General features: G+C 41.2%; 2 protein-coding genes across 2 annotated transcripts in view; both read left to right on the forward strand.

The window, feature by feature from the left end:
• Window positions 1-6,695: 6,695 nt before the first annotated feature.
• On the forward strand, window positions 6,696-43,599 carry LOC120027515 (probable ATP-dependent RNA helicase ddx6). The gene is made up of 14 exons (XM_038972477.1): window positions 6,696-6,852; window positions 7,965-8,948; window positions 11,379-11,442; window positions 11,559-11,663; window positions 12,062-12,191; window positions 19,734-19,880; window positions 23,961-24,055; window positions 24,362-24,484; window positions 28,993-29,121; window positions 32,540-32,656; window positions 33,793-33,856; window positions 38,536-38,637; window positions 38,758-38,979; window positions 43,332-43,599. The coding sequence occupies exons 2-13, from the start codon at window positions 8,761-8,763 to the stop codon at window positions 38,964-38,966; spliced, it is 1,473 nt and encodes a 490-aa protein (XP_038828405.1). The 5' UTR covers window positions 6,696-6,852; window positions 7,965-8,760; the 3' UTR covers window positions 38,967-38,979; window positions 43,332-43,599.
• A 21,650-nt stretch (window positions 43,600-65,249) lies between these two features.
• Window positions 65,250-72,089, forward strand: part of LOC120027516 (apolipoprotein Eb-like) — an 8,075-nt gene continuing 1,235 nt past the window's right edge. The window contains exons 1-4 of the mRNA XM_038972478.1: window positions 65,250-66,525; window positions 66,780-66,933; window positions 70,263-70,550; window positions 70,854-71,010. Of these exons, the coding sequence (XP_038828406.1) occupies window positions 66,483-66,525; window positions 66,780-66,933; window positions 70,263-70,550; window positions 70,854-71,010 (642 nt within the window). The 5' untranslated portion in view covers window positions 65,250-66,482. The remainder of the gene's footprint in view (window positions 66,526-66,779; window positions 66,934-70,262; window positions 70,551-70,853; window positions 71,011-72,089) is intronic.

The following is a 72,089-nucleotide window of genomic DNA, read 5'->3' on the forward strand; positions in this document are numbered from 1 at the left end:
AAACAGAGATGCATACAAGGAGAGGTACCTCATACCCACGGTGAAATATGGAGGGGGGGTCAGTGATGTTTTGGGGCTGTTTTAATTCCAGAGGTCCAGGGGCACTGGTTAAGATTGATGGCATAATGAATTCCACCAAGTATCAGGCAATTTTGGCTGACAATCTGGTTGCCTCTGCCAGAAGGCTGGGACTTGGCCGTAGTTGGACTTTCCAAAAAGACAATGACCCGAAACATACCTTAAGATCCACACAGAAATGGTTCTGTGACAACAAAATCAATGTTCTACCATGGCCATCTCAGTCGTCGGACCTCAATCCAATCGAAAACCTGTGGGCTGAGTGGAAGAGGGCAGTTGATAAGCGCAAACCCAAGAATGTGAAGGATCTTGAAAGGATCTGAATAGAGGAATGGTCCAAAATCCCTCCAAATGTGTTCCTTAACCTTGTCAAACATTACAGGAAAAGACTCCATGCTGTTATCCTTGCCAGAGGTGGTTGCACTAAGTACTAAATGAGGAGTGCCAATAATTATGAAACCTTGATTTTGGTTCAATTTATTTTGCATTAAATAATTGTATGATTTTGGTTGGTTCCATTGAAACATTAATAAAGTACAGTATTTCTCACATGGTGGTATTTTGAGTTTATCTCTATAATTATTTTGTTTATATTTTTTAAGTATTGTTTGTGCATTGCAAGTCAGGGGTGCCAGTAATTTTGGAGCCCACTGTATGTATTTATGTATGCATGTGTGTACACTACCGGTCAAAAGTTTTAGAACACCTACTCATTGAAGGGTTTTTCTTTATTTTGACTATTTCTACATTGTAGAATAATAGTGAAAACATCAAAACTATGAAAAAACACATGTGGAATCATGTAGTAACCAAAAAAGTGTTAAACAAATCAAAATAGATTTTATATTTGAGATTCTTCAAATAGCCACCCTTTGCCTTGATGACAGCTTTGCACACATTTGGCATTCTCTCAACCAGCTTCACCTGGAATGCTTTTCCAACAGTCTTGAAGGAGTTTCCACATTTGCTGAACACTTGTTGGCTGCTTTTCTTTCACTCTGCAGTTCGACTCATCCTAAACCATCTCAATTTGGTTGAGGTCGGGGGATTGTGGAGGCCAGGTCATCTGATGCAGCACTCCATCACCCCCCTTCTTGGTAAAATAGCCCTTGTGATGGGTCATTGTCCTGTTTGGCCATATTGACAAAGTAGAAAATATTTTTTTGATTTGTCATAATGAGGTATTGTGTGTAGATTGATGAGGGAAAAGATTTATTTAATCCATTTTAGAATAACATGCTGACCACACCGCTTGCGTTGCATGTGCGAGCGTTGCAAAATAAATGTACACATACATGTTATTCAATCATTGCACCCACACTGCTCGCGTGCATCAGCTTAAATAGAACTTGGTTCTATTTGTGAACCTTAACTCGCTGCAAGTCCTGCCTCTCTCATCTCCTCATTGGTTTTTAGGAGCATATACCCACGTAGGTGATTGAAAGATGAACTGAAGTCCACACTCCAGTCGATTGTGGTAATGCATCTTAAAGTAGGTTACCAACCGCCATAGAAAGTCCAAAGAAGACGTACAAGAAGAAGCCAGAAGGAAGGAAGAGAGATGACGAGAAACCAATTTGGTTTACCGTTTTATCTGTGGACTAATTGACGGACCTTGTGAATTTCTGGTAAAATAACAACCCAATGTTTTAATATCCCAGGACAAATTAGCTAGCAACAGCAAGCTAGCTAGCTAAATTGCCATACATGTTTAATGCTTTTCGACTTGTCCCCAAATTAATATAATTGCTTCAAAGTTTGTTTTGATATTTAAACCTGTGTGTCTTGGTGTGGGTGGACAAAATCAACTTGCGCGTGCGGTCTGGAACATGTAGGCTCCAACGTAATATAATGTGGAAAAAGTCAAGCGGTTTGAATAATTTCCAAATGCACTGTATATATTTATTGTAACAGTATATACAGGTGTGTGTGTGTGTGTTTGGAAAAGTAATCTGAACTTCAATGTGTAGATAACAGGAAATGTACAATTACTAAAATACTCATCCTAAACTTTATGGTTAACTTGGCTCATTACACAAGATTAAAGCAATCTTGAATGAACAGGATTAGGTTCAAATGAACGACAGAAACTATTGAACAAATGCAAGAAAGTTATTTTTTTCAAAAATTCTCAAACATTGTCTTTTTTGTCTTCATCACATTATGACGGCACATGTCGTGACATCCGCTTGTAGGCTTATACGATGTAGAGATGGGGTCAAGTGTTGTCAACACACAAAAAATAAGACAGCTGTGCCCACCAATGAAGTAGTGAACAACAGGTGACGAAATGACAAGGAACAGATCATTGATTAACATTCAACAAACAATTAGGTTATCAACTATTCAATTAAAAAAAAAAAAAAAACCAACATATTCATTCACAACTGGGATATCAAGGACAAAAAAGACTGTCAGTGTAAAATAGGTTGATTGTAGCAGTCATACGGATATTAAATCAGCAGAAGGCAAAGCAGGTTGACGTGCTCAGATTGTAGATCTATTCACAGGTCTTGGTGATCCAAATGTGGATGGATAAGAATTCAGAAAGGGCATCAGTTTCATAATTAACTATTGTTATGTGTTGGTTTAAAATAATCAATCTACCTAGTGTAGAATCGTATGTCATCTGATCTCACAAAACGCTGCAGACAAACGATTTCTGTCAGTCATCTCTGTCATCTCTTCTGACAGTCACCTCTCTCCTAAGCCTGGCTATCGCAGATTGCATCCCCTTTTCAGACCGGGCCAAGTCAACAGCCAAGTCAACTGCTGCTGGCTCAGGTACTGCACATTAGTCGTGGTCCTGGGCAGAGTCCACAAATGGCACCATCCTCTGCATGGTCGGTGCTAAGTCTTTCTCTCCTCTCCCAAACACTCACCCGTGACTGAATAACATCATTGTTCCATTGGAACAGAAGTGGCATATCTCCCTTCTTCAAACTACGTAGCCCTCCCGGAGTAGGCTCCACTACATCTTCAGGAAGAAAATGCCTGCCAAAGACCGTGGAGCTTTTGCCGATGGTGAAGTTGTCTCGTCGGATGTTGATCGCCCACTTCTTTTGTAGCTCATCCGCAGGGAAAGAGTGGAAAGACAGACCAGAGAATTTGGCAGAGGAGCTGCACAGCGTGTCATAAGTGTAGAGAGGAGTAGACAGGAGGCAGTCGCAGGTTTATTTTAAAGAACTATATATATATATATATACACTGCTCAAAAAAATAAAGGGAACACTTAAACAACACAATGTAACTCCAAGTCAATCACACTTCTGTGAAATCAAACTGTCCACTTAGGAAGCAACACTGATTGACAATAAATTTCACATGCTGTTGTGCAAATGGAATAGACAAAAGGTGGAAATTATAGGCAATTAGCAAGACACCCCCAAAAAAGGAGTGATTCTGCAGGTGGTGACCACAGACCATTTCTCAGTTCCTATGCTTCCTGGCTGATGTTTTGGTCACTTTTGAATGCTGGCGGTGCTCTCACTCTAGTGGTAGCATGAGACGGAGTCTACAACCCACACAAGTGGCTCAGGTAGTGCAGTTCATCCAGGATGGCACATCAATGCGAGCTGTGGCAAAAAGGTTTGCTGTGTCTGTCAGCGTAGTGTCCAGAGCATGGAGGCGCTACCAGGAGACAGGCCAGTACATCAGGAGACGTGGAGGAGGCCGTAGGAGGGCAACAACCCAGCAGCAGGACCGCTACCTCCGCCTTTGTGCAAGGAGGTGCACTGCCAGAGCCCTGCAAAATGACCTCCAGCAGGCCACAAATGTGCATGTGTCTGCTCAAACGGTCAGAAACAGACTCCATGAGGGTGGTATGAGGGCCCGACGTCCACAGGTGGGGGTTGTGCTTACAGCCCAACACCGTGCAGGACGTTTGGCATTTGCCAGAGAACACCAAGATTGGCAAATTCGCCACTGGCGCCCTGTGCTCTTCACAGATGAAAGCAGGTTCACACTGAGCACATGAGCACATGTGACAGACGTGACAGAGTCTGGAGACGCCGTGGAGAACGTTCTGCTGCCTGCAACATCCTCCAGCATGACCGATTTGGCGGTGGGTCAGTCATGGTGTGGGGTGGCATTTCTTTGTGGGGCCGCACAGCCCTCCATGTGCTCGCCAGAGGTAGCCTGACTGCCATTAGGTACCGAGATGAGATCCTCAGAGCCCTTGTGAGACCATATGCTGACACATGCACATTTGTGCATTGAGGTCATTTTGCAGGGCTCTGGCAGTGCACCTCCTTGCACAAAGGCGGAGGTAGCGGTCCTGCTGCTGGGTTGTTGCCCTCCTACGGCCTCCTCCACGTCTCCTGATGTACTGGCCTGTCTCCTGGTAGCGCCTCCATGCTCTGGACACTACGCTGACAGACACAGCAAACCTTTTTGCCACAGCTCGCATTGATGTGCCATCCTGGATGAACTGCACTACCTGAGCCACTTGTGTGGGTTGTAGACTCCGTCTCATGCTACCACTAGAGTGAAAGCACCGCCAGCATTCAAAAGTGACCAAAACATCAGCCAGGAAGCAAAGGAACTGAAGTGGTCTGTGGTCACCACCTGCAGAACCATTCCTTTTTTGGGGGTGTCTTACTAATTGCCTATAATTTCCACCTTTTGTCTATTCCATTTGCACAACAGCATGTGAAATTTATTGTCAATCAGTGTTGCTTCCTAAGTGGACAGTTTGATTTCACAGAAGTGTGATTGACTTGGAGTTACATTGTGTTGTTTAAGTGTTCCCTTTATTTTTTTGAGCAGTGTGTATATATATATTTATATTTATATTACAGTTGAAGTCGGAAGTTTACATACACCTTAGCCAAATACATTTAAACTCAGTTTTTCACAATTCCTGACATTTAATCCGAGTAAAAATTCCTTATCTTAGGTAAGTTAGGATCACCACTTTATTTTAACAATGTGAAGTGCCAGAATAATAGTAGAGAGAACGATTTATTTCAGCTTTTCTTTCTTTCATCACATCCCCAGTGGGTCAGAAGTTTACATACACTCAATTAGTATTTGGTGGCATGGCCTTTAGATTGTTTAACTTGCATCAAACGTTTCAGGTAGTTCCACAAGCTTCCCACAATAATTTGGGTGAATTTTGGCCCATTCCTCCTGACAGAGCTGGTGTAACTGAGTCAGGTTTGTAGGCCTCCTTGCTCGCATACGCTTTTTCAGTTCTGCCCACAAAGACCATCGTGTTTATACACGATACTTCTAGCAATACTAACATATGACCAACTGCTCAAAACAGGAAGTAGTTCGCCGGAAGCAAAATGCTGTGAACCTTTATTACCCGAAAATCCTTTTATGATGTTGTGCAGGTATATCTTTTTTTATTTGTAATGTAACGACCCTGGGTTTATAAGCCCGGAAATCGACTCTGCCGCACGAGCATGCTTTTGCGACACAGTCGATAGCGCGCTGGACTTCGGGCTAGAAGGTCGAGGGTTCGAGACCTGCTCCCTGCTGTTTCATTACAGTAATATATATATATTTTTTATTTTATTGTTATTATTAACAACAAATCAATATAGGAAGTACATGTGGGAACACAATTATATATAAATAATATACAATGGACAATTGGGCTAGGGGTGGGGCTAGGCGGTACAATATCACATTACACAAGGATCTTAAGGGACATACATACTTTCATTATTCTAACAGCTTTTTTGTTAGTAGAGTATTTAATTGTCTTAAAATACAGTTGAATTTATTTTTGTAAGGTAAGAAAATGTGTTTTTTTGTTTGTAAATTTACATTTGTGAATATGAAATTTGGCCAAAAGACTAATGAAATTAATTACATAAAAATGTTTCAGCTTATTTCTATCATAGGTAAAGAATCCAAGCAGTACATCTCTCCACAATAGTGTAAGATCTTCATAAATGTGTTCAATTATAAATCTACTGATGTCTTGCCACAGTTTTCTTACATGAATACAATGCCAAAAAAGATGCAACACTGTTTCTGGGTGGTCATTACAAAAGGAGCAATTTGAGTTTATGTTTTCCTTAAAATTCTTCATATAGTGGTTGGCAGGATAATATTTATGAATAGTTTTAAAGGAAACTTCCTTAATTTTGTTATCAAGTAGGTATGTGTGTGGCAACATCCAAACTTTTCCCCAACAGATATTATCAATAAATCCATTCCAATAAGGCATATAGATACAACATCCTGCTGAAACAAGGTTCGTATCGCTCTGTTGTTGAATGGACCAAAAGAGAAACAAATCTTTCCTACTGATGAGTCAACAGGGTCAACGGAAGGTAGGCTCTGAGGGCCAGGTCTTGACACGTTCCTGAATAACAAAGCAACACCTGAGGGAATGGCATCTAAAACAATTGCAAAAATCTTTAGGTGTTACAGGGACCTTGTAAAGTGATAAGAATTCCTTATAACTGAGTAAAAGACCCTCTGCATTTACCAGTTGGCTCACCAATAGGATATTATTTCGGAACCAATATTCTAAAAACAAATAAGTATTTTTATACAATATATCCCGATTATTCCATATATAATATCTGTGTGGAGATGATGTTGTGTAGGTATCGTATTGCAATAGTAGATGGCAGCATCGTTTTGGAACGGCATGTGATTTAAATCGGAGAGGACGAAGAAGAATGCGACCATGTTGAATTAGCAAGAACTAACACAATAGAGACGTTTTATTTGGAGTGAATTTAATCAAACGGTAAAGTGTTGATCTGCCGCAAAAAAAATTGTGATATATAACATCAGAGGGAGAGAAAGGTGAGCGTTTCGGTCTTTTATGTTCAATTTGCATTAGCTATAAATATTTGAAATGAGTCGACTTTCGCTAGGCAGCTAGCTAATCCTGTCAGACATTGAAAACGACTGCCCGGTAGCCATCCAAGTTGATGAAACTGTCTAGATAGCGAGCTAGCTGGCTAATGGCAATTCAATATAACGTTAACCTGGCATATATAAATAAATCATATATAACCACTCATCTGTGATGTAATGCTAGCTAAATAAATTAGTATTTACAGTACTGTTATGTAGCTTGCTAGCTAATGTAACTACGTTAGCCAACTTGCATGTTTTCGTCAAAGCTGGCGTGGCTAACGTAACGTCAGTAGGTAGCTAACGCTAGCTAGATGGCAAAGTTAACTGGCTAACTAAATATCTTCCTCTAAAGTTGGCAATATGAATGGCCTTTGTCGCACTAAATCAAATCGCGCTCGAAGCCAACTAACTGTTACTGACTGGAACATTAGCTGACTTCCTATCTTTATTTGGCCTAGAAGGGCACCCCTGTTGTTCGATCAGTTTTCTAGCTATAAAATGAGCTAACTTGCATTGAATGTCAGTGCTACCCCAGCATAGCTACTAACGTTATTTGGCTAGCTAGGTAGGTCGCATCTAACTATTCATTTTCGTAGCTAACGTTATGCCAGTTACTTTTTTAAATTAGGTTGTCCATACATTTGGACTTAACTTTCATTTAAATGCAGATGCTTCTAATTTCTTCAAAGTAATTTCAAACTTCGCACGTTATAACGTTTCGATGGGTCCCACATTGTTGACTTTATAGCCTAAAGTTTCGCACGTCTATGATCTGGTCCCTAACTGTATGCGCTTGTAGTGTAGGCAACTATTTTGTCATCTGTGGTCATGCCCTACACGAGTTAACTGGAATACACTACAGACTGATCCACCAAGCCAACACTAGACCTTGTGCCTGCCAGCCAAATACGTATTTTACATGATGTGGTTGGGGACTTGAACCTAATGTTTGGGCATCTATTCTACATTGTATTACGTTTTAAAGCAAAGTCTAGGGCTTGGCATATATAGTGTTCATCCTGACTACTAAATCAATTGTTCCTTCTTCCTGTCAGGTGACACAGGCTTGAACTGAATTCTGCCCGACTCACACACAAAGCCACACACTTTGACAGAAGACCTGTGGTGTCAACAAGAGAGGAGGGAGACCCAGCTGAAACAAACAGGACAGACAGAGGGGAACATAAAGCTGTTTTGCTTTTTGGACTACAATTACCCTTTATTTGATTTTCAACATCAGGAAACTACTTTCACATGTGGATGGACATGTATATACACACAGAGTGGAAAACAAATATTGGACAATAAGGACCATATTATTTTGGATAAATATTTCTCCAAAGGTTTGAAAAACCTTTTACAAGGACATCGATGTTGCGCAATTCAAAGGGACTCGACGCAAAGCAAGGAAATGTTTAATCAAAGAAAGAGATTTAACTTTTGAACAAAGATTATATTACTGATACTATTCCCTCGGTTCAAATTGTCTTAGCAGTTCTATTGCAGGACTTACTCCTTGATACTTGTTTACATACCATTTTTTTTATATTGTGTGCAGGTATAAAATATTTATGCATTTGAATGCATATAGCTCTTCATTTGGAAGAGCTCTTGTATTAAGACTTTTCATACGTCAGTAAACTCTGAAGGGGACTAAACTGCACATGTGTATATGTAACAACTACAAATATACTTCTGTTGTGAAAGCTTTGGACTAAAAATAATGGAGAATATTGTTTAATGCTTATTTTAGACTTGTCTACTTTCGAAGAGGCTTTTTAAGAAAAGGAAGAAAAAAAACTAAGGGAGGGTAAGACGTAAATCTTTTGAGAGTAAAAACAACAGAAAGACATGGCATCCGCAAGAACGGAGAACCTTGGCCCTATCGGCATGGGACTGAACAAGCAGAACGGGCAGCTTAGGGGGGTGCCTAAACCGGCCTCTCCTCAATCAGGACCCCTTGTCCTGGGCTCTCTGTTAAGCAAGGCTGTAGGTGCACCCCAGAAAGCAGGTGCTGCCCTGGAGGGAACTGGCATTAGGTACACATTTCTCTTACACACCTGTTTCACCCCAATTGTGTGCTGCTTGTATAGTATATTTTACTTTCATACCATGTTTTAGAAGTGATTACCCAGTAGAGTTTTAGTTTAAAAAAAAATCAGCAGTGAGTGTGTTCAGGTGTTTTCTTAATACCCTCTTAGAAGACCTGCATGGTTCTGGTACCGGTTCCGACCAACATTTTCGCTTATAAATCGCTCTGTGGATACCATGGATCAAAATGGCTTGCGTTGAGCGATAGCCTTGGTTCCCACGGACACTGTTGTTTTCTGAGCCTGTGTGTCGTAGGATGTGAAATCTGAAACCACTTGAAGCTGGGATGTGTCTTATACCATTTCATTCGCTCTTCTGACTGTCCAACTTCTGGTTGAACCTTACATCACACATGCCTGCAATCATTACGTCGTAGTGCAGCAGGAGTGAGTGGTTTCATCACGGTAGCACATTCAGAGATCGATTTGTAGCCATTCATCTAAAATAATTCAGATTTTAGAGCTCTGAGATCTTCACAGCGATGGGGGCAGACATTCTGATCAAGAGGGACCTTTTAGAAAATATACACACATACTGTATATTCTCCACTAAACATACAAATATGTATTTTAGTTAGTCAGGTCCATAAGTATTTGGACAGTGACACAATATGCATCATTTTGGCTCTGTACGCCGCCACAATGGATTTGAAAGGAAACAATCAAGATGTGCTTTAAGTGTAGACTTCATCTTTAATTGAAGGGTTTTGTCAATTATTGTATGAACCGTGTAGGAATTACTTTAAAAAAAAAATATATATATACATAGCCCCCCAATTTTAGGGGCTCAAAAGTAATTGGACAAACGAACAATCATAAATTAAATTTTGAGTTTTAATACTTGGTTGCAAATCCTTTGTATTCAATGATTTCCTTAAGTCTGGAACCCATAGACATTACTAGATTCTGGGTTTCTTCCCTGGTGATGCTCTGCCTTTACTGCAGCTGTCTTCAGTTCCTGCTTGTTCTTGGGGCGTTTTGCCTTCAGCAAGTGAAATGTATGCTAAATTGGATTCAGGTGATTGACTTGGCCATTACAGAACATACCACTTCTTTGCCTTAAAGTATTGGGTTGCTTTCGCAGAATGTTTCGGGTCATTGTCCATCTGCACTGTGAAGCGCCATCCAATGAGTTATGAAGCATTTGGCTGAATCTGAGCAGATAATATAGCCCTAAACACTTCAGAATTCATCCTGTTGCTTTTGTCATCAGTCACGTCAATAAATACAAGGGAACCAATTCCATTGGCAGTCATACATGCCCACGCCATACCACTACCTCCACCATGCGTCACAGATGAGGTGGTATGCTTCGGATCATGGGCAGTACCTTCCCTTCTCCATACTCTTCCCATCATTCTGGTACAAATTGATCTTTGTCCATAGGATGTTGTTTCAGAAATGTACATGTATTTATTTAATTTTTTAATGTTTTTTGGCAAACTAATCTGGTATTCCTTTTTTTGAGGCTTACATCTTTTGGTAAACCTTCTGTATGTACTCTGGTGAAGTCTTCTCTTGATTGTTGACTGACACAGATACGCATACCTCCTGGAGGGTGTTCTTGATCTGGCCAACTGTTGTGAAAGGTTTTTTATTTCACCAGGGAAATAATTATTCTGTCATCCACCACTGTTTTCTGTGATCTTCCGGACCTTTTGGTGTTCCTGAGCTCAACAGTGCGTTCTTTCTTTTTAAGAATGTACCAAATAGTTGACTTGGCCATGCCTAATGTTTTTGCTGTCTCTCTGATGGGTTTGTTTTGATTTCAGCCTAATGATGGCTTGCGTCACTGGCAGTGATTGCTCTTTGGACTTCATATTGAGGGTAAACGGCAACAGATTGCAGATGCCATACTTGAAATCAACTCGAGACCTTTTTTTATCTGCTTACTTGTAAATGAACTAATGAGGGAATAACACACACCTGGCCATGGAGCAGCCAATTGTCCAATTACTTTTGGTCCTTAAAAAGGGGACAACCACATATAAAAAGTGCTGTAATTCCTACACTGTTCACCCGATTTTGGATGTAAATACCCTCAAATTAAATCTGAAAGTCTGCACTGTATAAGGAAGGTGAAATCTTATAGATGGTGGTTTTATAATTTGATAATACTATATTTAGAAACCTATGAATACAGTTTTGAATAGGAAATACATAAAATATTTCATTATCATATTTGTACTGTAGCTTGTGTCCAAGTGACGACTCCTATTTTTTTTTTTTTCTGAAAGGTCAGATTGTAACCTTTTGAGTAAGCAGCATTGCTAGTTATTGTTTAGCCCTCATGATAAATATTTTGGGGATTACATAAATTAAATTTTCGGTTACATTTAACTGGTTAATTGCACTCTTCTCATTGGTGCCCTTCATCAGGTATGGAGATGACTGGAAAAAGAGCCTACAGCTCCCTCCCAAAGACACAAGAGTCAGAACCTCTGTAAGTCATGGTACAATGCAGCATGCTTTGTTTCACTAACTCACAGGATTTTCCCAGTGTAATTTTAATCAAATCTGGTACTTCTGATGTCTAACCTCTTCTTTGCTGTGTCCCAGGATGTAACATCCACTAAGGGAAATGAGTTTGAGGACTACTGTCTGAAGCGGGAGCTCCTGATGGGCATCTTTGAGATGGGCTGGGAGAAGCCCTCCCCTATCCAGGTACGACACTCACTGGGAGCTTCTCTGCCCACCGATCACCTTTGAAACTGGGGGATTCCCTTGCTGTAAATTGGCTCCTGTTTCTGATGCCTATAACCTATATAGCTACTTTAATGTGATGCGCCTGAACTTTTGTATCATTTCAGCCAATAGTTTTGAGTGGTGCTCACGAGCCATAAAGGGTCCCAGTTTTTGTGTACTACATCATCCATTTCGTATGATATGTTACGAATTTGTTGAGCTTAAGATCCTGGACTTTCTTTAAAGTCTTTAAAGTTCTGCATAACTGAAGTCTTGACATTTGGTAGTTTGTCATAGTGATAATGTTACATATTTGGACAATAGCCATGTATTTTTTGGTGCTACGATATGTTAAACCAGAGTTTGTCACCTTTCAGGAGGAGAGCATTCCTATAGCCTTGTCAGGACGAGACATCCTGGCCCGAGCCAAGAATGGAACAGGGAAGAGTGGGGCCTACCTCATCCCCATGCTGGAGAGAATAGACCTGAAGAAGGACTATATACAGGGTGAGATGAGGCGCTTCACATTACTCTTTTCCTCCTTTTTTTACTCTACTTATCTCTACTACTCAGGGCTCCAGGCTAACATTTTCCCCTGGTGCCTAGAGCTGTGGCGGACATAAAGACAACCGGTCTCACAGTAATGGACTGTTAATTAACATAAACACGTTTAGCATCTCCTGGCCTCCGCATACAAGCCGCTGATGCGCGCCTTGTGTTTTAAAAAGTAATAAATCAATTTGATATACACCATCGCAATACATCCATTATTTTAGGCGGGTCTAAAGAAACATGATATAAAGAAAATGTATTTCAGAAGAACAGAATGAGTTGGCCTACTGTATGTTATCTGGCTATGCGCCATGCCATAGGCTAGGGATGGGCAACTGCGGCCCCCCTTTTGTAGACCTGTGGACCAATTTCACAGAATAGCATGAATTTAATTATACAATTAAGTTTTTTTCTCTACCCCATGGCAAAATGTGTAGAATTGCAGCGAACTTGCTTTAAAACGGCAACATTTATTCTAATTGCAGGAAATGTATTTTATGTACGGATGTGGGCACGCAGACCCATGAGCGACTACGGCCCCTCAGTTCCATTTTCTTTTTGTGACCCCCCCCCCCCCCAATCGAAGTTGGTCCTGTGCCATTGTTTTATATTATGGTTTTATAGTAAGAATATAATTGAACTTAGCTGAATGAAATGGAAAGGATTTTTCCCATTCAGTAGTTATTTGGCAGCTTTGATAGTGGTTTTTGCGTGAGATTTTATTTATTTGTCCATACGGACAACTTATATCTATATTTTTGTTGTCAGACTATTTTTTATATTGTAGACCTGCATTGACAGGCCCGAGCGGTCTTTATATCATGCATTCGCGATTTGTTGATATTCATTGCTAGTTAGTGAGTCATTTGCCCAGTTATAGCACATTTTTGGTCAGCAATGAAAGTCCAGGAAAAGTTATGGTATGTGCATCATCTGCGTGGGCCGTTGCCAGAGGAGCGAGAGAAATTACATTTGCTCAGCATGGACAATTGATATTTTACAAACTAATAGTGTAGTTTGGCTGGTTCTTGCTAGTTAACTATTTAGCTATTAGCATGTATTAATGTCGTTGTCATGTCCTAAAATAACTTTCCACCGCCACTGGTGTATAATCGCAAATGGCCGACATGCATTTTGTACGGGTGCACAGTTGATGAAACCTATACTGCATACTCCAGTTGTGAAAGTCTCTCAAGCGCTCAAATTGGCTAGGATTCTCCTCTATTCAATACTGGTCATGTAATCTTGATAAAGTTACAAAAATATTCCTAGAATAGCCTAATTGACAAGTAACTCTTATGCTGTCAAGATCTCCCCTGAACACTGAATATTTTAACCTTTACAAATAGATAAACAGCTTAGACAGCTACCTCGTCCACCTTAGCCACCAGATCCCTGGTTCATTGAGGGAATTATTTTTATACAGACATGGAAAGTATTTGGTTGTAATTAGTGATGCACCGATATGACATTTTTGGCCGATTCAGATATTTTCCTTGCCAAAAAAAACGATACCGATTTATTTAAAGTTTGTGGCCTTTTAAGCATTCTAGTACAGTTAAATAGTTCACACATGGATGCAGCGGTCTAAGGCACTGCATCTCAGTGCAAGAGGCGTCACTACGCCTACACTCAAGCAGACCACCATAGTCTCTGTGCCCAAGAACACTAAGGTAACATGCCTAAATGACTACCGACCCGCATCACTCACACTGTAGCCATGGAATGCATTGAAAGGCTGGTCATGCCTCACATCAACACCATTATCCCAGAAACCCTAGACCCACTCCAATTTGCATACCGCCCCAACAGATCCACAGATGGTGCAATCTCTATTGCACTCAACACTTCCCTTTCACACCTGGACAAAAGGAACACATATGTGAGAATGCTATTCATTGACTACAGAACAGCATTCAACACCATAGTGCCCTCAAAGCTCATCACTAAGCTAAGGACCCTGGGACTAAACACCTCCCTCTGCATCTGGATCCTGGACTAACAACACATCCGCCACACTGATCCTCAACACGGGGGCCCCTCGAGTGCGTGCTCAGTCCCTTCCTGTACTCCGTGTTCACTCATGACTGCACGGCCAGGCATGAATCCAACACCATTAAGTTTGCCAATGACACAACAGTGGTAGGCCTGATTACCAACAACGATGAGACGGCCTATTGGGAGGAAGTCAGGTTGAGAGCTTCAAGTTCCTTTGCGTCCACATCACCAACAGACTAACATGGTACAAGCACACCAAGATAGTGGTGAAGAGGGCACGACAAACCTATTCCCCCTCAGGAGACTGAAAAGATTTGACATGGGTCCTCAGATCATCAAAAGGTTTTACAGCTGCACCATTGAGAGCATCCTGACGGCAGTGATGTAACCCTAGTACGGCAACTGCTCGGCCTCCGACCGCAAGGCACTACAGAGGGTAGTGAGTATGGCCCAGTACATCACCGGGGCCAAGCTTCCTGCCATCCAGGACTTCTATACCAGGCGGTGTCAGAGGAAGGCCCTAAAAATTGTCAGACTCCAGCCACCCTAGTCATAAACTGTTCTCTCTGCTACCGCACGGCAAGCGATAACAGAGCACCAAGTCTAGGTCCAAGAGGCTTCTAAACAGCTTCTACCCACAAGCCGTAAGATTCCTGAACATCTATCAAATGGCTACCCAGACTATTTGCGTTGCCCCCCCCCCCCCCCCCCCCCTTCTAAACTGCTGCTGCTCTGTTATTATCTAGTCACTTTAACGCATGCAAAGTCACTAATAACTCTACGAATGCATAGTCACTTTAATAACGCTACCTACATGTACATATTACTTTGACACCGGTTCCCCCTACACACTGACTCTGTATCGGTATCCCCTGTATATAGCCCCGCTATTGTTATTTACTGCTGCTCTTTAGTTATATGTGCTTCTCTTACTTTTAAAAGTGTTTTTCTTAAGGTCTGCACCTGTTGTATTTAGCGCATGAGACAAATAACATTTTATTTGAATTTGCAATTTCACTTTTGAGCAAAACACTTGGGTGAACCTTTGGAATCATGGAAATAGAAGATTTTTCTAATTCCATTGTTAGAATATAATAGTGGGCACTTTGAATACAGTGTTTGACATAACAATAAATGAAAATGCCAGGGAGCAGTTATTGTGACAGGGTAGGAACCAAAATGTCTATTTCCTAGAGGATGCTATAATCTTTGGCTACACTGAATGTTTTCTCTTAGCTACTTCATGTAGCTAACATATTCTTGCTTCATGTATTTCTCTTTGATTTATTCCTAAACTGGGGTACGCGCAATGCCGTCGGGGGTACGTAAATTAAAATGTGATTCACATTTCATATTAAAAAATATATTTTTCTCTTCACATTTTCAAACAGTCCATTTATATTTTCCAACGGGGCTATACATTTGGGTGAGGATTTTTTTTCTCGCCCGAGTAGCCTCGTTTCACTGCCAAAAATAAAATGTAACCATCTAGTGTTCAGCGAAATAACACCACAATGTCAAATACAGGTAGCCTAGTCAAATAATTTAACATCCAATCACATTAACCATTACTCTCTCGCGGGAATACCACTAACGGTCCGTATGTAGCCAAACGTAGCTCCTGCTTATGTTCGTATCTGTACTGATGGCGCGAAAGCCATGACAGGGAGACACAGTGGAGTGGTAACGAGCGTGCAAGCAGTTGCTCCCGATGCCACTTGGGTACACTGCAGCATCCACTGAGAGGCTCTTGCTGCCAAGGGAATGCCTGACAGCTTGAAAGACATTTTGGACACTACAGTGAAAAATTGTTAACTTTGTAAAAGCAAGGCCCCTGAACTCTCATGTATTTTCTGCACTGTGCAATGATATGGGCAGCGACCATGTAACGCTTTTACAACAAATTTTATTTAACTAGGCAAGTCGGTTAACATTCTTATTTACAATGACAGCCTACACCGGCCAAACCCGGACGACGCTGGGCCAATTGTGCGCCGCCCTATGGGGCTCCCAATCATGGCCGGTTGTGATACAGCCTGGAATCGAACTAGGTCGTCTGTAGTGACGCCTCAAGCACTGAGATGCAGTGCTTTGGATGGCTGCACCACTCGGGAGCCCAGAGAAGAGTGCTGGTTATCATGGGGCAAAGTATTGAAACATTTTCTTTAATTGAGAGCTTAAAGTTCTTGACTGACCATAACTTTCACTTGTCTGACCGCTTGCATGATGACGAGTTTCTCACACGACTGGCCTATCTGGGTGATGTTTTTTCTCACCTGTGATCTGAATCTAGGATTACAGGGACTCTCCAGGAACTATATATTCAATGTGCGGGACCAAATTGAGGCGCTGATATAAAGAAATTGGAGCTCTTTTTTTTTTGTCTGCGTTAACAAGGACAGCACGCAGGTCTCATCACTGTATGATATTTTGTGTGGAAATGAAGTTAAGCTTACGGACTATGTCAAATGTGATATAGCGAAGCACCTGAGTGAGCTGGGTGCGCAGTTACTCAGGTACATTCCAGAAACGGACGACACAAACAACTGGATTCGTTATCCCTTTCATGTCCTGTCTCCAGTCCACTTGTCGATATCTGAACAAGAGAGCTGAACAAGAGAGCCTCATCGAAATTGCAACAAGCGGTTCTGTGAAAATTTTATTTCATCAGAAGATACTGCCAGATTTCTGGATAGGGCTGCGCTCAGAGTATTCTGCCTTGGCAAATTGTGCTGTTAAGACATTTATGCCATTTGCAACCACGTACCTACAGTGGGGCAAAAAAGTATTTAGTCAGCCACCAATTGTGCAAGTTGTCCCACTTAAAAAGATGAGAGAGGCCTGTAATTTTCATCATAGGTACACTTAAACTATGACAGACAAAATGAGGGGAAAAAATCCAGAAAATCACATTGTAGGATTTTTTATGAATTTATTTGCAAATTATGGTGGAAAATAAGTATTTGGTCAATAACAAAAGTTTATCTCAATACTTTGTTATATACCCTTTGTTGGCAATGACAGAGGTCAAACGTTTTCTGTAAGTCTTCACAAGGTTTTCACACGCTGTTGCTGGTATTTTGGCCCATTCCTCCATGCAGATCTCCTCTAGAGCAGTGATGTTTTGGGGCTGTTGCTGGGCAACACTTTCAACTCCCTCCAAAGATTTTCTATGGGGTTGAGATCTGGAGACTGGCTAGGCCACCTTGAAATGCTTCTTACGATGCCACTCCTTCGTTGCCCGGGCGGTGTGTTTGGGATCATTGTCATGCTGAAAGACCCAGCCACGTTTCATCTTCAATGCCCTTGCTGATGGAAGGAGGTTTTCACTCAATCTCACGATACATGGCCCCATTCATCCTTTCCTGTACACGGATCAGTCGTCCTGGTCCCTTTGCAGAAAAACAGCCCCAAAGCATGATGTTTCCACCCCCATGCTTCACAGTAGGTATGGTGTTCTTTGGATGCAACTCAGCATTCTTTGTCCTCCAAACACGACGAGTTGAGTTTTTACCAAACAGTTCTATTTTGGTTTCATCTGACCATATGACATTCTCCCAATCTTCTTCTGGATCATCCAAATGCTCTCTAGCAAACTTCAGACGGGCCTGGACATGTACTGGCTTAAGCAGGGGGACACGTCTGGCACTGCAGGATTTGAGTCCCTGGCGGCGTAGTGTGTTACTGATGGTAGGCTTTGTTACTTTGGTCCCAGTTCTCTGCAGGTCATTCACTAGGTCCCCCCGTGTGGTTCTGGGATTTTTGCTCACCGTTCTTGTGATCATTTTGACCCCATGGGGTGAGATCTTGCGTGGAGCCCCAGATCGAGGGAGATTATCAGTGGTCTTGTATGTCTTCTATTTCCTAATAATTGCTCCCACAGTTGATTTCTTCAAACCAAGCTGCTTACCTATTGCAGATTCAGTCTTCCCAGCCTGGTGCAGGTCTACAATTTTGTTTCTGGTGTCCTTTGACAGATCTTTGGTCTTGGCCATAGTGGAGTTTGGAGTGTGACTGGTTGTTTGAGGTTGTGGACAGGTGTCTTTTATACTGATAACAAGTTCAAACTGGTGCCATTAATACAGGTAACGAGTGGAGGACAGAGGAGCCTCTTAAAGAAGAAGTTATAGGTCTGTGAGAGCCAGAAATCTTGCTTGTTTGTAGGTGACCAAATACTTATTTTCCACCATAATTTGCAAATAAATTCATAAAAAATCCTACAATGTGATTTTCTGGATTTTTTTTCTCATTTTGTCTGTCATAGTTGAAATGTACCTATGATGAAAATTACAGGCCTCATCTTTTTAAGTGGGAGAACTTGCACAATTGGTGGCTGACTAAATACTTTTTTGCCCCACTGTATGTGAGAGTGGATTCTCAGCCCTCACTAGCATGAAAACTACATACAGGCGCAGACTGTGTGGAAAATGATTTAAGACAGACTCTCTCCCCAATACAACCCAACATTGCAGAATTATGTGCATCCTTTCAAGCACACCCTTCAGTACCCTGTGGTGAGTTATTCACCATTTTTTGTAATCAAATAAGGTTTTATATGTAAGATGCAAGAGCAAAATGATTGATTATTATTTGTGTCCTGGTCCTATAAGAGCTCTTTGTCACTTCCCACAAGCTGGGTTGTGACAAACTCACACTCATTCTTATGTTTAATAAATGTATTGTGTGTGTGGGGCAGGCTTTCAATGATGGCAAAAAACAACATTTGAGAGTGCGCTGACCCTGGTGCTAGAGGGGGTACGCAGCTGGAGGTTGAATGTACTGGACTATAAAAAGTTTGGGAACCACTGATTTAGAAGATACTGTTGCACAAACAACATGCTGTTTTTGGTCTAAACCATCACTGGTATTATCGGGCTGTATAGCTAATTAAATTTGCTCTGACTCAGTACATTTAATTAGCTAGCGATTCACATTAGCGGCTAACAAGATTTTGCCCAACTTGCTAAGAAAAGACAAACTAGCTGTTTGCAGATGTAAGAAACAAACTAATGGTGTAATTATAGAACGCTAGTGGATCTACATTAAGAAGCAAAGTGAAAACGGCATTGTTGTCATCAACATTGTTGCATGTGGTGCATTGACCATGCAGACTGAAAGCAAGTGTCTGGTGGTTGAGGATCAACAATGCGCTCCTTGAGTGCCTGGGGCAGGGCTAGGTCTGTTTGGAAAGAGGAATGGAGAGAGAGAGCACAGAGAGGGATGACTCAAGTAACGAAGTAAACTATAAAAATGGACATTGCGCACAGCATGTCATTTTAACAAACCAATCCTGCAAATGCCATTTATAGAAGTTAAAGTAAAAACCCAAACCCGGCCCGTGCATCAATACCGGTATATCGTAAAATACAGTATACCGCCCAGCCCTACTGCGCCCTTCTTCCTACTTTTCCCTCCCTCTCTGTCAAACCTCATTGTCTTGCACTTTCGCTATCTATACCTCTTATATTTACCCATATCCACTTCGTCCTCTCTCCCAAGCTATTGTGATGGTGCCCACTCGTGAGCTGGCCCTGCAGGTGAGCCAGATCAGTATCCAGATCAGCAAGCACCTGGGCGGAGTGAAAGTCATGGCCACCACGGGTGGCACCAACCTGCGAGATGACATCATGCGCCTGGACGAGACTGGTAAAGACCCAACAGCATCACATTGTCACTTCATACCAAGAGTGGTGTCTTGCGACGTACACAGTTGAAGTCGGATGTTTACATACACTTTGGTCATTAAAACTCGTTTTTCAACCACTCCACAAATTTCTTGTTAACAAACTATAGTTTTGGCAAGTCGGTTAGGACATCTACTTGGTGCATGACACGTCATTTTCCCAACAATTGTTTACAGATTATTTCACTTATAATTCACTGTATTACAATTCCAGTGGGTCAGAAGTTTACAAACACTAAGTTGACTGTGCCTTTAAACAGGTTGAAAAATTCCAGAAAATTATGTCATGCCTTTAGAAGCTTTTGATAGGCTAATTGACATAATTTGAGTCAATTGGAGGTGTACCTGTGGATGTATTTCAAGGCCTACCTTCAAACTCAGTGCCTCTTTGCTTGACATCATGGAAAAATCAAAAGAAATCAGCCAAGACCTCAGGAAAAAAAAATGTAGACCTCCCCAAGTCTGATTCATCCTTGGGAGCAATTTCCAAACGCTTGAAGGTACCACGTTCATCTGTACAAACAATAGTACGCAAGTATAAACACCATGGGACCATGCAGCCATCATACCGCTCAGGAAGGAGAGGCGTTCTGTCTCCTAGAGATGAACGTACTTTGGTGCAAATCAATCCCAGAACAACGAAGGACCTTGTGAAGATGCTGGAGGAAACGGGTACAAAAGTAGCTACATCCACAGTAAAACGAGTCCTATATCGACAACCTGAAAGGCTGCTCAGCAAGGAAGAAGCCACTGCTCCAAAACCGCCATTAAAAAAGCCAGACTACGGTTTGCAACTGCACATGGGAACAAAGATCGTACTTTTTGGAGAAATGTCCTCTGGTCTGATGAAACAAAATAGAACTGTTTGGCCATAATGACCATCGTTATGTTTGGAGGAAAAAGGGGAAGGCTTGCAAGCTGAAGAACACCATCCCAACCGTGAAGCACGGGGGTGGCAGCATCATGTTGTGGGGGTGCTTTGCTGCAGGAGGGACTGGTGTACTTCACAAAATAGATGGCATCATGAGGACATAAAATGATGTAGATATACTGAAGCAACATCTCAAGACATCAGTCAGGAAGTTAAAGCTTGGTCGCAAATGGGTCTTCCAAATGGACAATGACCCCAAGCAAACATCCAAAATTGTGAAAAATGGCTTAAGGACAACAAAGTCAAGGTTTTGGAGTGGCCATAACAAAGCTCATCTCATGGAAAATGTGTGTGCAGAACTGAAAAAGCGTGTGCGAGCAGTAAGGCCTTCTAAGTTACACCAGCTCTGTCAGGGGGAATGGGCCAAAGTTCACCCAACTTATTGTGGGAAGCTTGTGGAAGGCTACCCAAAATGTTTGACTCAAGTTAAACAATTTAAAGGCAATGCTACCAAATACTAATTGAGTGTATGTAAACTTCTGACCCACTGGGAATGTGATGAAAGAAATAAAAGCTGAAATAAGTAATTCTCTCTACTATTATTCTGACATTTCACATTCTTAAAATTAAGTGATGATCTTAACTGACTTATGACAGGGAATTTTTACTAGGATTAAATGTCAGGAATTGTGAAACTGAGTTTAAATGTTATTTGTCTATGTAAACTTCCGACTTCAACTGTATACAGTGCCTTTAGGAAGTATTCAGATCCCTTTACTTTTCCCACATTTTGTTACGTTAGACTTATTCTAAAATCAATTAAATCAAACATTTTCCTCAGCAATTTACACAATACCCCATAATGAGAAAGCGAAAACAGGTTTTTAGAAATGTTTGCAAATTTATTACATCTAAAAAAACAAATAGCCTTTTTACTTAAGAATTCAGACCCTTTCCCATGAGACTCAAAATTGAGCTCATGTGCTTCCTGCCTTTGTCAGGGTGGTGACCAAGAACCCAAACTCACTCTGACAGAGCTCTAGAGTTCCTCTGTGGAGATGGGAGAACCTTCCAGAAGGACAACCATCTCTGCAGCACTCCACCAATTAGGCCTTTGTGGTAGTGGCCAGATGGTAGCCACTCCTCAGTAGAAGGCACATGACAGCCCACTTGGAGTTTGCCAAAAGGTACCTAAAGGACTCTAACCATGAGACACAAGATTATCTGGTCTGATGAAACCAAGATTGAACTCTTTGGCCTGAATGCCAAGTGTCACGTCTGGAGGAAACATGGCACCATCCCTACGATGAAGCATGGTGGTGGCAGCATGATACTGTGGGTATGTTTTTCATCGACAGGGACTGTGAGACTAGTCAGGATCAAGGGAAAGATGAACAGAGCAAAGTAAAGAGATCCTTGATGAAAACCTGCTCCCTGCAGAGCGCTCAGACCTCAGACTGGGACGGTTCACCTTCCAACAGGACAATGACCCTAAGCACACTACCAAGACAATGCAGGAGTGGCTTCGGGACAAGTCTCTGAATGTCCTTGAGTGGCCCAGCCAGAGCCCGGACTTGAACCTGATTGAACATCTCAGGAGAGACCTGAAAATAGCTGTGCAGCTAGGCTCCCCATCCAACCTGACAGCTTGAGTAGATCTGCTGAGAAGAATGGGAGAAACTCCAAATACAGCTGTACAATATACAGTGCGGTTTGAAATAGACACCCTTGATAAACATGAGCAATAATGACTGGAAAATTGAATAATTGAATTACTGAGCCTATATTGTGTGCTCAATGTTTTTTTAAATTTTTATTCTCAAATGTTTTATGAGTTGGTTAACACCATTGGAAGGTATCTTAGACCATTTCTCCATACAGTATATTTTATCATTCATCTGTGCTTATGGACTGCCCTCCACAGGTTTTTAAAGCGTTTCAAATCCAGAGACTGAGATGGCCTTTGCAAAATGTTGATTTTTGTGGCCAAATGGCCATTTCTTTGATGTATGCTTGGGGTTATTGTCTTGCTGGAAGATCGACTTGCAATCAAGTGTCAGCCTCCTGGCAGAGGCAACCGGGTTTTTGGCTAAAATGTTCTGGTACTGGGTAAAGTTCATGATGCCGTTGACCTTAACAAGGGCCCCAGTACCAGTTGAAGCAAAACATCAAAGATCCACCACAATATTTTACAGTGGGTCTGGGATTATTTTCTGCTAATGCGTTCTCATTTCGATGCCTCTGGTGTGAGTGGCCAAAGAGCTCTATTTTCATGTCGTCTGACCATAGCACCAGTTCTAATTCAAGTGCCAATGTCATTTAGCAAACTCTAGATGTTTATTTGTTGTATGACATCAAAATAGAGCTCTTTGGCCACACCAGTGGGGGTTTTGGCATTGACATGAGTGCATGTGCAGAGAAGAATCCCATACGTACTGTAAATTATAGTGGGGGGGAGGATCTTTGATGTATAGTGGCTATTTTTCTTCCACTGGTCCTGGGGCCCTTAAGGTCAACCGCATCATCAACCTTATCCAGTACCCAGGACATTTTATCAAAAACCTGGTTGCCTCTGCCCAGGAGGCTGACACTTGAACGTAATCTTCCAGCAAGACCGTAACCCCAAGCACACATCAACATTCGCAAAGAATTTGTCAATTGGCCACAATTAACATTGTGCAATGGCCATCTCTCTCTCTCTGGACCTGAAACGCATCTGTGGTTTGAATTTAAAAGGGCAGTCTGTAAGCGCAGCCAAAGGATATCAACGATCTGGAAGGATTCTGTATGGAGGAATGGTCTAGGAACGCTCGTAGAACATTTTAGAAAAGGGCTCAGCGCCGTTATCCTTGCATGGTATGGTATTGCAAACGGGTGTCAATCATTTTGACCCCCTACCTTTTTTGAGAAAAGTTATTTGTTAATTGCTATTAATTATTAAACAAAATCTCCTTCTGAGCAATTGTATTAGTATAATGTAATTTCCCAATTTTGTTTTGTGCATTAAATATAGTGCTGTATTTGAATTATTTGTAATTTTTGCTAATCTTTATCAAGGATGTAAATTATGGACCCCACTGTACACTACAAACAAGTCACACAACCTCAAAGCTGTACACTTGCACATCTGTAATGGTGGTGTTTCTGATATATATATTTTTTCCACTCTCAGTGCATGTGGTCATTGCCACACCTGGCAGGATCCTGGATTTGATAAAGAAGGGCGTGGCCAAAGTGGATAGAGTTCAGATGATGGTGATGGATGAGGTGAGTGTGTGAATACATGTGGTACCTGAGTCAATCAACCACTCAATATACTCAGCTACTGTAGATGACTCCAGAGAATCAGTCCATGAGCTATTTTGTTACAAGCCATGCACTATTCTTCATCAGGGCCCATCAAATCTGTTCTGGTGTATCTATCTACCAAAGAGGTTAAAGGAGCTACGTGTAATATTTTCCCCTGCAACCAGCGCCGTATGTCAATTACGTAACAGTAGTAGCAAATTAATAGATACTTTTTAGAACTCTGCTAATGCTCCTTTTAATAATAATGTAATCTCTTCCTCACAGGCGGACAAGCTGCTGTCTCAGGACTTTGTGGTGCTCATCGAGGATATCATCAGCTTCCTGGGCAAGGGCCGTCAGATCCTGCTGTACTCTGCCACCTTCCCCATCAGCGTGCAGAAGTTCATGGTGAGTAGTGCCACATGGTGCTGAGCCACAAGTTGGCAGCCATGTGGTCTCACCAACAGGCCAGTCTGTTTTGCTCTTCCATAATGATACGATATACAGTACATTTGGAAAGTATTCAGACCCCTTGACTTTTTTCCCCAAAAAATTGCGTTACAGCCTTATTCCAAAATATATGAAAAAATATACATCACTTATACACACACTACCCCATAATGACAAAGTAAAAACGTTTAAAAAAAATATTTTTGCAAATTTATTACAAAAGCAAAAAACATAATACATAAGTATTCAGGCCCTTTGTTTTGAGACTTGAAATTAAGCTCAGGTGCATCCTGTTTCCATTGCTCATCCTTGATGTTTCTACAACTTGATTGGAGTCCACCGGTGCTAAATTCAATTGATCGGACATGATTTGGAAAGGCACACACCTTTCAATATAAGGTCCCACAGTTGACAGTGCATGTCAGAGCAAAAACCAAGGAATGAGGTGGAAGGAATTGTCCGTAGACCTAGACAGGATTGTGTCGAGGCACAGATTTGGGGAAGGGTACCAAAAAATGTCTGCAGCATTGAAGGTCCCCAAGAACACAGTGGCCTCCATCATTCTTAAATGGAAGAATTCTGGAATCTTCCTAGAGCTGTCCACCCAGCCGAACTGAGCAATCGGGGGAGAAGGGCCTTGGTCAGGTAGGTGACCAAGAACCCAATGCTCACTCTGACAGAGGTCTAGAGTTCCTCGGTGGAGATAGGAGAACCTTCCAGAAGGATAACCATCTCTGCAGCACTCCAACAGTACCGGCCTTTTATGGTAGAGTGTCCAGACGGAAGCTACTCCTCAGTAAAAGGCACATGACAGCCTGCTTGGAGTTTGCCAAAAGGCACCTAAAGGACTCTCAAACCATGAGAAACAAGATTCTCTGGTCTGATGAAACCAAGATTGGACTCTTTGGCCTGAATGCCAAGTGTCACGTCTGGAGGAAACCTAGCATCCTCCCTATGGTGAAGCATGGTAGTGGTAGCGTCATGCTGTGGATGTTTTTCAGTGGCATGGACTGTGAGACTAGTCAGAATCAAGGGAAAGCTGAGCCGAGCAAAGTACAGAGCAATCTTTAATGAAAACCTGCTCCAGAGCGCTCAGGACCTGTCTGTGGCAAGGGTTCACCTTCCAACAGGGCAACGACCCTAAGCACACAACCAAGACAACTCAGGAGTGGCTTCGGGACAAGTCTTTGAGTGGCCCAGCCAGAGCTCGGACTTGAACCCGATCGAACAACTCTGGAGAGACTTGATAATAGTTGTGCAGCGACCCTCCCATCCATCTGAACTTGAGAGGATCTGCAGAGAAGAATAGGAGAAACTCTCCAAATACAGGTGTGCCAAGCTTGTAGCGTCATAGCTAAGACAATTTGAGGCTGTAATTGCTTCCAAAGGTGCTTCAACAAAGCACTGAGTAAAAGGGTCTGAATACTGAGAATGTGATATTTCAGTTTTGTATTTTTAAAAATAAATTTGCAAAAATTCTCAACCTGTTTTTGCTTTGTCATTGTGTAGATTGAGAAATCAAAATGAATACATTTCAGAATATATCTGTCCCATAACAAAATGTGGAAAAAGTCCAGTTGTCTGAATAATTTCCAAATGCACTGTACAGTCGTGGCCAAAAATGGAGAATGATGCATATTAATTTTCACAGTCTGCTGCCTCAGTTTGTATGATGGCAATTTGCATATCTTCTTATGGCTGGGATCCAGTTAACGGGATCGATTTGACAACAGCCAGTGAAAGTGCAGGGCGCCAAATTCATAACAGAAATCTCATAATTAAAATTCCTCAGACATACTAGTATTTTACACCATTTTAAAGATAAACTTGTTGTTAATCTCACAAAAAGGCTTTACGACGAAAGCACAACATTCACAAAAAACACAGCCATTTTTCCAGCCAAAGAGAGGAGTCACAAAAAGCAGAAATAGAGAGAAAATTAATCACTAACCTTTGATGATCTTCATCAGATGACACTCATAGGACTTCATGTTACACAATACATGTATGTTTTGTTCGATAAAGTTAATATTTATATACAAAAATCTCAGTTTACATTGGCGCGTTATGTTCAGTAATGTTTTGCCTCCAAAACATCCGGTGATTTTGCAGAGTGCCACATCAATTTACAGAAATACTCATAATAAACATTGATAAAAAATACAAGTATTATACATGGAACTTTAGATAAACCTTTCCTTAATGCAACCGCTGTGTCAGATTTCAAAAAGACGTTACAGAAAAAGCACACCATGCTATAATCTGAGTACAGCGCTCAGAGCCCAAAAAAGCCATAAAGATATCCGCCATGTTGTGGAGTCAACAGATGTCAGAATAGCATTATAAATATTCACTTTGATGATCTTCATCAGAATGCACTCCCAGGAATCCGAGTTCCACAATAAATGTTTGATTTGTTCCATAAAGTCCATCATTTATGTCCAAATACCTCCTTTTTGTTTGCGCGTTCAGTACACAATCCAAACTCACCACGCGCGGGAAAGTCCATGCGAAAGTTCAGACGAAAAGTCATATTACAGTTCGTAGAAACATGTCAAACGATGTATAGAATCAATCTTCAGGATGTTTTTATTCTAAATCTTCAATAATGTTCCAACCGGAGAATTCCTTTGTCTGTAGAAATGCGATGGAACGAAGGTCTAACTCTCTCACGTGGACGCGCGTGGTCAGCTCATGGCACTCTGCCAGACCCCTGACTCAAGGAGCCCTCATTTCCCCCTCCTTCACAGTAGAAGCATCAAACAAGGTTCTAAAGACTGTTGACATCTAGTGGAAGCCTTAGGAAGTGCAATTTGACCAATACCCTACTGTATATTCGATAGGCAATGAGTTGAAAAACTACAAACCTCAGATTTCCCACTTCCTGGTTGGATTTCTTCTCAGGTTTTTGCCTGCCATATAAGTTCTGTTATACTCACAGACATCATTCAAACAGTTTTAAAAACTTCAGAGTGTTTTCTATCCAAATATATACTAATAATATGCATATATTAGCAACTGGGCCTGAGTAGCAGGCAGTTTACTCTGGGCACCTTATTCATCCAAATGTGAAAATGCTGCCCCCTTACCCCAAACAGGTTAATATTGTCTTTACATCTACTAAATAACGTGTGAAATTTGATTCAGAATGGACCATTATCATGCACCTGTATTGACACACATGTCATCTATGCACTTAAATAGTGAATGGAGGATGCTTATTTATTTTTCCCCCCAGTTATTTTCATGCCAGCCAGGTAGGCTATAGTCCTGTTGAAAATAATGTGCTTAATATTAAGTAAGTTGAAAAATATAGCAGGCCTAGCCTACTAGAAAGCTGACCCTCCTATTTTTAGTAGAAGCCATCATTATTTTTTTGCACAATTGCATATCCTATTGAAATGTTGCTCTCATGAAGTGTTTGATTTAGATTTGCATTGATGTCAGAGTGATTAGAGGGACAATAGAGTGCTGAGTACCAGGCAGTTAGCAAGTTTGGTAGGCTACTAATGACCATCAGCAGCATCAGAGCTTGGAGAAGCCTAATTACCTAGACTAAACGGTCACGTGGAATTGACTTCCTTCATGACTCGTGACCGCCGGTGTGGTGGAAATGTGGTCACAGCAACAGTCCTAATCATTGGTGTATAAGTCTACACCGATGAAGAGCTGTTGTTGAACTTGACATACTGCCACCTGTTTAGCAGGAAGTCCAGTACCCACAAGGTAATGCTGGGGTCTGTCTGTAGGTGGGCGAGTTTGTAACAGAGAAGGTGAGGCTGCATGCAGAGAACTCCAGGAAAAGGATGCACACCTTACAATAATTATATTTAGCTTAGACAGATCTTAGATGTCTGCCAGCTCATCTGAGCTTTCCTTCAGTAGCTGTCCCCTGATTATTTTTTCTTTTATAAAAAAATTTGGTCTGGTCCTTTTCGCTTTGTTGGATTTGACTCTTGAAGACCTGTCTCACCTCAATGGTTTGCTCCCTCCAAGGCGTAGAGGTTCAGTTGCTGCCTCTGTCTTTATAGTTACAGTGGAAAAGTCATCATTATAAAAGTGTTGTTTATTGACAAACTGGTCCGTCTCCTTTTGTTTTTCCCTTGGGTTTTCTTCTTGGCTTGCCCGGGTAGGGTTTGCAAGGCCCTGCCAGGCCTGCTTGAGGTTCACTGTGTGGAACATGGTTCCACTAGCTTTTTGTAGTTGTCCTTAGCTTGGGTTATTTGTTGTTTTTCTGTCCTTTGCAGGGTTTTCAGTTCTTGGTTGCCAGCAGAAAAGGCTGTCTTTTTCGTCTTGCTACCAGGGTCTAGCCGTGTGTGTGTGTGTGTGTGTGTGTGTGTGTGTAGGCAGGCGCACACGTGTGTAGTTATTCCAGCATTGATTTACTCTGGCTCTTCCATAACCCATAACTCTCCCCCTTTTTTTTTCTCCCTATCCCCACTCCCTGTCTTCCCTCTCTCCTCCAGGCCAAGCACCTGCAGAAGCCCTATGAGATCAACCTGATGGAGGAGCTGACTCTGAAGGGCATCACCCAGTACTACGCCTACGTCACTGAGAGACAAAAGGTCCACTGTCTCAACACACTCTTCTCCAGGGTAAGCCATCGCACTATCGACCACAAACGCATGTGAATGTAGATGTAGTCTGGAATGTGGGCACACCATAGAGCCTTTACAGGCAACCTTTATTAACATTTGTCTAACTCGGTGGTTCCCAAACTTTTTATAGTCCCGTACACCTTCAAACATTCAACCTTCAGCTGCGTATACCCCCTCTAGCACCAGGTTCAGTGCACTCAAATGTTTTTTGCCATCATTGTAAGCCTGCCACACACACACGCAATACGATACATTTCTTAAACATGTGAGTGAGGTTTTTGTCCCAACCTTGCTCGTGGGAGTGACTTGCTCTTATAGGACCAGGACACAAATAATAATAATCAATAATTTTGCTCTTTATTTAACCATCTTACATATAAAACCTTATTTGTTTATACAAAATTGTCAGTAACTCACCACAGGGTAATGAAGGGTGTGCTTGAAAGGATGCACATAATTCTGCAATGTTGGGTTGTATTGGGGAGAGAGTCTGTCTTAAATCATTTTCCACACAGTCTGCACCTGTATTTAGTTTTCATGCTAGTGAGGGCTGAGAATCCACTCTCACATAGGTACTTGGTTGCAAATGGCATAAATGTCTTAATAGCACGATTTGCCAAGGCAGAATACTCTGAGCGCAGCCCTATCCAGAAATCTGGCAGTGGCTTCTGATTAAATTATATTTTCACAGAACCACTTGTTGCAATTTCGATGAGGCTCTCTTGTTCAGATATCGACAAGTGGACTGGAGGCAGGACATGAAAGGGATAACGAATCCAGTTGTTTGTGTCGTACGTTTCTGGAATGTACCTGAGTAACTGCGCACCCAGCTCACTCGGGTGCTTCGCTATATCACATTTGACATAGTCCTTAAGCTTGAGTTCATTTTCACCCAAAATATCATACAGTGATGAGACCTGCGTGCTGTCCTTGTTAATGCAGACGGAGAAGAGCTCCAACTTCTTAATCATCGCCACAGTTTGGTCCCGCACATTGAATATAGTTGCGGAGAGTCCCTGTAATCCTAGATTCAGATCATTCAGGCGAGAAAAAACATCACCCAGATAGGCCTGTCGTGTGAGAAACTCGTCAGACACGTGAAAATTATAGTCAGTAAAGAACTTTAAGCTCATCTCTCAATTAAAAAAAACATGTCAATACGTTGCCCCTTTATAACCAGCACACTTCTTTCTGTATGTTGTAAAAGCGTTACATGGTCACTGCCCATATCATTGTATAATGCAGAAAATACACGAGAGTTCAGGGACCTTGCTTTAACAAAGTTAACCATTTTCACTGTAGTGTCCAAAACGTCTTTCAAGCTGTCAGGCATTGCTGCAGTGTACCCAAGTGACGTCGGGAGCAACTGCTTGCACGCGTGTTACCACTCCACTATGTCTACCTGTTATGGCTTTTGCGCCTTCAGTACAGATACCAACACATCTTGACCACCAAAGTCCATTTGATGTCACAAAGCTGTCCAGTAAAAAAATATCCTCTCCTGTTGTCCTGGTTTTCAATGGTTTGCAGAAGAGGATGTCTTTCTTAATTGACTCCCCCCCCCATAAACATAACGAACATATACCAGGAGCTGTGCCAGGCCCACCACGTCTGACTCATCCAGCTGTAGCGCATAGAATTTACTGGCTTGATGGCGACGCAGTAATTGTTTCGAAACATCTCCTGTGTTATCACTGATGCACAGTGAAAGTGTTTGATGAAGGCATTGTGTTTTGCGGGTACTATTTAATAAAGCTGCCAGTTGAGGACTTGTGAGGCATCTGTTCCTCAAACTAGACACGAATGTACTTGTACTCTTTCTCAGTTGTTCCGGGGCCAAAAATATAATACTTTCCCCCAAACCTTCTCAATTTAACGTTACTTGCAAAGTAAGCTTACATGGCAGAAGTATACCATGAGTAAGTTTTTATCATTTGTATCTATTTGTTATTTTCAAACTTTGCCATGAAATGAGAAGCAGTACTACAGAACCATCGCCGGACCGGCACATTAGATGGCACATTCCTCACTTGCTAGATGCGCAATTAAAGGGGATTTACACTTCAATCAAAATGTGTTATTTCTCTTCCAGCCCTATAAATAAATTGTCCTCTGATGTAATTTCAGCATTGACGAGGACTCAAAACATCCAATGTTTCTCTATCAACAATTGTTATTGAGAGTGAAAAACAAAAATAAATTTAAACAAAATACAGCAATAAAGTTTGAGTTAAATATCAAACATAAGTCAGATTTTTTTTTTTTAGGGCCCCCCCTTTGTTTTATTTCCCATTATTTGACTTTGTATATTGGCAGAACAGTGCACTACTTTCTCTTGTACACTAAGGACCTGGGGAAGAGAATAATGTGCCTATGTAATGGCTAGGAAAAAAATTGTAGCTGGCTATTTTTTTAAATATTTTTTTTCTAAAATTATCTCATGCTAGAAAAGGTTGCAGACTGCTGATTTAGATATCCTTGAGTTATACAGTGTGTCAAAGTAGGCGACCAGTGTTTTGAATGGTGTACAGTGAGTGAATTTTAAAGCAGATAGTGTTAACAAACTAGCATAGCCTACCTATGTATTTTGCTTAGTGGCGCGCACTGTTGAGTTTTGGCCACATGAGAGATGCAGTGGTGTATGTCTTACTGTAACCTTATTCTATGCTTTTATATTTGTTGCTGTTATGTAGGAATACTGTTGTGATCTTGCAGACATTTGATCTAACTTTAATCAACAAGCACCATTTGCCAGAGTAGCCTGTTCTTTACTAGCCTGGGAACCAGTCTCTTTAGCTAATCCACTCCATGTCATGTGCCAAAGAGACTGGCCTTCCTGCCATCTTCAAATATGAATATTCTATAATGAGTTTGAGGAGTACAGAGGATTTGATTATGTAAATATTGGACCTTTTTTTTTTGGACCTTTTTTGTCCAGACGAAAAACAGTCTGTCAAGTTGCTATCTCATGTCTAAATTCTCACACTAAATACAAACTGCAATTCCAACCACAAAATGTCTTAGTTTTGATTTTAAGTCTCAAAATACAAAAAAACTTGCCTAGCCAAAAGCTACATTTTAGTTTTTTACGTTCTATTTTTGAGGGCCAGATGTTGTCATGGAACATATTAATCTTATTTCCAATGAGCAACTCTGCCGTAAATCCTGCGCATATTGAATGTTGAGATTGCCGAAAGGCCAATCTCTTTGCAATGTCCGGGAAAAGTTGGAACCGCAGCCACTGATCTGTTAAACCCACTTCAGAAATGTTTACATTCATGTTAAACCATTGCCTAAGACCTGCCAGAATCCCATATGTATTTTTGTTTAAGGCTTTGAGATTCTCATTATAATGAAAAGTGCTATATGAAGTACATCTCTGAATGTTTGTTAGTTTTAACATTTCCTTTCTCAGTTGCAGATCAATCAGTCCATCATCTTCTGTAACTCCACCCAGAGAGTTGAGCTGCTGGCTAAGAAGATCACCCAGCTGGGCTACTCCTGCTTCTACATCCACGCCAAGATGATGCAGGTCATCAATTTAGATTCACGCTTATTGTCCTACAAGAGGAAAATCTGCGGCCACTTTAAAAGGAGGGGAAACGTTATCAGGGGTTGGAACCAAAATCATTTTCCAATTGTTTCGTTCTGAATATAACTTTTTTGTTCCACTGTTCCGACCAGCAAAATAACGTTCTGAACCCATTTAATCCCCAAAAGAGTAACGGCTTATCTTTCCTTTTTTAAACTTCTAAAATTGTATTTCTTTTTTTGCTCGACATTGGTGAAGTAATTTAATCAATGTAGATAGATCAGCTTGCTATGGAGCAGGCAAGCTATTTACATGCATTGGACAGACGAGTGAAGGATGCGACTGAAATTTGCCAGGTCGAGCGAGGGTGGAGGAGGCTTTGCTTGAAGTGCTGTGCATCTTATGACATGCATCTGAATTAGGCCCACAGAATTATAACTTATTCAAAGTTCCTTCATAGAAGCTATGGTATGTCTTTTGAAGTGTGTGCAGAGCGGCAACAGAATTAAAATAAAAACATGTCTTACTGTAGTTAATAAATCCAATGTGAAACATGATCACTGCAGTATTCTTAACTAGCATTGAAAAGGTTAATTCAATCTTTAATTAAAAATATATCTTCTGAATCACGCTTGTAATGTCAGTAGGCTACTAGACTATGCTTCTGAGGGGCAGGCTGCCTGCACACACTGGCAAAGATTTTCTGGCAGGCAGACACTGGAATACATTTGAGTGAAAGAGTGGGCTTTGTTTTATTGTGGGACTTGCCCTGAACGTAAAAAATGTTATTAACCGGTTCCCATGCTTTTAAAAATAACGGTTCTGTTCCGGAACTGTATAGATCACTTTCATTTGTGGTTCTGATTCTGTTCCTTTAAGAATGTTCTGTTCCCTGAACCGGTTCCAACTCCTGATTTTTATTATTATGGTCTACAAACCATACTAGATTTAATGAAGAACAGATTTGTATTTATTGACCTACAAGAGAAAAATCTGACCAAAGAGGAGACGACCTTTGGACAGAAATATGGGGAATATATGAGTTTGTGCTAGTCAATGTATGGGAGCCATGAGAAAATATGCAATTCTGAGGTTGTGTTCAGTGCTCTCATGCAGTGTTCTTTTAATCCTCACAGGAGTACAGAAACCGTGTGTTCCACGACTTCAGAAATGGACTCTGCAGAAATCTTGTCTGCACTGGTACGTGTCCACAGGGCTCTAAAGTGCGACCATTTTGGTCACATATGCTCCTAAATATTTAGCTGTGCGACCTGGAATATTAATTTGGGAGCACCATTGTGTCTAGAAAAACTAGTCTGACAAGTCTGATGGGTGACAATATTAGCCTATCACTTGTGAATCATATCATCACTTGTAAATGATACCCAGCATAAGAAATAATGCTGTTTTTTCGTGACTTTTTCGAATCAGTCAGCTACCTCAAGTAGCCAAGGCATATATATTATTTTGTGTCCCAACTAAAGTGGCCAAAAAAACTTCTTAGGGATCGGACCCTTTTTTGACATACCCATATCTAACTGCCTGTAGCTCAGGACCTGAAGCAAGGATATGCATATTCTTGATACCATTTGAAAGGAAACGCTTGGAAGTTTGTGGAAATGTAAAATTAATGTAGGAGAATATAACACATTAGATCTGGTAAAAGATAATACAAACACAAAAAAATGCGTTTTCTATTTATTTTTTGTTCCATCTTTGAAATGCAAGAGAGGCCATAATATATTGTAGTTTAGGTGAAATTTTGATTTTGGCCAATAGATGGCAGCAGTATGGGCACATTTTCAGATTGATCCAATGAAGCACTGCAATATCGGACAATATTTTGTATCAAGTCTGCCAAAATGTGCTGAATTGGTCAATTGATACATTTTCAAGTACATAACTATAGAGGACAGACACAAATGATATGGTAATACAACATATAATTTTACACACTCCCAGGAATGTCATACATGATGGATCATTAGCTTATACACTTTCACACATCTAGCAGGGTTGGTGTGGAGCCAGAGACAGCAGGGGTTCAAACTGTAGAACCCAGTTCCTAGATTGACATAGGCTAGTGCTTTTGCTGTGAGGTAGGCCTACTCATATTGTTGGCAGACAGAAGTAAATGTGGACAGTTCTTCCAATATCTTCAATATGCACCTCGGAATTGGATATGGATGCGCGCAGTTGCATCTCTAATGTGTCTCTCCACTTGTGGCCTGTGAGAAAGACCCGATCACGTGATGGAGCGCGCATCACTCAGGGGGAGGTGCACAATGGCCGCAAAAGGCATGGATTTTTTTTTAGGGTGCGTTACAGCCACCGACGGGATGCCGCCGTGAAATTCTAGGCAATATCAAGTCCTTGTCAAATTGTGAATGAGTGATCTGATGTAGTGTGTGCAGCCTGTGCAAAAAAAAAACTAGGCAGAGCTCATGCCTTTCAAGCTACTTTTTAATCGCAGCATGCAGCCTTACAATGTATTAGAAATCCAAACATATAGCCCAACATTTGTAGAAATAAAGTTACATGAATAACTCTAAATTAAGCATATAGGAATATCTATTTCTTTGTTAACCGCTCAACACAGAATAGCCGCATGTGGGCACTCCCTCAAATCGTTTGTGGAGAGAATATCCTTTCTATTTTATTCATTTTCGTTCAATTGTATTCTTCATACTATAAAATAATGATAATAATAATAATTCTAAGCAAATCTTGTCTGCTAAATGTAGCCCATAGCCACATCAGGACAACTCAAAGTATGCTATTCTGTTCTTCAGAAATAGACTACATTTTTTTCATATGCTTCTTTAGACCTGTCTAAAATAATGTATTTATTGTGAAGGTGTAGGCGATATAACATGGATTTAGGAAGCCAGGAGATGCTAAATGTGTGTATGTTAATTCACGCTCAATTACCGTGAGACCAACAGTTTTATTTGCATGACAATCACTGGCTGACAATTTGGTGACAGCCACATCCCTAGCAGCAACCTATCCTCTATTTATTTTCTATAACTGATTTGAAGGGGAAGCACTAATCATGTTTATGCAACCTAATAATCACCCTTTAGAATACTTCCGGAACTAACTTCATTTTTTATTATAAATTGAGAATCTACAATCGAAATTGGCCCACGCTAGTCGTCATTGATTGGGATGCATGTGAAGTTGCACAGTGGTTTTATACCAATGAGCGACCCGACCAAATTCAGAAATGTGACTTTCATTGAGTCTGAAGCGGTAGATCTGGTGTGTGTGCGCTATTTCTATGCTTCCCGTAATTTTTATTTTTTATTTTTTTTACTTTCGGTTTTGTGCACCAGCTGAAAATACAATATTTATTGTTATTGGAAAGATATTTCACAGCGGTTTAGATGGTACAATGATTCTCTACAAAATTAGGTGAACTTGGCGGTATACTGTATTTCGATTTTTACGTTCTGTAACAGTATTTGAATGTTTTGAAAATATTTTGAAAATATGCTTTGCAGTGAAAGCAATCCAAGCTTTTGTGAGCGTATCAATCAATGCTACAACAGCTAGCCCCAAATTAGCATGGTCACAAAAGTCAGAAAAGCAATACAATTAATCGCTTACCTTTGATAATCTTCGGATGTTTGCACTCACGAGACTCCCAGTTACACAACAAATGTTATTTTTGTTCGATAAATATTATAATAACAAAAAAACAAAACAAAAACGATTAAAAAATAACAAAAAAACGCCATTTGGGTTGCGCGTTATGTTCAGAAAACCAAAGCCTCGTTCCGTTCGACGAAAATTCCAAAAAGTATCCGTAATGGTCGTAGAAACATGTCAAATGTTTTTTATAATCAATCCTCAGGTTCTTTTTAACAAACATAATCGATAATATTTCAACTGGACCGTAACCTATTCAATAAAAGAGAGAAAGAAAATGGAGAGCTACCCCTCTCGCGCGCAGGAACTAATCAGAGGACACCTGACTAGTTTTGAAAAATCTCGCTCATTTTTCAAAATAAAATCCTGAAACTATGTCTAAAGCCTGGTCACAGCCTGAGGAAGCCATTGGAAAAGGAATCTGGTTGATACCCCTTTAAATGGAAGAAAGACGGGCAAGGAAACACGGGTTAGATTTTCTCAAGTTTTTGCCTGCAGAATCAGTTTTGTTATACTCACAGACAATATTTTGACAGTTTTGGAAACTTTGGAGTGTTTTCTATCCTAATCTGTAAATTATATGCATATTCTACGATCTGGACCTGAGAAAATAGTCCGTTTACCTTGGGAACGTTATTTTAAAAAATATATTTAAAAAAAATCAGTCTGACCCCTAGCGTCAAGAGGTTATAAGTGATACGCCGTGTGTATTTTTTTTAAATTGTTTACTCCACTACTTGAGTCGTCTCTATCTATGCCGCTTTCCACACAGACCTATCCCCGCCCAGTCACTCAAGGAGCGCATTTGTTGTTTCTTGACCACGAGACACTTACGTTCAGTCTGCATGGTCAATGCAGCACATGCAACATTGTTGATCACAACAAAGCTGTTCTCACTTTGCTTCTTAATATAAATCCACTAGTATTCTATAATTACACTTAGATTGTTTCTTACATCTGCGAGCCGCTAATCGCTAGTTAGCTGGCTGGCTACATGAAGTAGTTAAGAGAAAGATTATAGGGTCCCCTAGGAAACACTTATTAACACTTCGGTTCCTACCCTGTCACAATAACTCCACCTGATATTTTCATTCGTTGTCATGTCAAACAATAGTGTTCGAAGTTCCCACTACAGTAATCCCTCGTTTATCGCGGGGGTTACGTTCCGAAAATGACCCGCGATAAGTGAAATCCGCGAAATAGAAAACTTTTTTTTTTTTTTACAATTAGCAACTATTACATGTATACAAATACAGTGACTCACGTGTAGGCCGTTTCACTGCTCTTCAGACTGGGCCGCTGCATCCTGACTGCGCTCTGCAGTGTTCTCTTCTTCTGAAGCCCGCGGTGCAGGTGTGTTTGTTCGGGAGAAGAACATAGTGATAGGCAGCTGTTGTCGCTCTTTTTTCTTCTTTGCAAAAAGATCCTTGTACACCGACATGCCACCATCGATTACGTTGGAGAACTGTAATGAACGGCTCATCAAAGGGTCCCATTCCTCAGCTACTCGCTTAAGTTCAGTGGCCACTTTATCTGAGATAGGTAGCATCTTCCGCCGTTTGGGCCCATCCGCAGGTGCTTTTGTCGGTCCAGGCCGTTTCGTCGACATTATGGGTTTAGGAGATGTTCGAAATTACAAGATAATTTGGCCAACTTAATGTAAATTTGCCAAGCTGTTTTATGTACGTACACATAACTGCACGACACGACAAAATGATAGCACAATTCGTAGCATGTTTTGATACAAGAAGCGGGAGTGAGTTTTTAGCGAATCAGAATGCAGAGCACAATGCACCAAAAAAAAAAAAAAAATGCATTATGAAAATCCGCGAAATAGCGAATCCGCGATAAGTGAACCGCGAAGTGGCGAGGGATCACTGTATATTCAAATTATTTTGCATTTTAGTCATTTAGCAGAAGCTCTTAACCCTAATCCAGAGCGAGGTAGGGTCACGGGCTACTCATCAAACAAATGTAGAACTTTTGTCATTCAAAAACATAATGCCATCACTTATTTTTTATATACCGTGATATATTTTGGCTATGTCTCACCTGCCCTAGGCAAACAATTGTATATTCTTTTGCAACCAGGAAATGGCTGAGCAAATTCTGCATATTGCACGTCCATATACATTTTTCTGAATATTTTGTTTGGTTATATCAGATTTGACATGGGTATGTAGTACAGTTGATTAAACTGTTTTATGGTTTACTGTTTGAAACAGATCTCTTCACTAGAGGTATTGACATCCAGGCCGTCAATGTCGTCATCAACTTCGACTTCCCCAAGAATGCTGAGACATACCTGCATCGCATCGGACGATCAGGTATGGAAACCTTTTTTATGTGCTTCTTTTGGTATTATGGCAATGCTTTCTATCAAATCTGTTCTGTTTTGAGAACCTGGCCACATGTTCATTCCATCCCTCTGTGATATTGTCTCTCAGGGAGGTTTGGCCACCTGGGCCTGGCCATCAACCTGATCACCTCTGAAGACCGCTTCAATCTGAAGTCCATCGAGGACCAGTTGGTCACCGACATCAAGCCTATCCCTGGCAGCATCGACAAGAGCCTGTACGTGGCAGAATTCCACGCCACCAACCCCAATTGCGAGGAGGAGCTGAAGGAGACAGGCCGCCAACAGGTGGAGCCCTAGGACTCCTCAACTGGTGAGTCATTCCCTCTAACATGAAATATGGCAAATTCCTCAGAAGACTAGTTGGACCCAGTACTTTATTGTTTATATAGGCAGTCTTTTATTTGTATATATTTTTATTTATATATAGTACCAGTCAAAAGTTTGGACACACCTACTCATTCAAGGGGTTTTCTTTATTTTCACTATTTTCTACATTGTAGAATAATAGTGAAGACATTAAAACTATGAAATAACACATGGAATCATGTAGTAACCAAAAGTGTTAAACAAAACAAAATATATTTTATTTTCTTCAAAGTAGCCACCCTTTGCCTTCATGACAGCTTTGCACACTCTTGGCATTCTCAACCAGCTTCATGAGGAATGCTTTTCCAATAGTCTTGAAGGAGTTCCCACATATGCTAAGCACTCTGCGGTCCAACTCATTCCAAACCATCTCAATTTGGTTGAGGTCAGGTGATTGTGGAGGCCAGGTCATCTGATGCAGCACTCCATCACTCTCCTTCTTGGTCAAATAGCCCTTACACAGCCTGGAGGTGTGTTGTGTCATTGTCCTGTTGAAAAAAACAAATGATAGTCCCACTTAGCACAAACCAGATGGGATGGCGTATCACTGCAGAATCCTGTGGTAGCCATGCTGCTTAAGTGTGCTTTGAATTCTAAATAAATCACTGACAGTGTCACCAGCAAAGCACCATCACACCACCACTTCCATGCTTCACGGTGGGAACCACACATGCGAAGATCATCCGTTCACCTACTCTGCCTCTCTCAAAGACACGGCGGTTCAAACCAAAAATCTTTAATTTGAACTCCAGACCAAAGGACAAATTTCCATCGGTCTAATGTCCATTGCTCGTGTTTCTTGGCCCAAGCAAGTCTCTTCTCCTTATTGATGTCTTTTAGTAGTGGTTTCTTTGAGGTAATTAAACCATGAAGGCCTGATTCACGCAGTCTCCTCTGAACAGTTGATGTTGAGTTGTCAGTTACTTGAACTCTGAAGCGTTTATTTGGGCTGCAATTTCTGAGACTGTTAACTCTAATGAACTTATCCTCTGCAAATCAAATTTTATTGGCAACATACGTGTCTAGCAGATGTTACTGCGGTTGTAGTGAAATGCTTGTGTTTCTAGCTCCAACAGTGCAGTAATATCTAACAAGTAATATCTAACAATACACACAAATCTAAAGCAAAGGAATGGAATTAAGAATGTATAAATACTTGGACGAGCAATGTCAGAGCGGCATAGACTAAGATACAGCAGAATAGAATACAGTATATACATATGAGATGAGTAATACAACATATGTAAATCTTATTAATGTGACTAGTGTTCTACTATTAAAGTGGCCAGTGATTTCAAGTCTATGTGTATGGGGCAGCAGCCCCTCTGTGCTGGTGATGGCTGTTTAACAGTCTGATGGCCTTGAGATAAAAGCTGTTTTTCAGTCTCTCTGTCCCAGCTTTGATGCACCTGTACTGACTTTTCCTTCTGGATGAGAACAGGCAGTGGCTTGGGTGGTTGTCTTTGATCTTTTTGGCCTTCCTGTGACATCGGGTGCTGTAGGTGTCCTGGAGGGCAGGTAGTTTGCCCCGGTGATGCGTTGGGCAGATCGCACCACCTTCTGGAGAGCCCTGCGGTTGTGGGCAGAGCAGCTTCCGTACCAGGTGGTGATACAGGATGCTCTCAATTGTGCATCTGTAAAAGTTTGAGGGTTTTAGGTGTCAAGCCAAATTTCTTCAGCCTCCTGAGGTTGAGGAGGAGCTGTTGCGCCTTCTTCACCACGCTGTCTGTGTGGGTGGACCATTTCGGTTTGTCGGTGATTTATACACCGAGGAACTAGAAGCTTTCCACCTTATCCACTGCGCTCCCGTCGATGTGGATAGGGGGGTGCTCCCTCTGCTGTTTCTTGAAGTCTACGATCAGGTCCTTTTGTTTTGTTGACGTTGAGTGAGAGGTTATTTTTCTGGCACCACACTCTCACTTCCTTCCTGTAGGCTGTCTCGTCATTGTTGGAAATCAAGCCTACTGTTGTTGTCATAGGTAACGCTGGCTCTTCCTTTCCCTCATGAGCCAGTTCCATCATAGCGCTTGATGGTTTTTGCGATGGCACTTTCAAAGTTCTTGACATGTTCTGTATTGCCTGACCTTCATGTCTTAACGTTATGTTGGACTGTCGTTTCTCTTTGCTCATTTGAGCTGTTCTTGCCAAAGTAAGGACTTTGGTCTTACCAAATAGGGCTGTCTTCTGTACACCAACCCTACCTTGTCACAACACAACTGACTGGCTCAAACGCATTAAGAATGAAATAAATTCCACTATTTAACTTAACAAGCCACACCTGTTAATTGAAATGCATTCCAGGTGACTACCTCATGAAGTTGGTTGAGAGAATGCAAAGCTGTCATCAAGACAAAGGGTGGCTACTTTGTATATTGATTTAACACTCTTTTTTGTTACTACATGATTCCATAAGTGTTATTTCATAGTTTTGATTTCTTCACTATTATTCTACAATGTAGAAAATAATGAAAAACCCTTAAATGAGGTGTGTCGAAACTTTGGACACACGTACTCATTGGACTGGTACTATATATTTTATTTATATACTTTTTTTTTTGGTGCATTCGGGAAGTATTCAGACACCTTCACAAATTTTGTTACATTACAGCCTTATTCTAAAATGTATTTTTGTTTTAAATGTAAAAGCACAAACTCAGTACTTTGTTGAGGCACATTTGGCAGTGATTACAGCCTCGAGTCTTCTTGGGTATGACACTACAAGCTTGGCACACCTATATTTGGGGAGTGTCTCCCATTCTTCTCTGCAGATCCTCTCAACCTCTGTCAGGTTGGATGGGGAGTGTCGCTGCACAGCTATTTTCAGGTCTCTCCAGAGATGTTCGATCGGGTTAAAGTCTGGGCTCTGACATTGTCTTGTCCCGAAGCCACTCCTGTGTTGTCTTGGCTGTGTGCTTAGGGTCGTTGTCCTGTTGGAAGGTGAACCTTCGTCCCAGTCTGAGGTCCTGAGCACTCTGGAGGGAGCAGGTTTTCATCAAGGATCTCTTTTACTTTGCTCTGTTCATCTTTCCCTCAAGCCTGACTAGTCTCACAGTCCTTGCTGCTGGAAAAACATCCCCACAGCATTATTCTGCCACCACCATGCTTTCTGTAGGGATGGTGCCAGGTTTCCTCTAGACGTGACACTTGGCATTCAGGCCAAAGACTTCAATCTTGGTTTCATCAGACCAGAGCATCTTGTTTCTCATGGTCAGAGTCCTTTAGGTGCCTTTTGGCAAACTCCAAGCGGGCTGTCATGTGCCTTTTACTGAGGAGTGGCTTCCGTCTGGCCACTCTACCATAAATGCCTGATTGGTGGAGTGCTGCACAGATGGTTGTCGTCCTGGAAAGTTCTCCCATTTCTACAGAGGAACTCTGGCGCTCTGTCCGTTACCATTGGGTTCTCGGTCACCTCCATGACCAAGGCCCTTCTCCCCCGATTGCTCAGTTTGGCTAGACGGCCAGCTTGGTGGTTCCAAACTACTTCCATTTAAGAATGATGGAGGCCACTGTGTTCTTGGACCTTCAATGCTGCAGACATTTTTTGGTACCCTTCCCCAGATCTGTGCCTCGACACAATCCTGTCTAGGTCGTCTACGGACAATTCCTTCCACCTCATTCCTTGGTTTCAGACACCCCACAGCTGTGGGGTGTCTGAAAGGTGTGTGCCTTTCCAAATCATGTTCAATCAATTGAATTTACCACAGGTGGACTCCAATCAAGTTGTAGAAACATCTCAAGGATGAGATGATCAATGGAAACAGGATGCATCTGAGCTCAATTTCGTGTCTCATAGCAAATACTGTCTCATGCCTGAATACTTTCGTGTCTCATGCCTGAATACTTTAAAAAAAATAATGTTTTTATACATTTGCAAAAATATTATCTGTTTATGCTTTATCATTATGGGGTATTGTGTGTGTGTGTGTGTGTGTGTGTGTAGATTGAGGATTTTTTATTTAATCCATTTTAGAAAATAAGAATAACGTAACAATATTTGGAAAAAGTAAAGGGGTCTGAATACTTTCTGAATGCACTGTATGTCTGACATGCCAGTGAAAATGGCTAATATTTTAGGTCAACCCTAACTTGTATCTGAAAGGGCTCAGATGTGTGTAAGGAATATGGTAAATTCCTCAGATGGCAAGCTGACTCCGTTACCATCTTCCTTATGTCGATCAAATAATTGTGGCTATAAAAGGGATACGGGATATATTGAATTGGGCGCAGGTGTGTGTGTGTGTGTGTGAGAGAGAGACACCTATCTTTTTAATCCTTGCCACCTTATCTTCCATCCAGGACAACAGGATGTACCCGGCTTTTGCACAACATTCAGCTCTTGCAGCTCAGGCACCTCTTCAACTTATCTTTTCTCAACCTTCAGAACCTGGCACATGGATGTATTTGTTTTTGCTGATTTGTATGTTCTGTTCTTGTTTCCCCTTTTATTTCATTAAGAGATGCCGTCATTTTTTTTGGCTGAAATAGTCTTAACCATGTTGTTTTGCACCAAAGGTAACTTGCCAAATGCACACTGATTTGAGTTATCAGTCCTTTTTTGGCTTAAGACATGTAGACCTGTTTTTTTGGGAGATTGTATCCTGGTATTGCAAGGTAATATTCAGCTGAAAAACTTGAGATAGTTGAGGAACATTGCCTTTAAAAAAAGTAAGAACCGTGCAAAATATTGATCCAAGTTGTATTGTTTCCTGCTGAATACGTCATCCACTTTTATGGCTAGTAGGTTTGGGCGATATACTGTACACTGGGGTATTTTGAAATACTGACTGATTTTCAAAACAGTTTTAAAATATATTTTGGGGGGGGATTGGGGGCACCTGGAGGCTGCAGGGTTGTGTGCTTATAAATATACGAAATCTAAGATGTCATTATAATTTAGATCCACCTCTGGTCTCCAGCTTTGCATTTGGTTTGCTAACTTGCTAGGTACCTAAGTGGCTAGATGTCAAGATCAAGCTTCTTGGTTACAGCAGACTTTCTAACCTGGGTACCAGTCTTTTTAGCTAACATTCCACTCCTTGCCATTGCCAAAGACGGGCTTTTCTGCCATCTTCAAATATGAACATTCTATCTTTAATGAGCACATAGGAGGAGAACATAGGAGTTGTTCCTAATTCGATAACCCCCACCTCTCTCCTCCAATCACAACGATTATCCTAATATTGGAACTTAACTTTTTTCCCCCTCCTCCACAGAACATAAACTCAGCAAAAAAAGAAACATCCTCTCACTGTCAACTGCGTTTATTTTCAGTAAACTTGTTGAATCTTATGTTCATACAAATATTTACACAACTGAGACATAAACTGAACAAGTTCCACAGACATGTGACGAACAGAAATGGAATGTGTCCCTGAACAAAGGGGGGGTCAAAATCAAAAATAAGTCAGTATCTGGTGTGGCCACCAGCTGCATTAAGTACTGCAGTGCATCTCCTCCTCATGGACTGCACCAGATTTGCCAGTTCTTGCTGTGAGATGTTACCCCGCTCTTCCACCAAGGCACCTGCGAGTTCCTGGACATTTCTGGGGGGAATGGCCCTAGCCCTCACCCTCCGAGCCACATGTCCCAGACGTGCTCGATAGAATTGAGATCCGGGCTCTTCGCTGGGCATAGCAGAACACTGACATTCCTTCCTTGCAGGAAATCACACACAGAACAAGCAGTATGGCCAGTAGCATTGTCATGCTGGAGGGTCATGTCAGGATGAGCCTGCAGGAAGGGTACCACATGAGGGAGGAGGATGTATTCCCTGTAACGCAGAGCATTGAGATTGCCTGCAATGACAACAAGCTCAGTCCGATGATGCTGTGACTCACTGCCCCAGACCATGACGGACCCTCCACCTCCAAATCGATCCCACTCCAGAGTACAGGCCTCGGTGTAACGCTCATTCCTTCGATATACGCGAATCTGACCATCACCCCTGGTGAGACACAACTGCGACTCGTCAGTGAAGAGCACTTTTTGCCAGTCCTGTCTGGTTCAGCGACGGTGGGTTTGTGCCTATAGGCAACGTTTTTGCCGGTGATGTCTGGTGAGGACCTGCCTTACCACAGGCCTACAAGCCCCTCCGTCCAGCCTCTCTCGGCCTATTGTGCACAGTCTGAGCACTGATGGAGGGATTGTGCGTTCGGTGTAACTCGGGCAGTTGTTGCTATCCTGTACCTGTCCCGCAGGTGTGCTGTTCGGATGTACCGATCCTGTGCAGGTGTTGCACATGGTCTGCCACTGCGAGGACAATCAGCTGTCCGTCCTGTCTCCCTGTAGCGCTGTCTTAGGTGTCTCACTGTACAGATTTACAGCAATTTTGCCGATTTATTGCCCTGGCCACATTTGCAGTCCTCATGCCTCCTTGCAGCATGCCTAAGGCACGTTCATGCAGATGAGCAGGGATCCTGGGCGTCTTTCTTTTGGTGTTTTTCAGAGTCTGTAGAAAGGCCTCTTTAGTGTCCTAAGTTTTTCATAACTGTGACCTATGACAACATCCGGTGAAATTGCAGAGCGCGAAGTTCAAAATACAAAAATCGTAATATTAAACATTCATGAAAATACAAGTGTCATACATCATTTAAAAGCTTAACTTCTTGTTAATCCAACCGCGTTGTCAGATTTCAAAAAGGCTTTACGGCGAAAGCATACCATGCGATTTATCTGAGGACAGCGCCCCACACAAATACTTTCTCAACCAGCACATGCATCACAAAATCACAAATAGCGATTAAATGAATCACTTACCTTTGAAGATCTTCCTCTGTTTGCAATCCCAAGGGTCCCAGCTACACAATGAATGGTCGTTTTTGTTCGATAAAGTCCTTCTTTATATCCAGAAGGTCAGTTTAGTTGGCGCCAATGATCTCGGTAATCCACTCTTTCAACATGCATACAAACAAATCCAAAAAGTTACCAGTAAAGTTCGTCCAAACAACTCAAACAATGTTTCTAATCAATCCTCAGGTACTCTAATATCTAAATAAATGATAATATTTAAGACGGAGAATAGTATGTTGAATAGGTGAAGATAAATAACAAAGTGCGTGCACCTCATTCACGCGCCAACAAGACCACTTTTCTAATGAGAGAGTACTTGGAGTTCTTCAAACTACTTGTCAATTTTTCACAAAACAAGCCTGAAACCCTTTCTAAAGACTGACATCTAGTGGAAGCCATAGGAACTGCAATCTGGGTCCTATCTATTTGAATATCCCATAGGCAACCATTGAAATAACCTGTGGCCTCAAATATATATATATATTCCGGATGGATTTTCCTTGGGTATTTGCCTGCCATATCAGTTCTGTTATACTCACAGACATTATTTCAACAGTTTTAGAAACTTCAGTGTTTTCTATCCAATGCTACCAAGTATATGCATATCCTAGCTTCTGGGCCTGAGTAACAGGCAGTTTACTTTGGGCACGTCAGTCATCCGAAATTCCGAACAAAAACCAGTCTCCAAAACAGGTTAATTGCCTACCGTCTGTAAGCTGTTCGTGTCTTAACGACCGTTCCACAGGTGCCTGTTCATTAATTGTTTATGGTTCATTGACCAAGCATGGGTAACAGTGTTTAAACCCTTTACAATGAAGATCTGTGAAGTTAATTTGTAAAAATCCAAATATCTTTGAAAGACAGTGTCCTGAAAAGGGGATGTTTCTTTTTTTGCTTGTTTTTTTGTATCTGGTTGCTGAGCAACTTTTTAAAAATTGTCCAGACGAAATCAGTCTGTCAGAAGTTGCTAGTCCACGTCAAAATTTTCTAAGTAAACCAAAACTTATTTGCTTTGATTTTAGATAAAGATCCTTGTTTCCTAAATTGTTTTGTGCGACTCAGAAAATCTATTGTATTTTTCAAATAGTGCCCCTTGTGTGCACTTCCGGTAATACAGTTTACCCCAGTATGGTACAAAAGTATGAAAATCTGGATACCACCCAACCGTAATGGGGTGGGTTCTAAGCTACATATTTAATTGTTTGAAGATGGTCAAAGAAAGGCAGTGAATAACATAGTCCCCCCCAAAAATCTAAAGGTTCTGAAGTGTCTGTCCTATATCTGAGTGATGTAAGAAAGATCAGGGAATGTTTATTTTATTACATGTACTTATTCTCTTATTTTAGGCACTAAACTACAGTATCTTCATATACTTCCATTCATTTTTTTTTTTTTTACTGATACCGGAGACCTTCAGACGAGTCGTGAGGCTTGTGGGTGTCCTAAAACTGAACACCATCGTGAGAGTCTCAGCTTTCCACAGAGCAGCCATATTAGTGTGCATCCAAAACCAACGTTTTTGTGAGAAGACCGGTTTTACGGGATGTCTAATGGTCTGACAAACATCGCTCTAACTCTGCCACCTTGCACCGCAGATGCCGAAGGGTGATATCTGCGGATGCTTAAACAGACGCTTTTGATGGGGATTTTTGTATTGTTAATTAGATTTCCGCAGGGATGCAGAAATTGTATTTAAAGGGGTAACCTTAACAACCACAAAGGGTAAAGAAAGCATCAATGTTGGATAGCCCATTCATTTACATGTGTTTTTGTTTGATATTAAGATTATATATTTTTAAGATTAAATGTATTCACAAACGGTTGGATAATAGATCCTTTGCTACAGCACTAACATCCAACTTCGACTTAAATAATGTCTCATCTGTACTAGAAATATCTAGCTAGCTAGCTGACTGCTGGTTGCAGGCAGATTGAAAACTGGACAATTTGCTAGCATTATAAATTAAAAAGCCAAAACATTTTATGCAGGCTGCGTATATAGCTAGCTTCCTTAGCTGGGTAATCAAACAAATGCCTGTATTAGAAAATGGCTACATAGCCGATGGCTTTAGGTTGCTTGAAAGTTGTCACTTGTCAAATGATCAACAGCTAGCTAGTTCAGCAGCTTGACTCACATACACTTTCGGCGGCCCAGTCCGTCCCAACCGTAAAACATGTTTTGGTTATTCAAACCTGATCTGTTATCGATGACAACCAGTTGGCTCAGGTCTTTGAATTACACACGGTGATGTCGTTTTCTCAGCAATATTTCTGAATTCTGCTGATTTTAAAAGTAACACTGCTTCTGCCTTACCTCAAGCTAGCTAGAGTTACCTAGGTTTACATGACATGCATGTCACTAGACACAGCTCCTATTTTTTTGTCTATCTCAAATTACACAGATGTAAATGCCTGTGGTAATGTTCCCACTCTCACTAGATACAAACCCACCAAACGTATGTTTTTAGTGGCACACAACACCTTTCGTGCATTGAATTACTGGTATTTCACCACCTTTGCTTCGTAGCTTGAAATAACTTTCTTTCTTTCCCCCCCCCCCCCCACATGGTGGCTCACACACACACACACACACACACACACGTCAGACATCAAGTCAGGATTTATATGAAAATATATTTTTTTGCAATTTAACACTTAAATAAATGCCTTTCAATGAGATTCCTTTTTCTTTCCCCTTTGTGCGCTGGACCGAAGCAGTTGGCAGAGACGCATGGCCCCATTCAAACATTTAAACTTGTTTTTCTCCCAAGATACAGTGCCTTCGGAAAGTATTCAGACCCCTTGACTTTTTCCACATTGTTACGTTAAAGCCTTATTCTGAAATTGATTAAATACGTTTTTTTCCTGAATCCACACAATACTCCATAATGACAAAGCGAAAACAGGTTTTTAGAAATGTTTGCACATACGATACTTCAAATTGAGCTCAGGTGCATCCTGTTTCCATTGAGCACCCTTGAGATGTTTCTACAACTTGATTGGAGTCCACCTGTGGTAAATTCAATTGATTGGACTTGATTTGGAAAGGCACACACCTGTCTATATAAGGTCCCACAGTTGACAGTGCATTTCAGGGCAAAAAACAAGCCATGAGGTCGAAGGAATTGTCCGTAGGGCTCCGAGACAGGATTGTCAAAGAATTCTGCAGCATTGAATGTCCCCAGTGGCCTCCATCATTCTTAAATGAAAGATGTGTGGAACCACCAAGACTCTTCCTAGAGCTGGCTGCCTGGCCAAACTAAGCAATCGGGGGAGAAGGGCCTTGGTCAGGGATGTGACCAAGAACCTGACAGAGCTCCAGAGTTTCTCTGTGGAGATGGTTGCCCTTCTGGAAGGTTCTCCCATCTTTGCCGCACTCCACCAATCAGGTCTTTATGGTAGAGTGGCCAGACAGAAGCCACTCATCAGTAAAATGCACATGACCGCCCACTTGGAGTTTGTCAAAAGGCACCTAAAGGACTCTGACCTTGAGAAACAAGATTCTCTGGTTTAATGAAACCAAGATTGAACTCTTTGGCCTGAAATGCCAAGTGTTTCGTCTGGAGGAAACATGGCAACATCCCCAGGGTGAAGCATGGTGATGGTGCCAGCATTGTGCTGTGTGGATGTTTTTCAGCGGCAGGGACTGGGAGACTAGTCAGGATCGAGGGAAAGACAACGCAGGAGTGGCTTCGGAACAACTCTCAATGTACTTGAGTGGCCCAGCCAGAGCCCGGACTTGAACCCGATCGAAGATCTCTGGAGAGACCTGAAAGTAGCTGTGCAGCGACGCTCCCTCAAGCACGGTCAGGTTGGATAGGATCTGCAGAGAAGAATGGGAGAAACTCCCCAAATACAGGTGTGCCAAGCTTGTAGCGTCATACCCAATAAGACTCGGCTGTAATTGCTGCCAAAGGTGCTTTAACAAAGTACCGTGTAAATGCTCTGAATACTTATTTTAATGTGATCTTTCAGTTTATTTTTAATACATTTGCAAAAATGTCAACCTGTTTTTGTTTTGTCGTTTTTACGGGTATTGTGTGTGTGTGTGTGTGTGTGTGTGTGTGTGTGTGTGTGTGTGTGTGTGTGTGTGTGTGTGTACAGTTGAAGTCGGAAGTTTACATACACTTAGGTTGGGGTCATTAAAACTAGTTTTTCAACCACTCCACACATTTCTTGTTAACAAACTATAGTTTTGGCAAGTCGGTTAGGACATCTACTTTGTGCATGACACAATTTTTCCAACAACTGTTTACTGACAGATTATTTCACTTATAATTCACTGTTTCACAATTCCAGTGGGTCAGAAGTTTACATACATTAAGTTGACTGTGCCTTTAGACAGCTTGGAAAATTCCAGAAAATTATGGCATGGCTTTAGAAGCTTCTGATAGGCTAATTGACGTCAATTGGAGGTGTACCTGTGGATGTATTTCAACGCCTACCTTAAAACTCAGTGCCTCTTCGTTTGACATCATGGGAAATCAGAAAAAGATTATAGACCTCCACAAGTGTGGTTCATCCTTGGGAGCAATTTCCAAACGCTTGAAGGTACCACGTTTATCTGTAGAAACAATAGTACGCAAGTATAAACACCATGGGACGAAGCCATCATACCGCTCAGAAAGGAGACGTGTTCTGTCTCCTAGAGATGAATGTACTTTGGTGCGAAAAGTGCAAATCAATCCCAGAACAACAGCAAAGGACCTTGGGAAGATGCTGGTGGAAACGGGTACAAAAGTATCTATATCCACAGTAAAACGAGGCCTATATCGACATAACCTGAAAGGCCGCTCAGCAAGGAAGAAGCCACTGCTCCAAAACCGCCATAAAGCCAGACTACGTTGCAACTGCACATGGGGACAAATGTCATACTTTTTGGAGGAATGTCTTCTGGTCTGATGAAACAAAAATATATCTGTTTCTAGGGAAGGCTTGCAAGCCAAAGAACACCATCCCAACTGTGAAGCACAGGGGTGGCAGCATCATGTTGTGGGGGTGCTTTGCTGCAGGAGGGACTAGTGCACTTCACAAAATAGATGGCATCATGATTAGGGAAAATTATGTGGATATATTGAAGAAACATCTCAAGACATCAGTCAGGAAGTTAAAGCTTGGTCGCAAATGGGTCTTCCAAATGGAAAATGACCCCAAGCATACTTCCAAAGTTGTGGCAAAATGGCTTAAGGATTACAAAGTCAAGGTATTGGAGTGGCAATCACAAAGCCCTGACCTCAATCCCATAGAAAATGTGGGCAGAACTGAAAAGGTGTGTGAGAGCAAGGAGGCCTACAAACCTGACTTAGTTACACCAGCTCTCTCGGGAGGAATGGGCCAAAATTCACCCAACTTATTGTGGGAAGCTTATGGAAGGCTACCCGTAACGTTTGACCCAAGTTAAACAATTTAAAGGCAATGCTACCAAATACTAATGGAGTGTATGTAAACTTCTGACCCACTGAGAATGTGATGAAAGAAATAAAAGCTGAAATAAATAATTCTCTCTACTATTATTCTGACATTATACATTCTTAAAATAAAGTGGTGATCCTAACTGACCTAAGACAGGGATTTTTTACTAGGATTAAATGTCAGGAATTGTGAAAAACTGAGTTGAAATGAATTTGGCTAAGGTATGTAAACTTCCGTCTTCAACTGTATGTATGTATGTATGCATGTATGTGGGGTGGGGGGGGACTGAACAATTTTAGAATTGGGCTGCAACATAAGATGTGGATAAAGTCGAGGGGTATGAATACTTTCTGAATTCACTATAGATTCTTGAAATGGCTAACTCACACCAGCCATCCATTCCCGCTTACATTCACACGCCTTTTTCCACTCAAGTGCCTTAATTACGCTCCCATATGCACTCATTTCATCGGTCTTTCTCTCACACCACAAACAGAATACAAGCACAATTTAAGCTGAATTGAAACAATGGTTTATTCAGATATCATTATGCAAGTAGAAAGTTCGGTGTGCACTCCTAGGGAATCTTGTTCCTGTTCGAGATGTTGTTCAATAACCAAGGCTCAAACTCTGACTGCCATCATCTAGAATGTGAGAGTACTTTTAATATACACATCGCAATAAAAAAGGGCAGCTTTTACTTAGATGCAACGTGATAGTTTTCCTGTCACTGAGTAATCAATTGTGTGGAGAAAATAAGATCTAAATCCGATGTAAGACCGCATAGGTAAATAGACTGGGCCCATTGTAAAAAGTGGATGGTAGCCTACAATTAGGTTGCTATAGCACAGGACAAGAATTTCCCTACGTATAAACAATTTCAGACCAGTACAGGAGCAGTTCATGAAAAAGCAAGTCACACTAGTGTCCAATTACTGAGCTTGTGCTGCATTTTACTAGTAGAACACTTTTCTGGCCTTTCATACTTTGGTGGTGCATGATCTGGCCCCATTATGTTGTTATTATGAAACTAGGTAAAAATGGCAGCCTATTCCCTATAAAGTGCACTGCTTTTGACCAGGGCTCATAAAGTAGTGCACTATAGGGAATAGGCACATGTCTGCAGCTATGGAAAGAACTGGTGGAATTTACCATCTGATCAGTCGTATGCATCCAATTTCTGAAAGATGCACAGGGTATTGTTGGCGATTACGATCAGCAGGGGCTCTTCTTTTTTTTTTAACCTTTTATTTGAGCAAGGAGTCATGCTGAAACCATGGTCTCTTTCCTAGATGAGCCCTGCATGCACACATCAGTAAACACTGTACATATCTAATATATACTGAACAAAAATATAAACGCAACAACTTCAAAGATTTTACTGCGTTAGTTCATATAAGGAAATCAGTCAATTGAAATAAATGTATTCGGCCCTAATCTATGGCTACAGAAACTTGTCTGTTGGTCACAGGTACCTTAAAAAAAATGTAGAGGCATGGATCAAAAAACAGTCTGTTGTGCTGCATGAGGCAAATGATGGTCCCATCTCCTTTTCATAGTTGATTAGGCTGTTGATTGTGGCCTGTGGAATGTTATCCCACTCCTCTTCAATGGCTGTGCGAAGTTGCTGGATATTGGCAGGAACTGGAACACGCTGTCATACACGTTGATCCAGAGCATCCCAAACATGTTAAATGGGTGTCTGGTGAGTATGCAGTCCATGGAAGAACTGGGACATTTTCAGCTTCAAAGAATTGTGTACAGATTCTTGTGACATGGGGCTGTGCATTATAATGCTGAAACATGAGTTGGCGGCGGCAGATGAGTGGCACGACAATGGGCCTCCAGGATCTAGTAATGTTCTCTGTATTCAATTGTGTTCGTTGTCCGTAGCTTATGCATGCCCATACCATAACCCCACCACCATGGGGCACTCTGTTCACAACGTTGTCATCAGCAAACTGCTCGCTCACACGACGCCATACACGTGGTCTGCGGTTGTTGTGGCAAAGTCTCTAAAACTAAATTTGAGGCAGATTATGGTAGTGAAATTAACATTGAATTCTCTGGTGGAGAATTCCCTCAAATTTAGTGGCCTTTTGTCCCCACCACAAGGTGCACCTGTGTAATGATCATGCTATTTAATCAGCTTCTTGATATGTCACACCTGTCAGGTGGTTGGATTATTTTGTCAAAGGAGAAATGCTCACTAACAGGGATGTAAACAGATTTGTGTAAAAAAAAAAAGAGAAATAAGTATGGAACATTTCTGGGATCTTTATTTCAGCTCATGAAACATGGGACCAACACTTAACATGTTGCATTTCATATTTTCAGTATACATATCAATTACACTATACTTGAAAAGCAAACACAAAATAATAAGAAAATAAATATCAAATGAAACAAACTCGATTTTCTGCCTGAATTGCCCTAGAGGCAATCTTGCTGTTTACTTTGTGCAAAACAACATGGTTTAACATATTTTTAAGACCTGCTTTTTCTTTCTCAATGTGAGGGTCCCTTAAGTTATCTATTTTTTTTTAGGTAGACGTTTCATGTTGGTAAGACTGGCCTAGTTTTGTGGGTATGTCTTTAGGGTTAGAGTCTAATTAGAATCGATCTCCTAAGTGTGTTTCTTTTTCATCTCCATAATGGCAATTTTAAAGTTTAAATGTATTAATTGTCGGTATTTACTGTGCAGCCCAATGGTGCATGCCAAGCCCAAAATGTATTTAGACTAAAAACGAGGTAACAAACCATGCTTTTATTTTAAAATCTTCAGAGCTCTTGAGTGATGTTCCTTACTCTGGCTCCGAGAGAAGGGAGGGTATTTTGCTATGATACATATGAGCATATGTATTTGTTATTTGTTATCTCTGCTATTCATTAGGTGGGAGGACCCTGGTGTTTTTATTTTTTATTTTATTACATTTCGGACAGTTTTGTTATTGTGAAAGGCTGAGAGACTAATCTCATGTGGCGTGGGTTTGCTCACATCAAAATTCTATATGAAAGCGAATTGTAGCATCTTCAAACTGGCAGCTGTGATATTTTCTTTGTCCCTCAAAAATGTTTGATGCGGATAAAAGCAGATGCATTATTTTTTTTGCTTTTAAATGATTTTTGACAATGCTTGCTGAGCAGGGAGGGGGCAGTGCTTTGGGGCACTAGGTTTGTGTGGGTTTGCGAGCCACCTAGTCTTCAATATGGGGCGCTGAGGCATCTTGAATATTTTCTTTACTCTGGTACTTAAAGTGGAACTGAGATTTTCAGCAACATGAAACCTTATTCATCTGTTCATATACACCCCCAGGAAGAATATTTATTTAACATTCTCTGACAAGCGAGCACTTAGATATGCTTGTTTTCATAAATGCATGGAATGTTCGGGAATGACGTATAGTAAGGCATTTGTGAAAATTCTATAGCAGTTTAGAGTGGGAAAGCGGCCACGCGTTGGCTAGCCTTTCAGTGAAAAAAAAAAAAAAAAAACCTGCCTGTCAACTTTTCATTGCGTACTGCCAGTAGACTTAAATGGTTTTTCACCAACATCTTCAGTGTTGTAACCAAATCATGTCTCATTTGCTTTACAGACGAATCTTATGTTTTGAGAAAGTAAATAACAGTTTAATACTAACATATGAATAATTGAGGTAAAAAGTTGGATATTAAATGTGTGGTGTCGCACAGTCTAATTTTACAATATACAGTGTGTCCCACATTTTTATATATATATATATATACACACACACACAATCGTGGCCAAAAGTTTTGAGAATGACACAAATATAAATTTTCAGTCTGCTGCCTCAGTTTCAATGATGGCAATTTGCATATACTCCAGAATGTTATGAAGAGTGATCAGATGAATTGCAAAGTCCCTCTTTGCCATGCAAATGAACTGAATCCCCCAAAAACATTTCTACTGCATTTCAGCCCTGCCACAAAAGGACCAGCTGACATGTCAAAAACCCAACTGAAAGTAAAATGTATAGAATTGTAAACAAAAATAAGACATCAAAAGAAAAACCCAAACACTTGTAAGCAAATAATTTTAAAGAGCAAGCAAAACTCTATGACAAAATATTTGAATTACCTTAACAACGTTCGGCGCGGGTGTTGGTAACTGGTTCGCCATACACCTGCGCCGAACGTTGTGCGACAGGTAATTTATATGTTTACTTAAGTAGTTTGTCATTAAATGTATTAGATAGACATGCTTATAATATCCATACATTATTGACCGTGACTGACAATTTTGAAGTAAGTTAGCTAAAACCCTAAAACGAGGTGACGTCAGACCGTCTACTTAAGTAGGCAATAGAAAAAAAGCCTGTATCACGTTCATTGATTGGGTTAAGACGAACCGTCACTCCAAAACTAGCGACCAATGGAGACTCATTGTCTACGCCTCCCTCTAAACTCCGTCCTTCACGGAAAAATAATGCCAAAACTCGCAATTGAAAAGACTGGCCATGAAAGCAAAGATACAAGTAGCGCAACCAAAAGATAGTACATGCAGGCAAGAGCGTAGGCAAAATATATTCAATAGGATTGGTGGCTTAGAAAGTTTATAACCGAAAACAATTTTTGCGAATATTTTTTTAATTTGTTATAGTTTTGTTCTCGCTTTACTATTATTTGCTTACAAGTTTTGGGGTTTTGCTTTTTGTTTACAATTCTATACATTTTGCTTTCAATTGTTGGGTTTTTGATTTCAACATCCATTATTTCACCCGTCCTCGAATATATAACGTTTACATTCTCAACTTTATTTTTCATGTTCACAATTTATTTTATTTTGAATTCAATACATGAAATTAGGCATGAAATTGACCCCATAGTGTCATGTCTGTACACTTTCCCTCCACTGTAAACGGGACACACGAAAGCAGCGAAATTTAAGTTGAATTGACCGACGCGAGCGCACGAGGCTGTCATTTCATAAAGTAGACTCAACTGTTGACTGATTTTATACTCTTGTGTGTCCTATTCGGCTGGCGGGCCTTGTGTTTGGAACGTGCGCTAGCCTACATTATTAATGACTTGTGATCATTGCCCCTGCAAGTTTTATTGTATTGACATTCTCATTCTTAGTTACAGTCGTCCGTTTTTGTTCAAAATATTGAGTCATTGAAAGTGAAACGGTGCATTCTGAGTGGGTTGTACCAGGCCAGCTGTGATTGACAACCTGATAGCAATATTTTTTTATTGGGGAATTATATTAATCATGCATTGAACTGCATTCATCTATTCTTTCAACAACCAACAATGCCTTACTGTAAGTCATGGAATTAAGTCAAATGGTTACCTCTTATAAAGTTGTTTTTGAAGCATAAACAGGGAATTATATTATATGAATGTTTGTTTCATGTCTCCAAAGTAGTTAAAACGTTGTCAGTTCCACTTTAAGAACTCCAGCACAACAGTGGACCAACCGATATGGTTTGCAACAGATCTGAAACTCAACACATTTTGTAATTTCTCCCAAATTACAAAGAAAGTATAGTATTTCGATCATGTTTTTTTTTTACTGGAGAGTGCTACACCAGCTCAGTCATACTGGTTAACTAGGTCAATCTTTTTACGAGGTGGTTGGTATCATTCTGAGGAAATTGGTTTGTAAATGATTCATAGTTCACACAAGTCGTTTACAAAAACAATATGAATTTGCTTCATGGTAGAGTTTTAAATATATCCTTTATTTTTTATTATACTGACTTACAGGATTTATATTGAACCTAAACCAAAAAATAATAATTTAATGTTTTTGTGTGCTTTGCGTGAGTGACTGTCGGTAAGTGTTTTGTACGTGCGTGTGTGTTGTAGAGAGAAGGGTGGTGTGTGAGAGAGTAAGTTAGTGTCATGTTTGTTTGTTGGTGTGGATGTGATTGCCTGTGTGTCTGAATATGAAAGACTGTGCTGTAAGATTGTTTGGGTGGGTGTACAATTGGCTGAATGTGAATGTCTGTATGCGACTGTGTTTCTGTGTGCTTGTTTGTCAGTGATTGTGAGAGTGACATACAAGGTCTAAATACCCGTATTTCTGTTTTCCTGGCCTGTTTTCTGACAGAATAGGTCACCACTCGCCTATATAGTGTAAACCCCAAACTTGCCCAAGGCAGAGTTTGCTTCAGATTCCCCTAACTTAATGTTCCTTCCTATCAGTTGACACAAAGGGGGCTAGAAAATGGGTAATGTTAGGTGTTGAGACTGAGTATTTGGTCTGTCAGTGGGTAAATGTCTATGTATGTCACTGTCTAGTCCTGTGTATGCTCTTGACCATTGAGTCAAGTTTGTGACCGTGTGAATGAGCACAAATGGGGGAGGGCGGGAGAGTTCAATTGTTTAAGTTCAAGAGGTTTGGAAAGGGTAGTCATGTTCATACTCTTTAAGAACACGAGTAATGACTAGCGAATAAGGCCTATGGCGGGGAATGGTAAAAGGGGTTTGGGGTATAATGCAATTAAAGCAACAAATGATGGTATTGCAGCATTGGTTTTGGAGAAAATAAACATCAACTAGTAGAGAATTCTGAAACCACAATATCCCTGATCGCCAAATTGCAATACAGCTAATTGACAGTGACGCCTCAAGTGTATCTCCAGTTGCACCAATTCTGAATTGGATATGTGGCTGTGTTGTGCTTCTCTAATGCAGACTCATGTTACATGCCGAGACTCTGCATTCAATAAACTGTGAGACTCTGAATTCTGCGAAAGCTGGAAAGAATGATTTGTATTCTCTTCCTGGATAGGAATGACTGGTCCTGAAATTCTAATTTTCTTGCTAAGATTTCACACCCATAAATGACCCATTTTTAACTGCAAAATTACTTGTTTGGTAAAAATGTTCACACAAGACCTTGAATGACGAGTAAAACATTTTCTGTAGATATTTTCAGGGGGAGAAGCCATTTCAGAATTCAGTTGTCCTGTTTTTTTTTCTGTAGTTATTGTATGTGGGAATGTACACACCTTGGTGGCTATAACTTTTTCTTTCTCATTTGTTCTTTTCAAACCTGTTCAGCCCCAGGAGTGAGAATTACAGAATCAGTTTTAACATTGACACTTTGACCAGGTCGTTTTACAATGTCTTACAAATCAGACGAGTAGTCAGCCACTATATTGGAACATGTACGGTTGATCTCCTGATGATAAAGTCGATGGGTAAAGTGGCATCATTGATTCACTTACAATACCCCCTAGTCTCCCTAGAAACACAAGCAATACAAGAAGCATATTTAAATGTTTATACTTCTATCACTCTGTCCTAAACTGTAGTTTAATGACATTGGAATTAATGCAGGGGGTTATAAAACATAATAAAAATGAACTTGAATTCAAAGTGTGTGTTTTTCATTGTTGCTGTCTTGAAGGCATGTGTACATACCAGGCTGTGTGTTTGGATTTGACAGCTATGTGTAAAAATACCACAATCACATTTTGTCACATGCTTCATAAACAACAGGCGTAGACTAACGGTGAAAGGCTAGAAAAAATACTTTAGTCTGCACTTTCAGCTGTGTAGGCCTACATTTTTACATTCAGCAGATGCTCTTATCCAGAGCAACGTGAAGTTAGTGACTGCGCAGGTCATTAGTGTAACTGAAAGGTAACGCTTCCATAGATATTGACAGGATTGTGTCAACACAGCACATATTACACAACACTGTTGCCTTTGTTAGTGGTTGAGAATTGTTGCAAGTTAAAAGTCCACTCAGCAGAGAACTTAACAGATGGTAGGGCTGGGCGGTATTCTGTATTGTACTATATACCGGTAATGCTGCACGGAACGGTTTGAGTTTTTACTTCACCTTCTATAACCGTCTCTCATTGTTTGGTTTGTTAAATGTGATATGCAACTCCGCCGCGTATAATGTCAGTTTTTTTTTATAGTTTACTCCGTTTGCTACTTGAGTCGTCTCCCTTTCCTGCTGCTGCATGCCGCTAACCACACCAAGCCCCGTGTCACACAAGGAGAGAGCAGTTCTTCAAACACTTTCTTGCTGTTCACTCTGCATGGTCAGATTGATGCAACAAAGTTGGTGACATGCTGCTTTCCACAAGCATTCTATACACTTAGTTTGTGTATCTACTGTCTGCAAACTACTATCTGCTAGTTTGCCTTTTGTTAGCAAATTGTTGCTAAAATAATTTTGTTTAGAGGCTAATGCTAATCACTAGTTAGCTGGCTAGCTAGCTTGCTAAATGTACTAAGAATCAGAGCAAATGTAGCTAGCTAATACTGACTGGTACCAAGCATGTTTGTGCAACGGTATCATATCAGAGAGGAATAGGGTCCAGCTGCAACATATCTCAGAGCAATCTGTCATGTGAAAATCTTCCCAGCGTGAAATGGCTACCCACTTTGGTGTGGTGATTTCCACCTTTTAATCACACCATTCATATGGTGAATGTGGTACCCCACGTGTAGTACGCGTTACCTTTTTGAATAGTGATTCAGAACTAGAAGGCCAAAGTTCAACTGGCATTACTAGGCTTCCATTTGCAGTCTTGGCTACATGGAGTAAGAGTATCTAGATTCACGTACCGGGAAGTATTTTGTTTTCGCTTGGTTTTGTGTTCTTCGGTGGGGTTTTATGGCAGACTACAACCCAAAAAGGTGTGTTTCTGCCACCTACTGGATGTGGTGATTCCAAGTGAATACACCCTAAATCAAGCTTATCCAACTGGCCAAATTTGGCCCGCGGGTGGTTTTATTTGGCCCCTCAAGTTCTCTCAGCAAAAAAAATAAATGCAAGTTTCATTCCAGATGCCGAACAGTAGGACAGATTCAGACCAAATACACGGCTGGACAGTAGGTCGTACATACTTTGAATATGTTAAAATGTAAATGTGTGACTTGTGTAATAACTTTCCAGTTTTTCGTACTGCATGTAATATATTGTGTTTGTATGCTGACGTTTGCAAATTCATTTCCATGTAAATTGACCAAGTACACTGCATTCAGAAAGTATTCAGATTCCTTGACTTTTTCCACATTTTGTTACTTTACTCCCTTATTCTAGAATAGATTAAATTAATTTGTTTCCTCATCAATCTACACACAATACCCCATAATGACAAGCGAAAAGTTTTTGTTTTTTATTTTCAATAAATAATCTTATTTACGTAAATATTCAGACCCTTTGCCATGAGTTTCGAATTTGAGTTCAGGTGCATCCTGTTTCCGTTGATCATCCTTGATGTTTCTAAAACTTGATTTGGACTCCATCTGTGGTAAATTCAATTGATTGGACATGATTTGGAAAGGCACACACCGGTCTACAGTATATAAGGTCCTGCAAAAAACCAAGCCATGAGGTTGAAGGAATTGTCCGTAGAGTGCCGAGACAGGATTGTGTCGAGGCAGAGATCTGGGGAACGGTACCAAAACAATTCTGCAGCATTGAAGGTTGCTAAGAGCGTTGTGGCCTCTATCATTCTTAAATGGAAGAAGACTCTTCCTAGGGCTGGCCGCCCAGCCAAACTGAGCAATCGGGAGAAGGGCCTTGGTCAAGGAGGTGACCAAGAATCCGATGGTTACTCTGACAGAGCTCAAAAGTGCCTCTGTGGAGATGGGAGAACCTTCCAGAAGGACAACCATATCTGCAGCCAGAGCCCTATACGCTCACTACGCAAGTTGCGTAGGGCCCCGCAAATTATGCAAGGGCCCCGCCTCCCCCTTGTGTCAAACTTCGATGAGAGGATGAAGCAGAACTATCATTCTAGTCACGAAAAAAAAAAAAACACCATGAGAGTGAATTGCGGGACAGCAATCGGGTAAACTTGTGTTCTCTCCTCTCCAAGTTTGATGTCCGCAAATAACAGTAACATTAAGTTGATGTGCTAGCTTGCAGTGCATCTCTCGCTAGTCTGTCTGTCTTGGTTGAACACCCCTACTCTTACAATAAGTGCCATGAGATTTTGAATGACCACAGGAAAAGGCGGGCCGAACAGGCCTCCAATAACATTGATGGGGCTGTAGTTCTTTGGTGTCCACATCACCAACGAATGATCATGGTCCAAACACACTAAGACAGTCGTGAAGAGGGGACGACAACAACTTTTCCCCCTCAGGAGACACAAAAGATTTGTCATGGGTCCCCAGATCCTCAAAAACTTCCACAGCTGCACCATCGAGAGCATCCTTACCGGTTGCATCACCGCCTGGTATGGCACGGCGGTGATGCAGGATGGTGTGGTGTGCCCAATGCATCACCGGGGGCAAACTACCTGCCCTCCAGGACAGCTACAGCACCCGATGTCACAGGAAGGCCAAATATAATCAAGGACATCAACCACCCGAGCCACGGCCTGTTCGCCCCGCTATCAACCAGAAGGCGAGGTCAGCAAAGGTGCATCAAAGCAGGGACCGAGAGACTGAAAAACAGCTTCTATCTCAAGACCATAGGACTGTTAAATAGCCATCACTAGCCGGCTTCCACCCGGTTATGCAACTATGCCCCTTAGAGGCTGCTGCCTTGTGTGTATTGTTAGATACTACTGCACTGTTGGATCTAGGAACACAAGCATTTCGCTACACCCACAATAACAAGTTCCCAGTTGAATCAATCAATAACAAGTTCCCCCCCAAAAAAACAAGGTTGAATCATGACGTCAGTGATTTTCAGGTCGGAGCTTTAGAAAGAGGCCCGAGTTACCAACTTGGAATTCCGAGTTGAAGAGCAGTGGTTCTCGGTCATGGTCCTGGGGACTCAGGGCAGAACATTGTTGTTTTTGCCTTAGCAATACACAGCTGATTCAATTGATCAACTCATCATCAAGCTTCAAGTGGTATTTATGTATTCATTTATGACGCTATCCTTGATATGATCCTGCTGTTTTCACATGCTATACATGCATCTATCTATTCAATGTTATCATGATTTGGTATAAGATATATTATACTTTAGTAGTCCACAATAACCTGTTGATGTAAAAGTCTAAATGACATTCTTCCGTATTCCTAGAAATACCTTAAAAATGGATATTCCTTCAAAAATATTGCCTACGGTTACCGTGTAGGGCACTACAGGGTTGGGTGACCAGGGTCATCTGGGACTGCCTCCTGGGGGAAATCAGGCATGTGAAGACTATCTGTCCTGCATAACTTAATGAGGATAGACACGAGGACCAGGAGGGGCTCTGAACCTCGCCACCGTGTGCCATAAGTGAGGTCTGCTGCTCTGCAGGATGTTTCAAGGATGGAGGCAATCTGTGTGCGGGAGATCTTCACCTCCTACTTCTTCGAAGAGGGTGCTGTTCCCTGGCAACACCATAGACTACATACACTATGCACAACCAAAGGCTCTTTTAAGAGCCATCCACATTGCAATAAGAGTTTTCTTCCGTTCCTTCTGGAAATAATTCAGTATTTTTCCACATTTTGTTACGTTTCAGCCTTATATTTAAATAGATTAAGTTATTTGTTTTCCTAATCTACACACAATACCCCATAATGACGAAGCGAAAACAGTTTTTTAGAAATGTCTGCAAATGTATTAAAAAAAATACAAGAAAAATAACTTATGTAAATAAGTATTTAGACCCTTTGCTATGAGACTCGAAATTGAGCTCAGGGGCATCTGGTTTCCATTGATCATCCTTGAGATGTTTCTACAACTTGACTGGAGTCCACCTGTGGTAAAATGAAATTGATTGGACATGATTTGGAGAGGCAAATACCTGTCTATATAAGGTTCCACAGTTGACAGTGCATGTCAGAGCAAAAACCAAGCCATGAGGTCGAAGGAATGGTCTGTATAGCTCCGAGACAGGATTGTGTCGATGAACAGATCTGGGGAAGGGTACCAAAAATGTGCTGCATTGAGGGTCCCCAAGAACATAGTGGCCTCCATCCTTCTTAAATGGTGATCACTCCATAGTTCCTCTGTGGAGATGGGAGAACCTTCCAGAAGGACAACCATCTCTGCAGCACTCCAACAATCAGGCCTTTATGCTAGAGTGGCAAGATGGAAGACACTCCTCAGTAAAAGGCACATGACAGCCCGCTTGGAGTTGGCCAAAAAGCACCTAAACGGCTCTCAGACCATGAGAGTCTGATGAAACCAAGACTGAACTCTTTGGCCTGAATGCCAAGCGTCACGTCTGGAGGAAACCTGGCACCATCACTACGGTGAAGCATGGTGGTGACAGCATCATGCTGTGGGGATGTTTTTCAGGGACTGGGAGACTAGTCAGGATTGAGGGAAAGATGAACGGCGCAAAGTACAGAGATCTTTGATGAAAACCTGGGAGACAACTCGGGAGTGGCTTCGGGACAAGTCTCTGAATGTCCTTGAGTGCTTCAGCCAGAGCCCAGACTTGAACCCGAACGAACATCTCTGGAGGCCTGAAAATGAGGTCAGGGCTCTGTGCAGGGCACCGATCTCGATAAACCATTTCTGTATGGACCTCACTTTGTGCGCAGGAACATCTAGAATGTCATTGTATGATGTAGGGTTAAGATTTCCCTTCACTGGAACTAAGGGGCCTATGAAAAACAGCCCCAGACCATTATTCATCCACCAAACTTTACAGTTGGCACTATGCATTGGGGCAGGTAGTGTTCTCCTGGCATCTGCCAAATCCAGATTTGTCCGTCGGACTGCCAGATGGTGAAGCGTGATTCATCACTCCAGAGAATGCGTTTTGAATGGAAGCTTTACACCACTCCAGCCGACTCTTGGCATTGCGCATGGTGATCTTGCGCTTGTGTGCGGCTGCTCGGCCAGCTCCTGACAAAACAGTTCTTGTGCTGATGTTGCTTTCAGAAGCAGTTTGGAACTCGGGAGTGTGTGTTACAACCGAGGACAGACCGGTTCTGTGAACTTGTGTGGCCTACCACTTCGCTGCTGAGCCGTTGTTAATCCTAGACGTTTTCGGTTCACAACATATACACTGTGTACAAAATATTCAGAACACCTTCCTAACGCTGAAGATCTGCTTTATAGTGCGATTGATAATTAAAGGCATTATATTCCTGTGGTCGGGGAGAATTAATTCATGGTAAACGCTATATGTTGACTCAATCAGAAATGACTTTTAAATTCTAAAGCGGATCTTCAGCGATACAGATTGAATAGATCCCCAAGTATTGTATCAAAGGACACTTCTCTGGACTAAACATTTTATAGACCGAGGCTGTCTGAAAATGTTACTAGCTGATTTCCTAGAGGAAATCCTGGTTCAGGATGTAGATATTTCTGTATTTCATTTTCAATACATTTGCTAACATTTCTCAAAACATGTTTTCCCCTTGGGGTATTGTGTGTAGATGGGTGAGAAGAAAATCTATTTAATCCATTTTGAATTCAGACTGTAACACAACAAAATGTGGATTTATTTTGTATTATTTAACCTTTTATTTAACTAGGCAAGTCAGTTAGTTACAGTTATTTACAATGACGGCCTGCCAAAAGGAAAAAGGCCTCTTGCGGGGACGGGGGCTGGGATTAAAAATAAATAAAATTAAAATATAGGACAAAATACACATCACGACAAGAGAGACAACACAACACTACATAAAGAGAGACCTAAAACAACAACATAGCATGGCAGCAGCACATGACAACACAGCATGGTAGCAGCACAGCATGACAACAACATGGTAGCAGCACAAAACAGGGTACAAACATTATTGGGCACAGACAACAGCACAAAGGGCAGGAAGGTAGAGACAACAATACATCACACAAAGCAGCTACAACTGTCAGTAAGAGTGTCCATGATTGAGTCTTTGAATGAAGAGATTGAGATAAAACTGTCCAGTTTGAGTGTTTTTTGCAACTCGTTCCAGTCGCTAGCTGCAGCGAACTGAAAAGACGAGAGACTCAGGAATGTGTGTGCTTTGGGGACCTTTAACAGAATGTGACTGGCAGAACGGGTGTTGTATGTGGAGGATGAGGGCTGTAGTAGATATCTCAGATAGGGGGGAGTGAGGCCTAAGAGGGTTTTATAAATAAGCATCAACTAGTGGGTCTTGCGACGGGTATACAGAGATGACCAGTTTACAGAAGACTTGAGTGCAGTGACGTGTCCTATAAGGAGCATTGGTGGCAAATCTGATGGCGGAATGGTTGATGTAAACTGAGAAGAGCGTGGGAATAATGGTAGTGGTAAGAACACTGCAATAACTTCTCACTCACTGATCATTACTCCAATGAATTTCTATCCATGTGCTAGTGTCTGGAACACTGACAATGACTTCAAAGGTCAAAAGTATTCCAGGTTATAGACCGAATCAAGAAACATTGACCAATGTGTTGGAGACCAATATAAACCATGACAGCATAAGACTTGCTGGCCAAAGGCCGCTAAACAATATCACATCATATCAGTGTGATCTGAGCTTGCTGATATCAGGCATGCTCTCTGCCATTGTCATTAAACATAAACCTTTGGAATAGTACATTGATAGGACACTTTCCAATTGGCTAACACTATGAATACTGACAATTGGCTTTCTATACTCATCTCCTTACCTTGATCTGAGAAGACAGGGTAGGTAAAACCAGTGACGGAGGCCCACCAAGGGATTTGGTTTCACCTTTAAGTCTCAGCATATTAGGAGCTTTACTGGATGCTTTTACTGGACCGTATTAAGCTGTGAATCACCTGTATGTATCATGTCTGTTCTTTTGAGAGTGCTTGATAGTGATAACAGCTTGATTGTGCAACGTGGAACAAAATTATAATCCAGCAATAAAAAAATGACAACTCACTCTGTGTTGGGACCTTCGGACACAGGTTGGCCATTCACCTTGCATTTATGGGATCGCATCAGAGCAATCAAAGTTGTATAAATACTCAGTGAGCGTCTCTCAGTGTTTACTTACAGTAACATCACCACAGAGGATCTCTAAGGTCAGTTATTTACTTAATATATATTATGTTTTAATCACCTGATCATTGCTGTTTGACTTTCAAGATATACAAAATTATACTATTCGTACCTCAGTAAACAAGAAAAGTGTGAATACTACTAATATTCATTGATTCCATGTTGTGTAAGTAGTGCTTGGTTTGTTTTTGTAAACTGAGAAAGTTCCAGTGCATAAATAAGGGCATTTATAAAGTCCTGTATATCATTGTCATAAATCAGTGATCCTGTATATAACACAAATCAGTGATCCTGTATATAATATTGTTATAAAATCACTGAATCAGAGTGGTATATTACTGTTGTATAAGCCGATATTCTCCATTGTGTTCACAGGTGTATTGTCAGCAGATCACCATGAAGGTTGTCGCAGTAATCCTGGCTCTAGCCGTCCTCTCAGGTGACCTTTTTACTTCTTCTGAGTTTGTGTCCCAAATACCACCCTATTCCCTATACACCCTGGTCAAAAGTAGTGCACTAAATACGGAATAGGGTGCCATTTGGGATGCCGCCTACCTAAGATAATCATTGGGGTTTCATCAGTTCTGGAAAAACATTTGTTTTCTGAAACATTACCCAACAGGATAATTGACAGGGGAAATACAAATACCAACTGGTTTAAATCAATCGATTGCTCCATTCTCTTAACTATAGGCTGCCATGCATGGGTGCTACCCATGCAGGATGAGCCCCAAACTCCCTGGGAGAAGACAATTGACCAGTTTAAGGACTACATAACAGATCTGAACTCTAAGGCTGATGAGAAGGTGAAGAACATCAGGGCCTCCCAGCTCAGCAGAGAACTGGAGTGAGTTTATTTCTGTGCAAATTTACCTTTTACTTTCCTACAGTTGGCCATTAATCCTGGCAAAAACATAAACAAATATGGTGAAATATCTCCCTGATGTGCATTTAGCTTCAAGCCTTTTTGCAGATGTCTTCAATACTATTGTGAATAATCATGCTCCCTTCAAAGAATGAAGGGTTAAAGGTAGATGGAATGCCTGGTACACTCCGGAATTATCACAAGTCATTCATAAAAGAGATGATGCTTGGGTCAAGGTCAGGCACACAGGCTTAGGCCCGGACTGGCAAGCTTTTAAGCAACTGAGGAATCATTGTGTAAGTCAAATCAGAAAGGCAAAATGATTATGTAACCGCTCTTTCGGATTTTAATGGGCTAAATTCTGGAAAACTGTCAATCGCTGAAGAGTTCTACTTCCTCCACTGCAACAACAAATTTAAATCAGAAACTGGCCTTATTACAGGAAAAAGGAATGCATTTTATCACCATTTTATTTCAGGAGGCTCTTAGAAGTTATTTCAAAGCCTATTCACAATGATGCTGATAGAGGAAACTTGCTGAATGATCCGAGAAATGATAGTCAAAGCTTTCCTTTTAGCCTATTTACAGAAAAATAAGTCATGGATGCTTTGCTAGCAATAGACAAGAAATCCACAGGGGCCCGACAAATTGGATCCCGGTCTGCTTAATAAGTGTGCAGCACCCATTATTGTTGGCTCAATAACCCACATTTTCTATTTAACATTAGCAGGAAATATTACAAAAGTATGGAAATCAGCTCTTGTGCTGGGAGGGGATAGTGGTGTTCCTTGTCTAGCTATGACTCTTGACCTTTAGACACAAAATGAATGCTGCTTTGTTTTTGGACCTGTTGAAAGATTTTGATACTGTTGATGATGATTATTGAATAAATTGTCCTCGATAGGCCTGAGCTCTGACACCTGTTCATGGTTATCTTAGTGACAGAACTCAGGCCATCGTGATTGATGGGGTTAAGTCTGAATTTCTTGTACATGAAGGTGTACCACAGGAGGTGATTTTGGGACCTGTTCTCCACTATTTATACAAACCCCATTGGTCAATCTGTTAAAAATGTTCAACTTCATCTATATGCGGATGATACTATTATGTATGCTATTGCCCCGACTGTTGATTTGGCTGTCAAAACTAAAGTCAGATTTTTATAACTATGCAGGAATCCCTTACTGATTTAAAACTTGTGATTATTAGACAAAACTAAATACATGTTGTTTTCAGACTTCCGTAAGAATGTTTCAGATGAACTACATGTTCACTCATTAGATGGTTCTCAAATCGAACGTGTTCCCGCATGTCAATACTTAGGCATTTGGATTGCTATGGATTTGACGTTTAAATTCAGATTTAGAGTTGTCTTTTTCTACAGAAACAGATATTGCCTTTCTCTAAGCAGTAGGAAGCAGATTATTCAGTCAACCTTTTTATCTGTTCTTGATGAAGGTGATATTATCAGCTGCTACTACTTTTAAACCTTTGGATGCCATCTTCCATAGTGCCCTTTGTTTTGTTACAAGTGACAGTTTTGATCCTCATCACTGCATCCTGTATCAAAAAGTTGGCTGGACTTCGCGAAAGACCTGTAGATCTCTACATTACTCCCTTTTAGTTTACAAGGCCCTACTTCATACACTTCTGTCTTATATAACTTTGCTATTGAAGTATAGTCACCTGAGTTGTCTGGATTGGTTGACTCTTGAGGTTCCTAGGGTCTCCACCGAGCTAGGTGAATCTGCTTTTAGTTTTAATGCTCCGTATTGCTGGAACAAAATTCGAAATACATTTCATCTTGATGTTCTGGTGCCGTTCGTGCAATTGAAAGTATTGATTGGGGACTTACTTGTGGAGGAATGTATCTGTTTTTCTGGGTGATTTGCAATGTTTTATTTGTTCTTCCCATTACTGTGTTTTTGTATTTTAATGTGTATACATATACAGTGCATTCAGAAAGTATTGAGACCCCTTGACTTTTTCCACATTTTGTTACGTTACAGCCTTCTTCTAAATGGATTAAAATGTGACATTTACATAAGTATTCAGACCAATTACTCAGTGCTTTGTTGAAGCACATTTGGCAGCGATTGCAGCATCGAATCTTCTTGGGTATGGTGCTACAAGCTTGGCACACCGGTATTTGGGGAGTTTCTCCCATTCTTTTCTGCAGATCCTCTCAGCCTGGGGAGCATTGCTGCACAGCTATTCTCAGGTCTCTCCTGAGATGTTCGATCGGGTTCAAATCCAGGCTCTGGCTGGGCCACTCAAGGACATTCAGAAACTCGGCCCGAAGCCACTCCTGCGTTGTCTTGGCTGTGTGCTTAGGGTCGTTGTCCTGTTGGAAGGTGAACCTTCGCCCAAGTCTGAGGTCCTGAGCGCTCTGGAGCAGGTTTTCATCAAGGATCTCTCTGTACTTTCCCCTCGATTCTGACTAGTCTCCCAGTCCCTGCTGCTGAAAAATATACCCACAGCATGATGCTGCCACAACCATGCTTCACCTTAGGGATGGTGCCAGGTTTCCTCCAGAGTGATGCTTGGCATTCAGGCCAAAGAGTTTAATCTTGGTTTCATCAGACCAGAGAATCTTGTTTCTCATGGTCTGAGAGTCCTTTAGGTGCCTTTTTGGCAAACTCCAAGCAGGCTGTCATGTGCCTTTTACTGAGGAGTGGCTTCCGTCTGGCCACTATCATAAAGGCCTGATTGGTGGAGTACTGCAGAGATGGTTGTCCTTCTGGAAGGTTCTTCTATCTCCACAGAGGAACTCTAGAGCTCTTTCAGAGTGACCATCAGGTTCTTGGTTTTATATTTTTACACCATTTGCTCAAATTTTGAGAAACTTGTTTTTGCTTTGTCATTATGGGGTATAGTGTGTAGATTTATGAGGAAAACATTTAATTTCATCAATTTTAGAATAAGGCTGTAACGTAACAAAATGTGGAAAAAGTCAAATACTTTCAGAATGCACTGTATTGTTCGGGTATCATGTGTATATTTAGGTTGTATATACAGGGCGCTTTTGTAAAAGAGACGTACATCTCAATATGCATTCCCTGTTAAAATAAAAAATACATTTCAAAATGTATATTTTCACCCAGTCCAAACACTCACCTATTCTGATGTATTTCATAAATGTCCACTGAGTGTCCAAAACATTAAGAACACCTTCCTAATGTTGAGTTAGATTCACCTGGTCAGTATGTCATGGAAAGAGCAGGTGTTTACATTGTTACATTACAAATGAAATAGTAATAGTAATTTAATAGGATCTATGTGTTAATAAACCTGTCTGTTTTCCCTCCCAGTACCCTGATCACAGACACCATGTCTGAGCTGAATATGTACAGTGATGATATGAAGACCAAACTGGGACCTCTCGCTAAGGACAGCGCTGAACGTCTGGGCAAGGAAGTGCAGCTCCTCGTTAACAAGTTGCAGGCTCACATGACTGAAGCTAAAGACCGTACCACAGTGTACACCCTGGAACTCCAGACCATGTTGGAGCAGAATGCCAATGACATCAGTCACAGGTTCAACACCTATAGCCGCAAGCTGAACAAGCGCCTGAGCAAAGACACCGAGGAGATCCGCAGGTGTGACAGAGAGAAGGCAGGAGCCGTTTGCCAGACTAAATCAATTAAAGTATTGAAGTCTTTAGATTGAAGTTTGATTGAAGATTGAAGTCTTTAAATTAAATGTTGGCTGTTATGTCATAATTCATCATGTATTGTTCACTGATTTAAAAAAAAAAAAAAAAGTTCAATACTGTCACATAAGTAGTCATGCACATAGAGGGAGTCATTTAACTGCAAACAAGTTCTAATGAAATGGAATGCTTTACCTTACTTTGTACAGTACCTGTCTTTGACATCTCCTTCCTCTCCACTCTTTTTTAGCAAAGTGACCACCTATTTCGAGGAGTTGCAGTCTCGAACCACCTCTAGTGTGGAATCCGTGAAGGATCGCTTTGAGCCTTACTACGTCCAGATCCGTGAGCGCGCTGAGGATAAGATGGCTATCCTCAGCAAACTGCTGACGACCCAGGCTGAAAAGGTGAGCACTGTCTGGCTCAGTAAGTAGAGCAAGGTGCTTGCATTGCCAATAATTGTGGGTTCGATTCCCGCTGGGGCTACCCATACAAATAAATGTATGCATGATTGCAAGCGCTTTGGATAAAAGTGTCTGCTACATGGAATATACAGTGGCAAGAAGAAGTATGTGAACCCTTTGGAATTACCTGGATTTCTGCATAAATTTGTCATAACAATAGACAAACACAGTGTGCTTAAAATAATAACACACAAATTATTGTATTTTTCTTGTCTATATTGAATACATCATTTAAACATTCACAGTGTAGGTTGGAAAAAGTATGTGAACCCCTAGGCTAATGACTTTTACAGAGCTTCCCTGCCCTGTAAAAAATACTCACTTGAGTTTGCTATTCACAAGAAGCATTGCCTGATGTGAAGCATGCCTTGAACCAAAGAGATCTCAGAAGACCTAAGATTAAGAATTGTTGACTGGAAAGGGTTACAAAAGTATCTCTAAAAGCCTTGATGTTCATCAGTTCATGGTAAGACAAATTGTCTATAAATGGAGAAAGTTCAGCACTGTTGCTACTCTACCTAGGAGTGGCCGTCCTGCAAAGATGACTGCAAGAGCACAGTGCAGAATGCTCAATAAGGTTAAGAAGAATCCTGGAGTGTCAGCTAAAAACATACAGAAATCTCTGGAACATGCTAACATCTCTGTTGATGAGTCTACGATACGTAAAACACTAAACAAGAATGGTGTTCATGGGAGGACACCACGGGAGAAGCCACTGCTGTCCAAAAAAACCATCGCTGCACGTCTGAAGTTTGCAAAAGAGCACCTGGATGTTCCACAGCGCTTCTGGCAAAATATTCTGTGGACAGATGAAACTACAGTTGAGTTGTTTGGAAGGAACACACAACATTATATGTGGAGAAAAAAAGTCACAGCACACCAACATCAAAACCTCATCCCAACTGTAAAGTATGGTGGAGGGAGCATCACGGTTTGGGGCTGCTTTTCTGCCTCAAGGCCTGGAGAGCCTGCTATCATCGATGGAAAAATGAATTCCCAAGTTTAGCAAGACAATTTGCAGG

This window comes from Salvelinus namaycush, chromosome 32, assembly GCF_016432855.1.
Source record: "Salvelinus namaycush isolate Seneca chromosome 32, SaNama_1.0, whole genome shotgun sequence".
Classification (NCBI taxonomy): Eukaryota; Metazoa; Chordata; class Actinopteri; order Salmoniformes; family Salmonidae; genus Salvelinus; species Salvelinus namaycush.

Excerpts from the sequence above, each read along its gene's own strand:
- LOC120027515 (XM_038972477.1), top strand. The coding sequence starts at position 8,761 with ATGGCATCCGCAAGAACGGAGAACCTTGGCCCTATCGGCATGGGACTG. Across the intron at positions 11,664-12,061 it reads AGAAGCCCTCCCCTATCCAG|GAGGAGAGCATTCCTATAGC; the intron begins GTACGACACTCA and ends GTCACCTTTCAG. Across the intron at positions 24,056-24,361 it reads AGATGATGGTGATGGATGAG|GCGGACAAGCTGCTGTCTCA; the intron begins GTGAGTGTGTGA and ends TCTTCCTCACAG.